Genomic DNA, 71655 nt, shown 5'->3' with positions numbered 1-71655 from the left:
GGGGTGCAGGAAGAGGAACAAGAGGTGGAGGTTGTGCTCGAGCTAGAGCTGTAGAGGACCTCAGAATGGGTGTTAGAGCGATAGATAATCCTGGAGTTGGTGCTGAAGCTACAGTGGACCCTAGAGTTGATGCTAGACCTGCTGAGGACCCTAGAATGGAAGCAGTTATGAGGACTCTAGAACAGATTGGAAATCTGATAGGACAGCAGACTCAGAAACGAGCTGCTACAATTGCCCAAGCTGCCGAGGCCGCTGTGGCCGCCACTGCTAATAATAATAATGAGAACCAAGGGCAGGGGCAAATGAATGTGAATATGCCAATGCACTAACTGGTAGAGCAGTTTATGAAGTTAAAACCGCCTAAGTTTTCTAGGAAAGGTGACCCTGAGGCCGCACCTCGATGGGTAAAAGAACTTAAGAAAGCCTTTGAGGTGCTAGAGTGTACCGATAATGAGAAAGTAACTCTGGCGGTATACCAGTTGTAGGATAACGCGAATGATTGGTGGAAGGCCACCAGGGATAGAATATTTCTGGAAGGTACTGCCCGAACTTGGGCTACTTTTACTGAAAATTTTTATTAGAAGTATTTCTCGGCCAGTGCTAGAGAAAGAAAACTAGCTGAGTTTATGAGACTCCGCCAAGGCCAGATGATGGTAGATCAATATGAGGCGGAATTTGCGAGACTGTCTAAGTTTGCGCCGAGAATGGTGGAACATCCCGAGGACAAGGCGCGAAGGTTTCGGGATGGATTGAAAGCTAACATTCGCAGCCAGTTATTACTGGTAAATCTGAGAACGTATGAGGAGATATTTGATAGGGCCCAAGTTCTAAAGCGAGATCAAGTGGGTAGGACCGCAGCTTCTGGGTCGAGGTTTACCCCAGGTAGGGATAATCGTAATCTCGGGAAGAGGCCGATGACGGATAATAGACGTTTTATTCCTCCTATTAGAAGGAACATTGAGAAGCCGACTCGAAATCAGAATGGTCCATGTAGGATATGTGGAGGACGGCATGGAAATGGACCTTGTCCAACCAGGGGTGGAGCATGTTATGGGTGTGGTGGATTTGATCACCACATAAGAACTTGCCCTAATCCCAGGCAGAATAGATCGCCTGCGTTGCCGCCACCTCGGAACGGGAATCAGACTGGAGCGGCCCAGACAACAAACCAGAATACGCCTCAAGCGTAAGGACGTGTATATACTATGGCCAGAAGAGAGGCTGAGAACGCGCCAGGGGTTGTCACAGGTACGATTTCTCTGTGCAACCATGCTGCGTATGCTTTATTTGACCCTGGGGCGTCACATTCTTTCATATCTAAACAGTTTGCTGAATTGATTGGAATAGAACCGCAGTTGCTTGATGTTGTATTATGTGTGATGACTCCCTTGAATGATAAGATGTTAGTATCAATGGGGTGTCCAGACTGTAAGATTGTGATTGGGGAAAGGGAGGAAAAGATTAATTTAGCGGTTCTAGACATATACGATTTCGATGTGATAGTAGGAATGGACTGGCTGTCTAAGCAGAGGACCGTGATGGATTGCAATAGTAGGGTGATCCAATTTAATCCTGTTGGACGTCCGGAATTCATATTTGTAGGAAGTCGAGGAGGACCTCGATTCCATGGATTTCGTCGTTAGAAATGACGAGGCTGTTGAGTGAAGGGTGTCAAGGAAGTCTAGCGGCTGTAGTTGATTCGACGGCTGAGGAGTCGAGGCTTGAGGACATAGCTGTAGTGTGCGAGTATCCCGATGTGTTTCCTCAGGAATTGCCGGGACTGCCACCAGAAAGAGAAGTAGAATTTGTGATAGAGTTGGCACCTGGAACTGAGCCAATCTCGAAGGCACCCTATAGGATGTCGCTGTCGGAATTAAAAGAATTAAAGGTGCAGATGCAAGAGTTGTTAGACAAGGGATTTATTCGTCTGAGTGCGTCCCCGTGGGGAGCGCCGGTTTTGTTTGTGAGGAAGAAAGATGGGTCGTTGAGATTGTGTATTGACTATCGACAATTGAATCAGGTGATGATTAAAAATAAATATCCCTTGCCAAGGATTGATGATTTATTTGATCAGTTACAAGGGGCTTCGGTGTTCTCTAAAATTGATTTGAGAACGGGATATCATCAGTTGAGGATTAGAAAGGAAGATATACCGAAGACGGCATTTAGGACGAGATATGGGCATTATGAATTTACGGTAATGCCGTTTAGATTGACGAACACCCCGGCTTCCTTTATGGATCTGATGAATCGGGCGTTTAAGGAATTTTTAGATCAGTTCGTGATTGTTTTTATTGATGACATATTGGTGTACTCAAAGAGCCTAGAGGAGCATGGATTTCATTTGAGTAAGGTGTTGCAGACGTTAAGAGAACACGCACTGTATGCTAAGTTTAGCAAGTGTGAATTCTGGCTCAATCGAGTAGCATTTCTCGGGCATGTGATCTCCGGAGAAGGAATATCAGTAGATCCGTCAAAGATTGAGGCAGTAATGAAGTGACCAAGACCAACGACGGTAATAGAGGTTCGAAGTTTTCTGGGTTTAGCGGGATATTATCGTCGTTTCGTGGAAGGATTTTCGGCAATAGCAACGCCGTTGACCCATTTGTTGAAAAAGGAAACGAAATTTGAATGGACTGATAAATGTGAAAGGAGTTTTCAGGAGTTAAAACATAGATTGACAACGGCACCGGTGTTGACCATCCTATCAGGACCCGGAGGGTACGAGATTTATAGCGATGCATCGTTGAAAGGATTGGGATGTGTACTCATGCAACATGAACAGGTAGTGGCCTATGCGTCAAGACAATTAAGGCCGCATGAGTTGAATTATCCGACGCATGACCTAGAATTAGCTGCAATAGTATTCGCCCTGAAAATTTGGCGACACTATTTATGCGGAGAGAAATTTAAGATCTATACCGACCATCAGAGCCTCAAATATTTATTTTCTCAAAAGGAATTAAATGTGAGGCAGCGTCGGTGGATAGAGTTGCTGAAAGATTACGACTGTGACATTCTATATCATCCTGGGAAGGCTAACCGGGTAGCAGATGCTTTGAGTCGAAAGTCGAGCATCGCTCATTTGATGGTCAAGGAATGGACATTGTTGGAAAAAGTGCGAGACTCGGAGTTTAGATTTGAAGTAAGTCAAGTCTCGAGCTTGCTGGCTACGCTTAGGATTGAACCGGAGATTCGGGCGAAAATTAAGATGTTGCAGTCTACGGATCAGGAAATCCAAAGAATTTTGGAGATGGATGAGACCAAGAGAAAACCGGACTTCCAGATATCCGAAGACGGGATATTGAAATTCCGTGGGCGATTATGCGTACCTGACGATGCAGGACTTAAGGAGGAAATTTTATCAGAAGCGCATCGTAGCAGTTATAGTATTCACCCAGGCAGTACAAAAATGTATCGAAATTTGAAGCAATATTACTGGTGGAACGGTATGAAGACAGATATCGCTAAGCACGTGGCCAAATGTCTGACGTGCTAGCAGGTGAAGGCACAACATTGTAAGCCTGGAGGATTATTGCGACCGTTGGAAATCCCAGAATGGAACTGGGAGCATACAACTATGGATTTCGTGTCGGGATTACCGAGAAGCCAAAGAGGTCATGATACTATTTGGATGATTGTCGACAGATTGACCAAGTCGGCACACTTTTTGGCTATGCGAAAGGATTTCGCATTAGATCAGTATGCAGAGTTGTATGTGCAGCAAATAGTTCATTTGCATGGGGTACCAGTGTCGATAACTTCAGATCGTGATCCTAGGTTTACTGCCAGTTTTTGGAAAAGTCTGCAGACGGCTTTGGGATCCAAGTTACAGTTTAATACAGCCTACCATCCTCAGACAGATGGCCAGTCTGAGAGGACGATTCAAACCCTAGAGGATATGCTTCGGGCTTGTATGTTGGACTTTCAGGGTAAGTGGGAAGAATAATTGCCCTTAGTAGAATTCGCGTATAATAATAGTTTCCAGCAGAGTATTGGAATGGCACCCTTTGAAGCGCTATATGGTCGTGTTTGTATAACGCCCGTATGTTGGGACGAAGTAAGAGAAAGGACTATAACCGGGCCAGAGCTAGTTGAGCAATCGATTGAGGCGGTTAAGATTATACGAGAAAGGCTGAAGACAGCGCAGGGCCGTCAAAAGAATTATGCAGACAGGAGGCGAAGACCTTTGGAGTTTCAAGTAGGGGATCACGTATTCCTTAAGGTATCGCCCTTGAGAGGACTATCTAGGTTCGGTAAGAAAGGCAAGTTGAGTCCGAGGTACGTGGGACCATTTGAAATTTTAGAAAGGATCGGGGATTTGGAGTATCGAATTGCACTTCCGCCGAATTTATCGCAAGTGCATAATGTGTTCCATGTATCGATGTTGAGGAAATATGAACCGGACCCGACTCATGTGCTAAATTATGAGGAGATAGAAATTGATGACAAGGTGTCTTATGTCGACAGACCAGTAAGGATCGAAGATCGGAAAGAACGGGTTCTCAGGAACAAGACGATCCCGATGGTCAAGGTTATTTGGGAGCACCACGGGACAAAAGGCGCGACATGGGAAAGTGAAGAGATAATGCAACGTCAGTACCCCCATTTGTTTGAGTAATAGTGGTGGGAATTGTAAATTTCGAGAACGAAATTTTTGTAAAGGGGGAAGAGTTATGACATCCTGAAAATTAGTCCATTTGAGATTTGTAAAATACTGAGTTTTATAAATGTACTCGCAGTTAATTCTCGCCCGGAACTGATCATTCCCGGGATACTAACCATTTGGGAAAGGCTAATCAGGGAATTAAATTCGTACGACTAAGAGAAAATTCGATCGTGAATTGACTTTCGATCATAAAATCGCCGAGGTGACATTTTGAGCCACTGTCGGCCGATCCAAGGATAGTCAGGAATCAGTTCGCCACTGTCATAGTAGTGGATCGCGGGTGATACCGACGGACCACGAAATGAATTGACGAATGATCCTGAACCTATACCGAACGATCGTACCTCTCGGATCTAGTGATCGATCCTCGCGATTTAAATGACAACCGAAGTCGTCACGATCCGAATAAATTTGCACGTGACTCGATTTATTATCAGTCATGGGTCGAATATGCGAATTTCCCCAAACAGCCACTCGTTAGTTTGAGAAACGTTCGAGTTGCGTTTAATAAAATTTAATTATTTAATTTAGCCCAAATCGGACACTGGAAAATTAGGAAGTCACAACGGGGCATTAGGATGATGTTGCAGCTTGAATGTGAATATTTGGAATGTCCAGAATCCTTTAGAAAAATTCAATTTCGGCAAGAAAATGGAAAAGTGACCACTTTGCCCTTGGGAATTTGTGAAGGGCATGTTTTATGAGGGAGGGGTATTTTGGTAATTTTGCCCTAGTTTTGGAAAATGACAATTTTACCCTTGAACTTTTTGAGAAATTCCCAAATTGTCCTTGGATATTTTGGGTAAGATTCGATCTCGGCCGTCGGTTTCAAGATAAGATCGAATCTGGACCGTCGGTTTGGTTTGTGAGTAAAGGGCAAGATCGTCATTTTGGCTATTGAATTATTGGTTTGATTATTAAAGGCCCCAAGACCCATTCTCTCTCCTCTCTCTCTCCTTCCATTCGGCACACCCCCCTCACCGAACCCACCCTCTCCGGCCATCTCTCTCCCTCCCGCCGTGCCGCGCCGCCGCGCCACGCCGCGCCGTCCGCCGCGCCACGCTGCCGTCCGTACGCCGGCCGCCATACCACCGCCACCACCCCCTCATCGCCGTCCCTCTCCTTCTCTCTCTCTCCCACCCGTGAGGCCATGGGTCTCGATTGAGCAAGCCGCGCCGCCGTCGCATGCCGTACTGTCGCCGCCAAGCCGTACCATCGTTCGCCGCCGTCCCCGCCAACCGCCGCCGCTTTTCGCTCTAGCCGAGATAGTCTATGGCTCGGTAAGTCATATCCTAAACCTTGGCTAGGACGTCGGGTATCGACGGATAATTTTTGGGTGAAATTGGGTTTGTTTAGGCGCGGAATTGTATGATTTAAGGGCGGAATTATTTAGCGGGCCTTAGGAATTAAATTGGAAGATTTTGGTGGAAATTTTGAGCTCAATAGTGGGCTGTAGTTGGCTGATTTAGGTGCTGTGATGTTCGGTTCGGGGCGCAAATTGGATATTTAGAACCGACGGTTAATGGTGTAAAAATGTCGTGAAGAGCCGGAACTGATTTGGCGCGGTTTGGGCATAGAAAAGTGCCAATTTGTGTGTTGGTTATGAGTTTATACTGTGATTGAACCGTGGTGGTAGAATTGGGTGCGTAGTTGTATAATTAATTGATTGAAATATGCCTATTGGGTGCACGCTTGGGCCAGACTAAATTAATTGTTTAATTGGCCATGTCAAATGCTTAACGAGCATGAATTGTGTGTGAATTGATGCGTGCACGGACCACGTGTGCTTGGCCGACTGAGTGAGAAGTAACTGTTGAGCATGTGCACGAGCAAGAGAGTGAATGTGGTGTGGCATGTGCGATCGTGAAAATTTTGCCGTCCTGAGGCGTGTACTTTAACGCGGGACGATGCCCAGTATTACCGGAAGACTGCCAACCTGAGGCGTGTACTTCAAAGCAGGTTGTGCAGTAGGTGGCAGATGTTGAGCCTGAGGCGTGTACTGTAACGCGGGCGAGAAACATGGCCTGAGGCGTGTACTGTAACGCTGGCCCTGGAATGTTGTGATAAGTTGGTCGCAGTGGACCTTACGCGTGTACCGTAACGCGGGTCACTGGCAAAAGTGGTGGAAAAGATATGTTTAGACCGGATCGAATGGGAAAAATGAGATATGAACGTGCATGTGATTTGCTATGATGTGATTATGACTAACGTGCAGGTAGCATGCATGATAGGCCCGGGTAAGATCAATTGATGTGCCTGTTATGTGATGATTGGATGTGTGTGATTGTGTTTTGCGTGGTTGTCTGGAGGTACGTGATAGCCTATGTGGGGTTTAGGGGTATACTTACTGAGATGTAGTCTCACAGTTGTTTCAACCCAACATTTCAGAACCCCGGCAGGAACAATGAATCCCTCGCCACCACCTGAGCGTTTTGGAGTACCGGTGCATACCTAACTCGAAGTCTTAGAGTTTCCCATGGCTGATAATATGACCTGGATTAAGCAAACTACTACAGTTTTTGTAGACGTAGGTGTACCCTTATGGGAAGAGCATAAGTATACCGCCTGGTTTTTCAGGGACGGGGTAGACGAGTTTGGACCCGTCCGCGGTTTTGACGTCCCTTTTGATTTAGTTGGGGACTGGAACCCGACTGCCGTAGCCTCTCCCGACGGTGAATTGACTAGTACGGAAACTAGTTTAGCGCAGTCTGGACTCTATCTTGCGCATGTGGCACAAGGATCGTCAGGGGCTGAGCACGAACCCGAGCCCGAAGGATCGCAAGCCGAGTTCGACCCAATGGATATAGATCTAGAGCCAATTCCCGAGGAAGAACCAGAGGAGGTGGAACCTGAGTCGGAAGCCGAGGATGAGCCTGCTGAGTCCACAGAGCCCGAGGAGGAACCGGAGTATATACTTCCGTATGAGCAGTGGATGGATCCCAATTTCGTGCCCGAGGACGATTTTCTGGAGGAGCCGGCTGAGGAGGATCAGGACGAAGTTCCAGCTGAGTCGGGTGATATCAACCACCCGATCGAGATTGAGGCAGAGCCGGAGTCCTCGGAGGAGCAGACGGTTCAAGAGAGTTCGGATTCAGAGGACAAGGAGTCAGACTCAGAGTGGACGCCAAGCAAGGGGCGTAGGGGCTAGGTTTAGGGGTTAATAGAAGGTTGTTGAGGGGTATCAATTTTGGCGATAAAATATCCAGGTCATCGATCCTTTTTGAATATCGGTGGTTTTATAGTACGGTGTGCACATGTATATGATGGTTTGTAAATTATGAATATTATATAATTTTGGTAAATGGAAATGAATATGTATATTCTCCCTGTTTTTCCCCAGTTTCAAATTGTCCGGGTGATTTGTGGTTTCCGCTGTTGAATTAAATATCTGATGATTATGAGTGAGGTCGGCGATACCCTGGGACATCGCATCATTCGACCGAAGAGGGATGTCGCGAACATTTAGCGGTTCGGGGCGTGACAGTAGAAGTCTCCAATTCGGTGACCTCCTTGTTTCCCAACGATAGTGGACTGAGTGTGTAGCCTACAGCCGGTAGGAGCTGTTGTAACCAACGGATCTCTGACCAAAGAAGAGGACTTCCTGTTGAGAAAACTCTGGAGGATTTTAATAATGACAGAACTCTCTCTTGCAATTTGATAGATGCTAGTATTGTTTCCCTCTAAGTAACTATTGATGACTCAACACCATTGAAACTATCCTTAATGCTAAGTAAAAGAACTTGAAAGACTGGAAGATCCTTAAGGGTAAACGAGTCAAAGAGAACGGGAAATTCGTGAGGACTTGGAGAAACCAATAGGTGAACAAATATGAGGAAGTCTAATTCACATGCGTGCCATAGGAATAACCTATGGTGTTTGATAAACACAACAACTTTCAACTAGACCACTGGGCAGAAGCAAGAAAAGTTGATGGAAGCTACGGCTTATATCAAACCAAGAAGATCACTTCCGGACAAGTGGCATTATGAAGACCCAGACTTCCTTCTATTGTTATTGCGCATTCAAAGGAATCTGATTGCCAATCATAAGCATAAAATTACGGAGTTATTTGCTTTGAAGAAAATCCAATCTATTATTCATAAATCCTTGAACAAGATCATTTCCTAACTCGGAGAATCTATTCATGAAAGAGGCAAGATTGCTAGAAGATTTGATTGCATTGGCAACCAAATCTCTGGTGATTTTATTGGAATATACAACAACTACATGGATCATTCAAACGGTCAACTTGAAGACCGACGTCTATATAAAGGATCAACAAAGGCCAAAGTAATAACACATAAAGACATACGAACTTCAAGAATTGCAAGAATACATTACACACTTTATGATCAATTGATTGTGCTCATTGAGAGTCATACACTGACTATTAATCTTTTGAGAAGTGTACAAGTACTGTTGTAGTGCATGTATTCGTGGTAGCATGATCTACCAGTTTTGGGTAGAAGTAGCGTAAGCTACATCCGTAACATCTCAAGAGTTACTAGTAAATTCCAGCCTTGTTGGTGGCTGTGTTAGTCTAGAAGAGTCAAAGTAGGCTTATTCCGAGGTGAACCACTATAAATCTACGTGCATTTATTCCTATCTCATTCTACTTGTTATTTCATTTATTTGATAGAAGCAACACACACGTAGTTTCCGCTCATATTTGGTTTGTTACTGCACATACAAACTCGCTTCTACTCAATTCCGCAAAAAAGTTGTCAAGTTTGTTAAATAACTTATTCACCCTCCTCTAAGTTATATAACTAGCCACAACATTTCCTACGGCTAATTTAAGGCTTGGACGTCTATAAAAGGGATTCAAAGATTGCTTTGGAAAGTGGCGGAATTGAGAAAGCTTCTACTTTATATTGTCTTGAAACCTCTTGTGCTCATAAAAGTGTTACTGCTTGTATTCTGATTAATTCTCTCTGAAAGGGTTCTTGAGTATTGTAATACATAATCAAAGAGTGTTAAGAGCGAAAGTGGTGCTTGCGTTTTAGTAGAGTTATTTACTAGCTTTACTTAGAAGCAGCATCTGCTACTATCCGTAACCTCCTGAGATTACCAGTGGATTCCAAGGTAATTCTTGGCTGTCAGTCTAGGAGAATGAATGTAGGCTTAGTTATAAGCCAAACCACTATACATCTACATACAAAGTGTTCTATCTCTTTAACTCATTCATTGAATTGTTTGGTAGAAGCATTGTTATTCGTTTATCTGTTTCTACATCTACTAAAGTGTTCTTGCAAGCATTCCGCAAAGAGCTTCAAATTAATTGAAAAAATAACCTCTTCATGCCCTTCTGATTTATTGTGTTCGCCCTAACACAACCTCCATGACAATCCAAATCGAGGTTGGCTCAACCTCAATCCGGATGTGGAGCTCCCCACTGTTAAGCTTTGTAATGAGCTTGAGCTCGCCATAGCCTCAAGTTTTGTACAGACCAGGCCCTGGCTGCAATTTTGCACGGCCGAGCTCTGGACAGCTCTCGTATTAGAACCTGTGCGAGCGAGGGGCAATAGCTTGCACTCAAGCTCGCACTAGAGAGAGGGGCAAGTGTCTGGCAAGGCGATGGTGGCGCATGGTGGCAGCAGACACAGTGGCAATGGTTAGTAATTTATTAGCTTCATTGGTAAAATTTGTTTTAAGTACTGAGAATGAGTTGATAATCTACTTTAAAGTTTAACTTTGGTAAATTCCTTTCCTCGATGCAAACAAACTACCTTAAAAGCGGGTCCACATTGGTTACTTTGCCAAACCTTAGTAATTTGAAGTGCATGTTGGTAAGTGAATACAAGTTGCTAAATCTCTTAGGATGTTAACAATGTAAGATTTTGGTATAATGCCAAATTTCTAAATAGGTTGAGAACTTATTATTGCATTTTGCATTGGTAATTTCCTTACATTGTTGGCAACTTATCACCGCAAATGAGAGCCAACCTCGATCAGTCAGTAATTTGACTAATAAAGTTTTGTTTTAAATGGTTAATTTATAACCTGGTTGATATTTTACTACCTTAAAGCTAAGCCAATTTTGGTATCATAGCCATATCTCGGGGAAATTGTCAAAAAAATCCTACACCGATTGCACTTTTGCCAATATAGACCTAAACCTTTTAATTTTGTCAATTTTGTCTTAAACCTTTTCACTTCTTGCCAATTCAATTCATTCGGCCAAATTTGGCCGGTTGGTGCTGACGTGGCTACCGGCCAACACCGACGTAGCAATTTTTAAATATTTTTTTTCCTTTTTTTCCTTTCTTTTTTTTTCTGCCCTTCTTCCCTTTGGCCAGTTCGGCGACCGGCCAGAGGCGTGGGCCACTGGTGAGGGCGAGCCTCACCCGCCGCTGCCTGGGTGAGATCAAGGCCGACCTCACCCAGCCAAGGCAAGGCCGACCTTGCCGTCATTGGGCAAGGTGGAACCCAACACCGTCAGAGGTTGGCTTCGCCCAACCAAGCTGAGGCCGACCGAAGACGGTGCTAGCTGGCCTTGCCATGGCTGGGCGAGGTGAAACCCAGCGACGATGGGGTGGAACCCAGCGATGGTGAGGTTGGCCTCGCCTCAGCCTTGATCTTGCCCAAGCAGCGGTAGGCGGGGCTTACCCTTGCCGGTGGCTAGTGGGGGTGAGGTCGACATCGTTGGCCGCTTCCTTCGGCCGGTCGCTAGACCGCTAGAGGGAAGAAGGGTAGAAAAAAAGAAAGGAAAAAAAAATTAAAAAAATTAAAAAATTGCTACGTCAGCGTTGGCCGGATGGACTGAATTGGCAAGAAGTGAAAATGTTTAGGACTGAATTGGCAAAATTAAAAAGTTTAGGACTGAATTGACAAAAGTGCAATAGGTTTAAGACTTTTTTAATAATTTTCCCGCCGAATCTCAGTAAACACAAAATGAATCTTGATAAGCTGGTTACGAATTGTTAAATCCCTTTGTAAGTTACTAATTTCACTAGTGAGATTTTGTTTATATTGGTAAATTTCGCATGATTCACTATTAGATTTGACGCGGGTAAACTCCTTACATTGTTGGTAAATTACCAATAGTGTATCATGCGAGCAATTTGTAGGTCATCTATATCAACCAACAGGATTTACAGTTTACGAACTGTTAGCAGTGAAATTCACGGCCCATGAACGAAGTCGCAACACAAGAGATAGGTTTGTTGCACTAAATAAGCTGACTCATTCGTTGGGCCGCGATATGACTCAGCTCACCGTCTGAAAGTTTGCTCAAGCAAATTGCACAAAGGCATTCAAACACTTGAGCAATTATCAGATTTGAGTATCAATTTGTACGAACCGACTAGTTAAAAATAAACACCAAAGATTAGAGGGTATGAATTTATGTATCCGTGTTGCGAATTAACAAAGGGAAGAGAAGCATGAAGTACAATTTTACAGTAACCAAAGTATGAGAGACAACCACCAAGAATGGTCGAGGTACCTAGGTATTCTTGTGCGATATGAGAAAATTATCCGATTAGTTCTAAACCGATCATAAAGATGTCAATGTAGCCTCAAACTTTTTAATTATGTCAATTTAGTCCTAAATCTTTACGTGAAATTCCAATGTAGTCATTCTGGTATATTTTCTCCAAAAATAGCTGACTTGGCAAATCTCATTGTTGGCCATCCTACGTGGCACATCGCTATATCAGCAATTTCTGAGACAATTAGCCCGAAAGGCTATATCGGAACTTTATATAAAAGTTTAGGACTAAATTGGCAAATTTTGAAAATTTATGACTGAATTTGTATCCATATAATAAGTTTAAAACTGATTTGACAATTTCCCCATTGCAAGATGAACATATTTGTTTTTCTTTGTGTCATGCTTGTGTAAATTGTTTTGGTTGGTTTAATTTGATTGCTCTATTTTTACACGTAATAAGACGCAAGCAAGAGGAACTCTCTTTTCATCGCTCAAACTTTGGGATGCCGCATCCATTAGTGGTAGACCATTGTGAAAAATCAAGTGAGAAAAAGGTAAGGCAAGTTGGGCAATTGGTTGCGACGTCAGGGAAATTTTAAATTAGCTCCTGTTACTTATTCAAATCGCACTAATTGCATGCAACTATTCCGCCACTCGATAGACCCATGGCTGAATTTATCTAGTTTATTGGATTTCATGGTATTTCACAAGTCTCCAAATAGCCGAGCTCTATGCTCGTACCTTTAATTATAAAAAACAGGTACGCCATCGACGTAAACTATCTTTTGATATGTCTGAATCTTGTCGGGGGAACTGGTGTTTATGGTTTTGATGGATCAGTGGTAAAGTTGCGGCGTCCAATCGCATGACGTTTAGCTAACTCTAGCAGTGACGGGCCAAAAGAACTGGATTTCCTTAATGATTACTTAGAAGTGCAGTCTGTTCGAGCTCTAGTCTTTTAGTCTGTAGGCAATCTATGTTTCAAGAAACGTTTTGGTATCGGATTGTTCTTTTTTGGTAATAGAAGGCAGTTGAAACCTCAAGATAGGAGTTCGACAGTGCGTATCATACTCCTACTCGGGTTAACTATATTTGCATATTGTCTGTAGAAAAAATATACTAATGAATTCTGTAGAACATGGATTCATGTTGAAAATCCGTGTTTTATGACTTGATCCCAATTAAAAGAGAGAATTACATGATAGTCCCTGAATTTTGGCCCGATGTGCAATGTGATCCATAAACTTTTATTTTGTTCAATTTGGTCCATGAACTTTATCTAAATGTATTAATTTGTTCAAATTCTAGTGCTTAGATTATATGAAAATATCTAATATTATCATTCAGTTAATTCAAGTCTTGGGTACCTTTTGCTATCGAGTCATGCCCTTTGGACTCAAGATTACTGGGGCAACCTACCAAAGGGCCATGATCTTGCTCTTCCATGATATGGTTTACTTTGAGATGGAAGTTTATGTAGATGATATGATTGTCAAATCTCGAAATAACAATGAAAGGAATTGTGATATGGATGGAATATAATGACATAGAGCCACTTTGAGGTTCCCTATGAAATGAGGCATGGAACGAAGCCACTGCAAAGAAGTTCCGGGAGTTACGAAGGAAACTTCGAGTTCATATTGGTTATGAGTTGAGAACCGGAATTGAACTCTATGAGATCTAACTATATTTTTATATGATCTAGGAACTAAAGTATGGGGATCACATTGCACATTGGGATAAAGTTTAAAAATCATATTGAACAAATTAAAAGTTTATGGACCACATTGCACATTTGGCCAAAGTTCGGGAACCATTTGTGTTATTTTTTCCAATTAAAATTATTCTTTTTGTGCACAGGATAATACATGAAATTTTTTTATTTGTTAACCAACATCTGGAATGGGACAAAAAATATACCCAGCCCATTATAGAGGAATCATAGTGGAAGGCCAATTTAGATGGATCAAAGCTGGCCCCAAATTCATTCACACTTTTAAAGACCGCCAAGCTCCGACGCTATTGCTGTGCTGCAGGGGCGGTCATTACGGTCACGAAAAAAGGCAGTACGCAGCAGCAGAATACGCTAAAAATTACTAGGGACAGGACGGCTGTTCCTAATGATAGGCTTTCATAACCGCATGGTTAGCCATCCCGGAAAAGCTAGTGACGAGCTTCACAAAGCGGTCGCCAACTTCCAATGGAAGCTTATAAGTGACAACGGGGCAACAGGCTTTGCGCGGTCGCTTATGCCCGTTCGGGCAGGTATATTACACTGAGTAGATTTTTTCTACTGCATATCTTGACATAGTAATTATCTGCTGGGGAATTGTGTTGGTGTGAAAAGGAGGGAAACAGAAAACCCAAGAGAAGCTAAGGCAATGAGAAAACAAATGTATTCGTCGAAGTTATACCAAGTTCAAGCCAGCCAAACGACCAAACAAGCAATCCTTTCCTTAAAGCCGTGATAAGAGAGATATACTTTTTTTTTAAGGGAAGCAAACCAGAAGCCATTCTCCAAAGAAACATTTAATCACATCATCTATGAGAATTTCCACAGTCAGCTTCCAAGATCATCGAACGGTGCAGACATTTTAATCCTTGTGAAATCAAATAAGTAGATTTTACACTATCTACACCATGAGTCACGAGCCAGTTTTAATGAGGTTGGAGTTGGATGAGGAGGAGTATGAATTTTCCTTCTTTTTCTCGCACTTTTTGGGAATAAAGCAAGCACTTAGTTGAGGGATATCTCCATGAGGGCCATTCGGAAGGAATAACGTCGATGTCGATGTTTCCACACCCTGTAAATACCTGCATTCATGTTACATGCCACGATGTGTCCTAACCTTTCAGTGATCTGTCCATATCCCCCAATTGAATCAAGTATCGAAATACAATTGGAAAGTTGGCCAAACAATTCCATTTTTTTAATTTTTTTAATCTCTCTGTCTATTTTCGTCGTGTTCTATTTATACATGTAACAAAATACACCAAAAAGTTTAAAAAAAAACCAATCCTTTCCTAACAAATTTCAAATTACTCAAATTACTTTCGTTTTTTATTTATTCGTGTAAATTCTAAGAAAAAAAAGGTGCAAATACCTTCAGAGAGAAAAGCGGAGAATTTGGAGTCATAAGTAGTGTTCATAGTAATATTCGAGCTTGTGAGTTATGTGCGGAATATGAGCAATCTTGTACCAGTCCTCGACTGCTTCTTTTTTGCACCTCTCCTCCAAATCTGCGCAACCTGCGATCTTTAGGTGAATAAGCATTGTAAGCCTTCGCATTGCTTTTGGTAATGATGTCAACGAGGAGCACCAGATGATTTCAAGCGGTTGGAGTGATTGAAGGGCCTCAATTTGCTCCGTTAAGCCTTCAAATTTAAACACTTTTTAATAGAAAGCCACTCGAGATTCCTGACCTGTAGAAGACACTGTGGGAGAGATGCTAGTTTGGGAACATCAAGGATGTCCATTGACAGGAGACTCTCGAGTCCTTGTAAATCCAAGATGTTGTTGCTTTCGTCTTTGGATAAACCGAGCTTCTCACGGTACTGAAAAGAGAGATGCACAAGGTTCGACAGATATTGCATACTGAGTGAGAGGCAAGTTGACCGAGGACAATGATAGTTGCCAAGAAATTCAAGTGAAGTAAGACTTTGCAAACACTCCTCTCGCAAACACTCTAGAAACTCCATCTCCAAGATATATAGACTCTTCAACTTATTAAGGCCAAATATCTGATTTATCAACTTTGGGTTGACCTTACTCAGAGTTAACTCCTCAAGATGCGTAGCTAGTGGCATGAGTTCCAAGTTTTCACAATAACCGATCCATAATCTCAATAGACTAGAAAATGGTGTTGTTAAAGTGGATGAATGATCTAAAATCGATGTATTCCAATTCAGTCAACCCCCAAATCTCTAAAGACTTAAGGTGAGGTAATAGGCCCAATTGAGGGAAATGTTTACATCTTCCACATCCCTTTAGGCGTAACTCAACTAAATTTGGCAAGGAAAAAACAAGGTTATCCATCATCCACCTGGAAAGCTCTCACTTTTATATCCATCGATCGTCAAGCTTTGCAGATTTGAGGGGGGCCTCAGTCCATCCAATAGAGCTTCATCTTTGTCCCCAATTACTGCATCATCAGTATCGAGACAACCCCATTGAAGTTCCAAAGATTCTAGAGGATGCTTCCCTATCAAGTTTGCAGCCTTGAATTCAGCTACTTCTATTACGTGGCCCAAATTTTCAATGCTAAGGCTTCCCCGAATATTATCAAGCCCATTTAGCTCCCCAAGTTTGCAATAATTCGGAGCAAGAGCTTTATTTTTGGGCATAATGAAGCTTGTTAGCCGATGCAGAGAACTCAATTGTCCTAGTCCACATGGCACACAACTAAGTTTCCTACAATCATCTATGCCTAGATTTTGAAGGCTGACCAACTTCCTTTTACCCCTTGGCAATTTTTCAAGGACAGAACACCAGTAGAGATTAAGTGTTTGCAAATTTTGCAATCTTGTAATAGAGTTTGGAAGCCTTTTGAGTGCATTATTGTGAGAGAGATCGAGATACGTGAGATGCTTCAAGTCACAAATGGACCTTGGCACCTTCTTGACATTTGTGGCATGCAGATCCAAGATGCGCAACCTCTTGAAACTTTGAATGAGTTGGCGTAGATTTGCTTCACTTGCTGGTTCTCTTTGATCCAATTCCCGATATGTAGGTTCTGATGTGACAGAAAGAAATGTTCTTTGTGCACTTGCTTTCAAGCATGAAATTGGAAGTTCACCCATCAAATTGAAAGTTAAATCATGAGATATATGACGAGTTCTTCATGTATGGATTTTGTGTCACCCCATGCCACCCAACATTCCATCCCTGCAACTAAGTAGGCTAGATCGTGCATCAAATCATGCATTTTGCAAATTTTTGTGTCTTTTTCGTAATCTTGGAAGAAGTTACTCGAAAGTGGATCCTTGAAATATCCATAAGCTATGTCTTCTAAATACTGACTTCTATTTGATGGTTGGATAAATCCTTCTACCACCCAAAGATTGACCAAAATCTGCTTCTTTATCCTATAACCTTTGGGAAGCAATGAACACAACACAAAACATTGTTTCAAATGTGAAGGAAGATGGTCATAACTTAGCCTAAGAACAGATACTATGCGGTCTTCCTTTGAGACACTTCTAGGAGCTCATAATCTTTGAAATATAACCATTCAGATTTAGTTTTCTTAAAGAATAGTAAACTTCCAACAGTTCGAACAACCAATGGAACCCCAGAGCACTTTCTTACTATCTCTTTGTTGATAACTAGCATGTCAGGATCTTGTATCCTCTTCTTTTCGACAAGCCATTCGCAGTAATAAATCAAGAGATGCACTTTCAGATAAGCCCCTAAGAAGATGAGGCGGTGTAGTGCCGGTGGTCTCCGCAGCCAAAGGAAGGCATGTCGTTATAAGGATCTTGCTTCCTCTAGCACCTCTGACAGTAAAGTTTTCAAGCTCAGCCATCAATTGATGCCCTTAGTTCACTCTGCAACCCTTCCATCGCAACTTCAGTTGGTTCTTTATTCTTTGCACAAGCTATGATCTTTTTCACTATTTTTTTCACTTCAAAGTCATTAGAGACACAAACCCACATTTTCAAGTTAAATTGTTTACTAACCATCTCATCATTATATACAAATTAAGCAAGAGCCGTTTTTCCAAGCCCACCTATACCAACTATCGGAAGGATGGAAACATGCTCGTTCAAGTTTGAATTCAATAAAAATTTCAAAACCGTCTTCTTATCGACGTCTCTTCCTGTAATATCTCCCTCATGTATAAACGAATGCGTCTCCTCTCTTCCTCCACTCTCTCTCTATTTGTGAACCCACAGGGCGCTCGTCGAAGTGGAATCTCATTCCAGAGTTAATGGCTTCTATTCTCTCCCTCACTGCTCTTACTTTGTAACTCATCTTCAGTTTAGAAGAAAGCTGATTAGAACTTGAGAAAAATGTCCTTACCTCCTTGTTCATTTCATTGTGGACCCTTTGTTCTCGTCACATGACTTCTATGTTGAATTCTTCAAGCACGTCCTGCTCATCATAGAAAGCGTCCTTCAATTTCTCAAGCCAAAGTTGGATTTGGCGACTCTGGTAGTATTGCTCCTCTGCATCGTCCAGCACAGGCTGAAGCGTGGAGATAGTGTCCCTGAGCACCTCCGGTTCATGCTTGACGCCCCACAAATTTCCAACCTCTTCTAGTGCTCTAGGAACCAGATTAGCAACGATCTCTCCAGCAATGCTCCCAAGGACAGCTTCCGCCATTTTTGTTCTCTGTGTGTATGTGTGTGTCAGTAGATATTACTCCAATTGTTCCAAGGCGAGAGACATCATAAAACTGTATAACAAGTTTATGAGACTGAATTTTCAGCTTCTTTGACCGAGTAGAGTTGTTGAATATAGGAATTCTAATCAATGCATGCGAGCCTAATTTTCAACGTGGAAGGTGGGGTGTGAGGTCCGCGATTGGTTTGTCCAAGACATTACTTGATTCTAGCGTTTTTACTCGTCTAACATGCTTGCAAAGGCAATGAAAGTGCTGGTGCTGAAGCGACACAGATATTTATTTAGCAGCTTATTTTCATCTGACAGATTCCGAGGCCCAGAAGCGAAGGAGAAAATAGGACCAAGTTGTGCAGGAAATTGCGTCTCCAATGGCAAACGATATTAACATCTGTCAGAATTCTCAAATTACATTCCTAGCATCACTACATCGCCTATTGTGATGCTATCTATCCATTTGTAAACACCTACCCAGCAGTCTGTCACCACCTTGGGTGGCTACTTTAAGGTCATTATATTTAATTTTTCAAGATATACCTATTTATTCCTATTTAAATATATTATAACAGTATTTTCTCTAATTGTTTCCTCCTTACTTGTAACCTAGAATTGTTGATTGTTAGAATTGGCTTCTTCTCGTTGCAAGAAAAGGAATATATGTGGTGTCTCCGCAAAAGTAGCGGCCACTTTGGAAAGTCCTAATCACATGATAAATGCAATATGAATCAATTCTCCAAATTTATATGCTGTTACTCAAATGTCAATCATTTTAGAAGAAGGTGGCCTTTTGTTAATCTTTTTCTTTATGTTTACCCCCAAAACGGTTTTGAAAACCATTCCACAACTCAACTTGATTCAATGGACTTGACCAAATTTTCAAAAATTGCATTAATCCTCAACTTCTACTCTAAATACACGTCGAGAGAGATTCGGAGGTGGTTAATGAATTTCCAAATTTTGGTTAAAACTTGATTCATTGGATTTCGTTATAAATATCATACAATAAAAGGTTTCGCTTAGTCAATATATTTTTTTTTTCAAAATCGCCGGTTTTGACTGAAGTCTTCCTTCTTTGTTCTTTTTTAAAGGCTGGCCGATCATTCTCTAAATTCTTAGGATAGATTTATGTATGACAAAGTTGGTATTAGAGTTTATGTTATGAACCTAGAGATATTAGTTAGCTTTAATCGGGGCACTGTGAGGTGTGAGCCGTGAGTAATTAGTAACTCCAAACATATCTCATTCAAAAAAAGTATTGTACTTTGGAGATCTATTTCGTATTTGGTACTACATGGTTTCACTCTACAAGAACTCCGACTCATTCCCTTGAAGCTCCCCATTTTCATCATAAATAATATGCTTGCCCCAAAATGACTTGACCCAATAGAGAAATCTCAATTCATTGGGCTATTGATACTAGGGATGAGTATGTTTCAGGAGAGAACTTGGAACTTGGTAGAAACTTATAGGTTACAGGTTTCAAGGTATGCACGGTAGGTTCCAAGTGCCAAAAATTAAAAAATCTGTTTCGACAGGTGGGTTCCAGGTTCTACGCCTGGAACGTAAAACTTGGAATCTTAAATAAGTTTTTTGTATTTTTTCTTGGTCTATGTTTTCGCGTGATCCTGTGGTGTTCCATGGCATTAGGTGGTGAGTGTATAATCTAAAACCATTAGTTTGAGCTTTTATTATATGACTTGTTAATATTTTATATTATTAGTATCTCTGAATATAAGTTGGGGTTAATGGATCGTAACAGCAAGTGATGATCATCAAAGGTGATGATTTACTACAATTGTTCAATTAATAATACCGGTGGAAGCTAGGTAAACCCTAGAACTTGTGACATGGTAGGTTCTAGGTTCCAAGGTATGTAGGGTAGGTTCTAGGTTCTAAAAAATGAAGAATGTGTTCCCATGAGCAGGTTCCAGGTGGAACTTGTACGGAACCTGAAACCTCTCACCCCTAATTGATACAATCAAATAGAAATTCCAAAGGGCGTCATATTTAAGGATCCAAACTATGTGATTGAATAAGTCCTTCTGTTGCAAGTTGAGGACTCCTACTCCACACACACACACATATTTACATTTATACGTATGCAATACACATTAGAATAGAGAGATTCTTTCAATGGAAATAGAAAGTTCTATATGCATTGGTTACATGATTGATTTGTTAACATTATGATGCGAACACCATACCTATGATGACTCTCTTGAGAAAAAAAATACACTTCAATGCTTAGATTGTCCTTATTTTCACGATAAAAGCTGTGATAACTAAAAAAATCCACTAAATATACTTTAGCAGCACTCACACATTTGGGTTTTGCTAACATTATTTGGGCGATGATATTCAGTTGGATTTTATCTTTTTCATAAAATTTATATGTATTGTCTATTTTCTTTTGCTCATTTTTCTTCCCTTCTTAAGTCTCTCATTACAATTTTATTCTCTCTCTCTCTCTCTCTCTCTCTCTCTCTCTCTCTCTCTCTCTCTCTCTCTCTCTCTGTTATTAATCTTCATCCTTACCATCTTATTTCTAACAAACTGTGGATAATTACATCAAGAATTAAACTCACAGTCGTACTTTTCGTTGGCTTTCCCAGCATATTCAAATTGGTCAGTCAGATTATATTGCAATTTTGCATAATATTGCTACAGAAGTAATTGATACTGTAAATTGATATCAAATATGAAAATGCTAGTTGATTCTATCTCTTTTCATGACTGGACGTAGTTTGATTTTGGATTGCGAATATGCTATTATGTCAGATTCATGTTGTTAGCATCATGTAAACAAAATTGGAAATATATGTAGTTGAATCTAACTCTTTTCGTGCTTGGACGTTTTATGGCTAAATTAGCAAATTTTTAAAAGGTTTAAGATTAAATTGACACAATTGAAAAGTTTAGGATTGAATTGGATGTACTACAATAGGTTTAGGACCTTTTGGGCAATTATCCTAATTGTGGAGTCAAGAAAGAAAATAATAAATGACATGGGAGACGTAAGAATTGCTAACCTCTGAGGGAGTTGTTCCATAGGAGGATGCAATCTTGCAAGTGAAGGACTCCGAATTGAAAGCGTCTAAGACATCGCTCAAGTAGGTGGGCGAGAATGTCATAGACCGGAGGTTTTCGATGCACAATAAGCCGAGGGGTGACCAAAATTACCGGGCATGCCTTGAAGCTTCTAAGAGTCTAGGGATTTCGTGAGTTCTTTAAAATATTTTAAAGGGTAATGTGAGAATTATACTCATTTTCGAGAGAATTCATGTAATTATTAGGGTAGGTGGCAGATGGAAATATTGGATCCCATCATTCAATTATAGGGAGATTACCATTGCAATTTGAGGGGCTCATGTATACATACGTCTCCCTTCCTCTCATTTGTAACATTCGACAAATCCAACACAAGCACTAGAGCATTCTCTCCCAAAAAAACTCATCTTTCTTGAGTTTCTCTCTACAATCCGGGATGGACCAAGTGAGCGAGCAAGCAACGGATCGAGAGGAAGGGTGAGCTTAGGCGACTCTAGTATTGCGCCGTTGTGATCTCAAGTGTCGGCTTGTGACACGCTGACCTCAGACCGGAGGTCAGTGACAGTCCCGACCTCCATGACAGCCTGACATCGATTTTCGTGTGGGACTCAACCTTGCAGTGATGGCGAGCTCCAAATAAAGCTGGCCATCGCCAAGACCTCAAGCCCTGTGTGGAGTACTGATCAGAGCTCGGCATGGCCACGAGGAGCTAGCGGCCTGTGCATAGCTGGAGCCCCGGCGAGCTCTGTTTAGAGCTCAAGCGTGAGAAAGAACGGGGGAGAGTGGTGGTGGTGTTGGGTGCTGCGGTAGTGGGCAGTGCGTCGGTCGATGGTGGTTGCTGCTGGGACGGCAGCCGGTTGGATTTGGCTGTGGAACATGGGCAGATGACTTGAATTTTGCTGAAGACATAAACGACAGATTTTAAAAAATTAAAGATGCATGTTGGCATGAAAGTTAAAAGTAAGGATGGTTTTTTAAATCTTCCTGATGTACAAGCAAGTATTCATTTATAAGCACAATAAACTTTACATGCATCAATCATGTTGCTTCACTTGAAAGTTGAGAATCCGGAAGATTTCGGCGTGTTTTGCGATCATATAAAGCTATCTTACCCAGTTTTTTAATTAATTCGACTTCTTTATACGGCGTAATTTTCTCACAGTACAGTTGATGTTTATGTCATGTGTTTCTTTTATTAGTTTCTTCGCACAGGCGTTGCATTAAAAAACAGCAGGATGAAAATAAAAAGAAAAATGATTTGATATCTGTCGTGAGAAAATGTGAATCGACGAATATCAAGTTTCTAACATTACTTAATTGTTCAAAATAAGTGTACTGTAAGTTCTAAAACTTGTCAAGAAAGTGTAATTGACTCATAAAACTTTTAAAAAGTGTAATTCAATCCTAAAACTTATCAAGTTAATACAATTAAGTCTTAAAACTTGTTAGTATTTTTCGTTTGTTAAATTAGACAGAGTTAATAGAAAGGCATGATTGCACCAACTTGTCAAGTTTAGGACTTGATTGCACTTAGTTAAAAGTTTTACGACTTAATGGCACTTTCCTGACAAATTATAGGACTTCCAATACATTTATCCTTATTTGTTATTTCATATTAGATATTTTTGTGCTCTTGAATATACAATCTGCTCAGACCAAAATATATATATACAATCTGTAACATGCTTAACAGGTATTGGTTATTGGACATTTTTAAACTGTCGGAAATGGGTGCGACTGATTCATGAAGATGAATCCCAGTAAGCGGTCTTCCACTCTTGTTACACTTTATCAACATGCTATCAGCGACTGATTAGTATGTACAGTATACGCATTGACTTCAAGAAAGAAGAGTAAAATGCTCGTCCCAGGTATGTGTATTTGTCTTCACCAGCAACAACGGAACTGAAAAGGTTCGGTTTCTGTAAAGCCAAAACCGGGATAAACCAAAACCGCTTTGCTGATTTACAAATTCTGCAGGAAAAAAGATCAATTCCGCCTAATCCAATGGCGAATCTGGCCAATCACTATAATGCTTCTCTACAACTAGACACTCGGTTATTCCTCAAATGTCCCGAAGTGTCTTCACAATTCAGCTGGCCAATCATTCAGTATGTGCAACATGTACAGAGAATATCCGGTTTGCTCTTGACTTGATATGCAACTTCTGTCTGTCGATCCCTTATATTGATCTCCTTCACCAGACACTGCGACTTCATCAGTTATATATTGCAGTGATCCTGTGGTTGACTGAAGTCAAGTTCTGTGCATAAATTGCCGCATCACTTCATCGATAATCGATCCTTATTAGCCTCATGTTTAAGAAATAGTGTGTAAAGTAGCACGTTCCACGAATCCGGGATTCCGGGCAGACACCAATGGCTACAGTCCTGTCTATGAACAGGTGCAGGACCAGTATCAGAGCCCAGATAATAAAGAGAAGCATGGCCGTCTTTCCTCCGAGAAGTCATGTGAGTTATGTTCAGCACATCGAAATTGGTTGCCATCGGTGCACTTGAGTGAGCTGATAATACGTCAGAGACAACCTTGAATTGAGACCATGTTTCCGGTGTGGCTGATGAGGGGCCCAACTCCGGCAGGGTCTCCAAGTGACAGCTTCCTCCGTTCCTCCAGTTCCCCCCTCTGTAAAATTTGTCACCAATTGGTCATTTCTTGCAGAAAGAATCTGTATTCTATTCCTCCAAATGTCAAGCCCTTTTATTGCAGTAGCCAATTCTAATATAAGAGAGCCGTTTACCATTTAGTTTCCCCGTGTATAAGAACTTAGAGAGAGTGATCCAATGCAACCTAGGAACAGTCACCTGACTATGGCTTCACAAGTTAAACTCTGGCGTGGAAAGAATGCTAAACATTGAACAGGTGCACAAGGATCGTAGGAATAGCATTTGCTCTTAGACATTAGATCACGGTCGATTTAATAAACAGACATGATATTATCCCAAGAAGGTTATAGGATCGGTGTGGTGAAGGACCAAAAAGTACAATGACATGTCAGAACTCGTGAACTACACCAAGTAGAAAGTCAACTAAATGCATTTAATTGGATGCAAATAAAAATGGGGTCCATTTATTAATATTTTAATATAATGATGCTTTCTGGGTGTCTGGATCACATAGTTTGAGCAACTGAATAAGCTAGGCATAGTAACTTATCAAGGAAGCGCATGTACCTGAAATGCACCGGTGCGAATGTGCGAAAAACGACCTGTGTCTTGTTTGTATTGACCTCATTGCGGATCCACTGCAGGACAGTCTCTATGGCTCGCTTATGCGCATCTTCTATTGCCATTTCCAGCTTCACCTCCGACCGTTCTTGGAAATAACAACCACTGACAGATGGTAATGCAATTCAATATGAGACAGTTGCTAGGGCATGAAAGATCAAAATCATGATCTACTGCAGGCTTTATCTAACAACTAGCTCTTCCATGACTCAAAGAACTTGCATGCCAAGAGCGCAAAATTAACCGACACCATACTAACCCGATATTACGTTCATGTCAGTCAAATCACTAGATGGCCAGACTGGTTCAGAGTTTGCAACAGCAAGTTGGAGAGTGCATTAACAAGCTAATCAAAGAGCTTTGCAGCACTGTCTAAAACATTACAGTCTCGCTGATCAAGAAAGAGATAGATAACATAAAGGGCAGCTATATTACACAAACCCAGCAAAATAGATTTCTAGAAGCCAACCTCCAAGGACCCTCCTCCATCATAGTCAGGTGGTGCTAAGTCTGTAGCAAACCATACACCTCATCGACCATTCCAAAGTTTGAAAGAGTTCCCGACTTGCGCATTAAACTTGTCATTTATAACCACCCCTATGCTCACATTTGTCTAAGTCTAGGAAAGAACCTCTGCGATTCTTATTCCAACCAGCTTATATCTGTAAATGATTGCTACCAAACAGGTATTACATAAGGTCTCATCAAGGCCAACCAAAAGCTCCCAATCAAAAATGAGCAACAGTAGTTTTATGGATATGTCAACAGGAACTATGCATGTATCCATGTGTACATATACTCATCGTAATGAAATTAGAGATAGATGATAATAAGGGAGAATTTGCATGAGCAGATCAAATTTACCCTCTTATGGTTTTCTCGAAGTTCCACCAGTGCCCAGTGTTAAAGACCAGCACATCTGCATCTCTCCACTTGGAACAGGTCCAGTCCATCCGATCTAATTTCAGGGTCGTTTTGATCTTATCAGGCGATCCTGGCGGAGGCCGGCTTTGCAGCACGAGAAACGGAGCTCTGTAGTACTCCAGAGTACAGTTGAACTCCTTAAATTTGTAAACCAAGTACCCTTTGTGCTTTGTGATCGGACTACCATTCACTTCATGGATCGAGTCCTGATCAGAAACTGCAGAGGAGAGCATGCACATGAGAGACTCCCATTGGTTTCTCCCGATAGAATCCCCCACAAAAACGAGCCGCTTGTTCCGCAGTTTCTCCAGCATCAATTTCGCATCAAATCTGGTGTTACTAGACATTATCAATGTTCGTAGGCCAAAGTTTTGCAATGTCAATATCAAAGCAAGAGCGTGAACTGCATCACCAACTAACATTACATCAAACATTTCATGCTTTTACATCACATGCGGAATCCAAGTGTATCTTCTCTGGTGCCGTGGACTGATCACATTATGGTCAAGTATGTTCAATTTAAAGTTCTGAGTAACTCAACTTCTGTAATTTTCATCACATCCATGTTTCATTAGCATAAAACAAGAACAAATAAAGAAAAGAAATGAAACTAAACTAGGAAATCCACCATTCAGCCCGATGGTTTCTAGATAAAATCCAATCTGTCAATCTGTAAACTAACAAACATGGTAAAAAAAGTGGACAAATTGATGGTTGGGGGAGAGAGAGAGAGTTTGTCTTCATCACCTGAAAGCTTCAAGTCAGTTTAAAAAAAAGTCACGGGAGGGGCTTAGTGATGTGGAACTACCCTCCAAACAAGATCAGCGTGAAGGAAACAAACAAAATGCAAGGTGTAAATACTGTGACAATACGTGAAAAGTAAATTCGTCATATCCACCGAAAATTCGTCGACTTTTCTGACCAACCAACGCTAGCACAAAAATTCTGACAAAAAGAAATAAATTCCATTGCATGTTTCGATTAATGTACTTAAAAAATCAAACAAAACTCGCCACTTTCGTGCAAGAGCCTTCAATTCAAATTCAATTTCAACCACATCTTATCAAGACCCCTTGGCAAAAGGCCCCACGGATTAATTACTACACAAAAGAAAAACAAGGCAGACAAGTAGCCCCTGATAACCATAACCCGTCATAATTGAAAAACACAACCCCGTTTGATTCCTCAGAAGTTCGTTCCGACAGAACAGACCAAAACCAAAATTTCTCAAGCAAGAACTGCAAACAGAGACAGCAAAAAACTAAATATTCAAGAACCTGGGCAAATTGCACTTTCTGGGTTGCCATCTCCACTTGGTGTAGAACGAATCGGGCCGTCCATTCTCAGAGCACCTGAAGCCCTGGTCCAGAAACCTGCAGTCTCTGGACTCGTACAACGGATAGCTATCATCCCAAACCCAATCCCCTTCGAACAAATCGCACCCACCATCGCCATTCCTCTCCAAAAAGTCGAACTTTTTGACTCCCCGATCGTCGTTATCGCCGTGCAACTGCAACCACACGAACCTCTCTGATCTCCCGGAGAACTTACCGTACCCTCTCCTGTAATCCAGGTAAAAGAAGCCGCAGACCACGCAGAAGGCGACGAGGACGAAGCCCAGCACTCCCACCGACGGCTCGAAGAGCCTCAGGCGCTTGAACTTGTGGCAGAGCTCGGAGCCCGGCACGTTCATGATGGCAGGCGAGGCGTGCGACTCCCCTCTCCCCCTCACTCTCTCCCTCCCTCCCTCACCCTGTCCCTGAGTGGTGGCAAAATCACGAATGGCGTTGGACCATGTCTTCTTTTTCTCTCTGGGTGGCTCAGTTACTCTTGCCTCGCTTCTTTGCTTGGTGGGTCAGTTATAAACACACACTGGGGTTCCCAGTCCTTGATGGGTGTGAAAGGAAAGGCAAGAAACCACAGAAAGAGAAAAGAAAAGAAAGGGACTTCAATGAAGCAAAGAAGCTTCCATGGCCGAACTGTACACAGACTTTCCTTCACTGTAAGTTATAGATAGAGAGAGAGAGAGAGAGAGATTGCAGGGAGGGATTTGATGAAGAAGGAGGAGTGGCAAGAAATGTGGCGCTCGTGGGAAAGTGGGGGTGCGTGAGCGTGCGCGTGAGCGCTTCTTGCTGTAAAGTTGGATTTCTTCTCTCTTTCCTTCCTCTTTTCTTTAAAAAAAGATAAATTCCTGAAAATTTGTAATAGGTTAACGGCTATGGAAAGCTCAACGGCCCCTCTCCAACGACGGGAGGTGCCACGTAATGCTGTCAATCCCGCACGCTGATTGGACCGTGCCTGGCACGAACCCCGACGGCGCGTGGGGTGGTTTCGTTCGTAGTCTCCCGACAGCGGCAAGCGTTCGTAGCCGAGCCGGCGCTAATTTCAATTTTCATGAACACGGGCGAGTGGAGCAAGAAAAAAGAGCAACATCATGGTTGGCCTAAGGATTCACGCCTAAAACAACTGTCCTCTTTAATTTAAGGCGCAGCTCACTTGATTGTATCAGCATGATGCTATTCATGGGTGAGCATGGTTGGGGTAGCGGTTTTGAAATATTGATATCGCCTACTGAGAATCGATTCCAAAAAATTAGAATTGAGAGCCGCTCGTTAGTTTTACGGGTCCACCCAAGAAGCGAACCTAAATCCAACGACTTCTAGTGCTCCACCGTGACAATTTCTACGGCGATAGACCTCCATCAGCATTATTAGACTTGTAGGTATCAATCATTGCCTAACACTTTGCAAGTTTCCCAACGTTATTGTGACTCTGGTGGCATTAGCCCAATTCTTCCCGACATTCCTAATCTCGACGACGCAAGTCCGATAACACCGGCGTTCGCTACCTTGGAGAGGAATTGGAACTGGGATTGAGGATGAGAAGATCACCCGAGTTGTACCATTGGATACGAACTTTTGATCTTGGTCCCCCTTCGTTCCCGATTTATTTTTAAAAAAAAGGTGCACATAGGCAGAAGAAACAAAGGGAAAAGTGAATGAGTGGTATGGACCTATTTTGATTGGTTATTATTCAATGCGTGGTGGAGAAAAAGGTATACCATGCCCAATTAAAAAATCAATTGGGTGTTCAAAAAGGTCCTAAGTATTCATCTTTCTACTAATGACATAAAAAATTTTGTCAATGGTTGCTGTTGATCAAATTTCACCATGGACTTCCACAAATATCCTTGAGTGATTTTTTTCCCATTAATCGGGTGCTTAAAGAGGTCCCGATAATTATCTTTATTCATAAGTAAAAATTATTAATACTTTTTGTTCATCAAAGTTGATTCTATGAAGTGACGCCAGTAAAATCTAACGACTTGCTCAATGTAGAGGCCACGTTGTGTATTTGGCTTAGTTTGGATAGTATATGGAAATTAAAAATGAGACGTGTAATTGTTAAAAGAATAAATAGTTTTATAAAGTGGATGAGTAGTTGAGATAATTGTGACCATTCGCGTTTTAGGTCCTCAGCAAAATCCAAATGCATGACCATTGCAATACGTAATATGAGTTGTGATCAGTCAAAACTAATGAACAGAAACTTTCAATGTGGGTCATCGTTTCTTGCGTGTAATTATGCTGAAGCAATAATCAAAATGTAACTCAAGGATGCCGTTGAAGTTAAACACCAATTTCAACTTCAATAAGAGCTTAACCATTATAATAAGGAATAATACTACCAAAAATCTCAAACTAGTACACCTGTGACAATTTTACCCTGAATTATTTTTTTAACAGCCATAAACCCCAAATTAGTACACTTATGACGAAATTACCCTCGGTTAGTTTCCGCTAGATTTTACCATCAAATTGTTAAGCTAGATGATACGTGGCGGTTGACAGGTGTGTTAGTTTGGGGTTTTATCCTCCTTTTTATCATAAGTGTACTAGTTTGTGATTTTTCATAGTATTAATCCAATTTAATAGAAACTAACGGATGGTAAACTTGTCACAAATGTACCAGTTTGGAGTTTCTAGTGGTTAAAATATTAATTTAAGATAAATTTGTCAAAAATGTACCAGTTTAGGGTTTTTGGTGATTAAAAAATTAGTTTGGGGTAGATTTGTCACAAGTATATTCGTTTAGGATTTTCGGTAATATTAACCCTTATAATAAACATATATGACGGTAAAATGGGAAATATAAAAATGAGAGGAAAAAGGGATTTTTGGCTTTGATATAGAGAAGATGTACAAGATTTTTTTTTTGTCTTCCTAAAGAAAAATGTGGAATGTGTTACACAGAGTGTTGCTAATATTGAAAACTTAAGCATTTGGAAAAATTACCCAGTTAGTCCTAAATTTATCGTAAGGATGTCAATTCAGTCGTCAACTTTTAAAATTTGTCAATTTAGTTTTAAATCTTTACGCGAAATTTTAAAGCAGTCCTAGTCAATTTCCGCCGAAAATCGTTGACGTGGCGTTTCAATCATCGCCGGTTGTCTTATATGGCATGCTACCACGTTAGTGTTTTCTTCCGTTAATTGACTGGAATGACTATATTAGAATTTCGCAGAAAGATTTTATGACTAAATTGACAAAATTTAAAAGTTTAGTATTGAATTGACATTCGTACAATAGATTTATGATTGATTGGACACTTCTCCTTAAAAGCTTCTAGAATTATTACGGTACACTTTTATTTAATTGTTACATTAATTATCCTCCTCACTCACATGCAAAATGATCAACTGATATCATGTGATGTCGTGACCTTCCTCAAGGTGAACCACCAAGGGAAAGTTAATGGATTACTAGGCAGGCACAAACGGATACTCATTAAAGAGATGGTAACGGCGTCGCGTAGACTCTCCTAAATTCTCACCAATCATAACTTGAGGTTTCAATATAAACATGTGATTAAAGAGATGACAATCCCTCACACGTTAGTGGTGATTATGCGGATGTGTAAATAGTTGTGAATCACTCAATAATCAAAACGATAAGTAAATAACTTGAAAAAGATTGAAGAACCTGGATGCACTAAGCAAGCAAAAGCAAAGCTCCGCTATGACCCAACGAAACGGGAATTTTGCAAAATTTTAACTAGAAAGAAAACAATGATTCGATATATGCATGTCCTACATATGATGTGTCGACACGTGAGAACAACCAAGAACTGATCAGGAAGTGCGCAACGGAAAGTCAAGGATGAGACTTAGGAACTGATTTCATGTTACTACGAATTCATATAGTAAAAGAACAGCTATTCAACATTCTTGGTGTGTCTATTAATACATGTAATGCACTTATTTATGTATATTTTCATAACATATGGTGCAGAATTTAGTCGGTGTCCTTAATTAAATAGCCTCGTTAACACGTGAGAGTGGTTTTCGAGGAGAGGAATAAAGGAATATCAAGGACGAGTCTAAGAATCACACGACATTTGTCTGGGGAGGTTGAGGGCAAGCCAAGACAAGACACTGAATAGCGTATCCGCCATGCCAGGATTAAAAAACATAAACAAAGTGTCTATTATAAAAGTTCATTTTGTCACAACTCTTGTATGAAGTGTATTATTTTCAAAGTTAAGTGTTTGTGAGTATTTGAGTGTTCCGATCTTTTTGTATAAGAGTTATAATGAAATGATCATCAGGAGACCATAAAGAAGACCGAATAAGGAAATGACAATTGAAAATACTAGAACTGATACAACATAATGCATGTGCCCAAAAAAATACAGTTACTGCAATTGGCGTATTTGGATTGACTTTTATTTTTTACTTTTTGCTTAATTTAGATCTTTCAACTTACGTAGTTTAACGTTTTAAATCCGGAATGTTTAAAATTTCATAATATATAAGAGTTGGTACATGAATTTACACGTGTTATTTTCATAATTTGTTGAGATTCGAATTGTAAATCATATTTTGGCAAGATTTTTTTAGTTTCGTCGAAGCGTGAACAAATTATAAGGAATAGGTACTGAAACTATTATAAAAAGGATTGGGAGGCCAAAAATTTAGAGAGAGAGAGGGAGAGAGAGAGAGATGGGCTTCTTTGTGTGGTTGAGAGAGAGGTATTGGGGATAGAGGGATAATGGGGTAGTGAGGAAGTCTCACGTACTATGATAATGGCCTTCACGTTACATTGGGCTGGTTTGTTTTGCAAAAAATGAACTTTGTTAGAAAATATTTTTATAAGAACATATTTTCAAGGAGAGTTTCATTTTCCTTATGTTTGGTTGTATTTTGTAAATAATAAGAAAGTCATTTTTTTATGCTTGTTACAGGAAAACTATAGAACACGTATTTGAGGTAAAGTCTCATGTACAATGTCAAGTCCTGAATTTAAGCACCAAGGACTTGAGCCAGGGCGCCGTGGACTGAGCCCAGTCTTGGAGGACCCGAGTACGCTCTCGAGGGACCGGGGCATGTCCGCCGGGGTACTAGGCACAGCCACTGGGGACCTAAGCACAGGTGCCATTTTGAAAAAGGACTTTTTTCCAAATATTAGTGGATGGAGATGACAATATTGCACTGCCTCATGAAGACCCAGTTCCCTTTGCCCCACCCCGATTGCCCTTGCCCGGCTTGTCGCAAGGAAGAGCATAGCGCGAGAATGGGACTTGTCGGGGCCCATCTGGCATAAGTTATTTTTATTCTATTTTGCTTATTACTTGTTATTGTCGGGGAAATTTGATTGTTTTGATGCATAATGACAATCACTGTCCTTGGTGTATTATTTGCCCCAACTATTGTTACCATCGGGTTTAGAACAAATATACCTCCAGGATATACACCAAAGCCGCAGATAAACGACTTTAGCAATTACTCAATTTCTCTCTTAGAATTTCTCCTTCAACTTATTATCGAAGTTGTGTGTGTGAAAAGAGAAGAATGGAGTGTTACGAAGAAAAAGTTATTTTGAACAATTGTGATGAATAATGTATGATTTGGTGGTATTTATAGATAACCAATCAACACATCTATTATGAAGAGGTACTTTATCTTTACCATCACCCCTTTTCACAATGAATCTTCACCGTTTTTCATGTCAACAATCACTTCTTTTCATAATCAAGAATCACTTTTTTTTCATAATCAAGAGTTATCTTTTTCACAACCAAAAGCCACCTTTTTTCATGATAACATATTATTTCAGCAGTTATTTTATTGTCTCCTAATTGTGCTGCGGTTTTAAATTTTTGCGTAACATTAAATTAATGCCGCCATTTTTTGTGTTTTCACTATTTAAAGCATAAATATTTCTGTAACCGCGTTACTAGGTGATTATTTTTCAAAGCATATAATGATTTGACAAGAAATAATATGAGTTGTTGATTAGTCAAAATTAATGAACAGAAATTTTCAACGTGGGTCATTATTTCTTGCGTAGTTGAACCAACAATCAACATGTAACTCAAGAATACCCTTGAATTTAAGACACAAAATTCAACGTAGCTGAGAGCTTAAAGCTAAAAAGCCTGATAATTAGATTAATAAGTACATAGGGTAAACTGCGGAGCTAGTTTCATTTCAAGTCGAGTGCATGGAATCTCAAACTACTACGAATTTATATAGTAAAAGAACAGTTATATCACATTCTTGGTGTGTATATCGATACATTAAATTTACTTCTTCGTATTGTATATATTCTCGAAAAAGGAAAAATTACCAAAAAAGCCCTAAGCCTATTGCAATTGTGCAAATTCAGTCATAAATCTCTTTTTTTACCAATTGAGTCCTAAACCTTTTGCATTTGTGTCAATTCAGTCCATCCAACCAATTTTGACCGGAAATCACTAGTATGGACGTCGGGCATCCTACATGGCGCGGCCAGTGTTGAAGCGGATAATTTTTTATAATATTTTAATATTTTTTGAATATTTTGATTTTTTTCTTCCCTTCTTTCTCTAACTGGTTGCCGAACCTCAACGATTGGCCTCGTCGTCATTGGGCAAGCCTTGAACTTGCCAGGGGCAGGCGAGGCACGCACTCGTTGGCGCTCACTTTTGGCCAGTCGCTGAGGTCCGGCGATCGGCTAGAGGAAGAAGGCAAAAAAAAAAAAAGAAAGAAAGGGAAAGAATAGAAAAAAAGAAAATGAAAAGAAACATTAAAAAACTAGAAAAATTATTAAAATGTTATTTAAAAATGTTCACGCCAACACCAGCCGCGCCACATACGATAGTCAGTGTCATTGTCAATAATTTATGGCAAAAAAATGGACTAAATTGACACAAATTCAAAAGATTTATGATTTAGAACTGAATTAACACAATTGCAATATAATTAAGACTATTTTGGTAATTTGTCCTCTCGTAAAAAAATTTGCATAAAATGTAGTCGGTGTCCTAAATTAATACACTCGTTAACACGTGAAATTGGTTTTCGATTAAAAAAAAAGGAATATAATTGGATAAAAAAAGGAAAAAGATAAAAAAGGAATATCAACGAAGTGTCTGAGAATCACATGCCACTTGTCTGGGGAGGTTTAGGGCAAAGCAAAGACAAAGACACTGAAACTGAATAGCGCATCCGCCACGGCAGGATTAAAAACGTAAACAAGACGAAAGAAAAAAATTATTCTCCCGATGTCTTAATGTACAGATGCTTTGTGAAATTCGTACCTCGTTGCAATAAAAGTTCATTTTGCCACAACTCCTCTGTAAACGTTCATTATTTTCAAAGCAAGGTGTTTATAAGTACTTGAGTGTTACGATATTTTATGTGAGAGTTGCATTGAAACTTGGAACTATAGCCAGGCCTAAGAATCTTGGCAATAAAGCATAATATTTAGTATGATCGAATGCATAATGTAATAGTTTAAACCCGTGATTAAGTAGGTCATTTTAGTTTACAAACGATAAGAAAAGAATAAAACTTGTTCATGACGGGTATGATGGGGATATTGATCCCATGAAAATGTTCGTTATTTTCAAAGCTAGGTGTTTGTAAGTATTATTTTATGCGAGAATTTACATCAAAACAAATCTTGATTGTTACTTGTATGATGGAGATCTTGATCCCATGGAAATGTTCGTTATTTTCAAAGCCAGGTGTTTATAAGTATTCGAGTCTTATGATATTTTGTGTAAGAGTTACATCAAAACAAATCTTGATTATGACGGGTATGATGGGGATATTAATCCTCAAGGGACCGTAAAAATAGCCCGAATACGGGAAATAATGTTTGAAGATACTAGCACCGATATGCCATGTGATGAGTGTCGCATAAAATATATAATCATTTCATATAGTGTTGGCGTATTTGGAGTGACTATTATTTTCAAGTTTTCGCTTAATTTAGATAACTCAATTTATGTACTTTGATTTTTTAAAACGCAAAACATATGAACTTTCACAATATATAAAAATGTCCGTTCGTAAGTTCCCGTTTGGTATTTTCATAATTTGTTGAGATTGGAATTATATTTCGAATTCTGGCAAGACTTTTTTCGCTTTCGTTGAAGCATGAATAAAAATAGAAACTAAGCATATTATTGGAAGCCACAAATTTAGAGAGAGAGAGAGAGAGAGAGAGAGAGAGAGATATATATGGGCTTCTTTGTGTGGTCGAGAGAGAGGTAGTGGGGATAAGGGATGATGGGGTAGTGAGAAAATCTCATATTATGATGATGACATCCACGTTTGAAAAATAATGAAGTTCTTTGAATAATATTTGTAAAAGAACATATTTAAAAAAAATATTTTTCGTTGTTCGGTTATATTATGCAAATAATATTAATACCAATTGTTTTGTTACGGGTAATTATCAAGTACACATTGGAGAAAAAGTACAACCCCGAGTCATATTTGGGCATCGAAGATTGGGTCAAGGTGTTGGGGACCCAGGCTCGGCCTCTTCGGACCCTAGTACTGCTCAAGGGACCGGGGCATATTTGTCAGGGATCCGGACACGGCCGCTGGGGACCTAGGCACGAGAGATGGGATCTTGGGCCTAGCCTTGAGAGATCTAGGCCCAGCCGCTGAATTTTAGTCGTACTTTGAATACGAATTCCAATATTTAAAAAAAGGAATTTATTTTCCTAAGTTTAAGTATGTGTTTTTCGCTGTTCCATTGACTCATATTCCAAAGTGATACAAATTCGGAAAACAAGTAAAATGTTTTTCAATAGTATATTATTGATGAAACAAACTATCCATTTTTAATGGTGTAAGAATTCATTGACAAATCCCGACTTCGAATTTTTTTCAATAATAGAGATAGATACTGATTTGTGATTTCCACAATGATATGTCAAGTAACTTATTAAGTAGACCATTTATAAATGTTCGATAGATAGTTTGGTATACTAATGTAAACACGAGTAACCAGTAATCGACAATCAACCCGCCACAACAAATGCCCCTATCCGAGCCTCTCTAGATATTAAATTTTATGTTTTATATCATATGCTTTACAAACAAATAAAAAAGTTGAGTTAATATCATGAAAAATCCTAATCTGGTACACATGTAGCAAATTTACCCAAAATTAATATTTTAACCAGCAAAAACTCCGAATTGGTACACTTGTGATAATTTTACCCTCAGTTAGTTTCCTATAAATTTTACAATCAAATTTCTAAATTGGATGACACGTGACAGTTGACGGTATACCAGTTTGGGGTTTTATCTTCCGTTTGTCACATGTGTACCAATTTGTGATTTTTCGTGGTATCAATTCAATTTAACGGACGGTAAATTTGTCACAAATGTATCGATTTTGGGTTTTCGTGGTCAAAAAATTAATTTTGGATAAATTTGTCACAGGTGCACCAGTTTAAGGTTTTTCATGGTATTAACCCTAAAAAGTTTTGGTCATTATAGTATTTCATTTGACAATTGCTTAACAATCATTTTCAAGGATTTGAGTAATTGTACGACATTGAATTCAAAATGAGTTTCATCAATTAAAGTTAAATTCAAGATAAATGTGAACGATATGTTGACAAAACCCGAACACCTTGCCGGGATGGGATGGGGCCTATAAACTTGTCTCGTGCGAGGCGCGGGGGCGGACATGATGCCACCTCAATTATCGCGAGACGGAGTTGGGGATAAAACTTGCCGCCGTCGCGTCGCAGTGCCACTCTTGAGAGAGCATGGGAGCGAAAGGAACTCAAATAAGAGAGCAATGAAAAAGTACACCTAGTAAAACGATATGAAAATTACTTAAATTAAATGAAAAAACAGTTACAATAACCTTTAAGCTATCACATTGATGTGGACATCGAACCCTATTGAGGAGGAGGTGCTAGGGACCCGTTGTTCTATCCGCTAGGCCCGATCACTCGAGCGAGAGCGAAGGAATTCAAACAAGCTGTCGGCATCATGGTTCAAGATATTTGGAATGGAGACAATTTGGATTCGAAACTTGAAGATTCTGAAGCTCCTTGGCGCAACATGATTACTCTTGGTTCAGCGAATTCCGAAGGAGCTTAGAATTGACAAACTCCGAATTGGCTCAAATTTGGATGGACGCTTGGAAACGGGCCGCTGATCAATACTCACTACTTTAGTAGTGATTGATGACGTTTTTTTAGCGATTTGGAGTCGTTTAGATGAACTTTTAGGCCTTTTTTCCATTTTTGGACGAATTTTTAGTAATTAAGGTTATTTTTGTAATTTTAATCCTAGTAGGATTAGGATTAGGGTTAGCACCCTATATAAGGTTGCTTATAGATTTCTAAGAGGAGGCAGAATTTTATATAGAGAAGTTTTCTTCTTGAGTTCTCTTGAGGACTGGATCTTATCAAGGCTCCCTTGTGGCGATCGAATTCAACTTATCGAGCAAGATCGCAAATTCTCTTGTTCGTGGCGTTATAGCGTGAATTGGTTGACACATATTCGTCAACAGGTCGCGTTCATTCCGAGATTACCAATCACAGGTTCGATTGGGGGTCGAGGTCAGCAATTCGTAACTCACAGATCTTTGTAGAACGATCATCTTCCGAACAGATTCATATCATCTGGTATCAGAGCTGGTTCTACAAGGTCTAGTTATCCTACTTTTACTGCTTTTCATTCATCAATCTAGGGTTTATAGAATTAGGGTTTCGTTATTAATCGAATTAGGGTTCTGAATTTGTTCTTGCTGTGATTTCAATTTTGATTTAGGGTTTTTGGTCCTAGTTGTTTTTTTTATATTGTAATTGAGTTCGTAAAAAAAAAGCCAAAAAAAAAATTCGGCAAAAAAAAAGCCCAAAAAAAAATGTTTCGGCCAAAAAAAAAAACTCAAGAGGACAACTCATTTTTTTTTTATCATTGATAGTTGGACCGAATAGAAAAAAAAATTTCGGTAGCAGAAATTGAATCTGAATCCGAATCTAGCAAAAATTTGCTGAATTGCTGAGTTGAGCGATATATTGCTGAATTTGATCTTGCTTTGTGGTTTATCGATTGTTGTGAGGAGCTTGTGAGACTGAATTCAAGTCTGAAAAAAAGAGCTTGCTAGAAGGAAACGAGAGGTAAAAGGCAATAGTGTGTCAGTTTTATTGAGGGAAGAAAAAGCCGAAATTGAGTTAAACACGAGAGGAGTGACAAACACTTTGAGCAGAAAACGTGAGGGAGTGATTAGTGAGATTTCTTTTTATCTCTAACATTTTCTTGCAGGTTTAAAAAAAAATGTCAGGCTCAGGCCAGGGAAGTGTGAATCAAAGGGAGGATCGCACTCATCCAAGGGATGATGCGATTCTAGCAGGCATCCAGCAATTGAGTTTACAAATTGAAGCACTTAGCAAACGAGTTGCAAGATGTGAGACGAGACTTGAAGATGACCGAGAGCCACCACGAGGGAGGCCACAAAATCAGCGAGAGGAGACTAGAGCACAACCTAGATGGCAACGGCAATTTGATGATGCATATGTGTCCGATACAGAAGATGATCGAGATGGCAGGTTTGAGAGGAGAAACGGACACCGAGGATTTAGACGTCGAGAAGATGATGAGCTTGGCAACATCAAGATGAAGATTCCATCTTTTCAAGGAAAGAATGATCCTGATGCGTATCTAGAATGGGAGAAACAGATGGAGATGGTATTTGATTGCCAGCGATATTCGGAGCTCAAAAAGGTAAAAATTGCAGCTGTTGAATTCACTGATTATGCTATAATTTGGTGGGATCAACTTGTGACTAGCAGGAGACGCAATGGTGAAAGATCAATAGAAACGTGGGATGAGATGAAAGCAATGATGAGGAGGCGCTTTATACCTAGTCATTACTACAGAGACTTGTTCCATAAGCTGCAAAATCTCACACAAGGTAAAAGGAGTGTGGAAGAATACCATAAAGAGATGGAGATTGCTATGATCCATGCTAATGTGGTGGAAGACCGTGAGGCCACAATGTCACGATTTTTGTATGGTTTGAGCCGAGATATAGCAAGGGTGGTAGAGCTGCAACACTACGTTGAATTGGAGGAATTAGTTGACAAAGCCATCAAAGTTGAGCGGCAATTGAAGTTGGATCAAAATTACAAGAGTGGTGGAGGTTCAAGCTCGAATTGGAAGTCTAATTGGAAGAGAGACGAGAAGCCGAATTGGAAGGGAAACAATATCAAGACTGAAACTTTGAAGGAGAAGGAGAAGGATGGCAAAGTTGGTTCGAATCCGGCTTCAGGTAAAACTGAAAAATTTAACACTAAAACTTGTGATATTAAATGTTTCAAGTGTTTGGGCAAGGGTCATATGGCAAATCAGTGCCCTAACAGGAGGTGATGATCATGACTGGACATGATGATGTTGAATCAGAAAGTGAGAGGGAGGAAGAGGATGATGACATGCCACCATTGAAGGATTGTAGTGATGTTGAGATGCCAGCAAATGGTGAATTGATGGTGGTTAGGCGTTCTCTTAGTGTTCAAGTCAAAGAGGAGGAGCATCACCAGCAACGCGATAACTTGTTCCATACAAGATGCTTGGTGAATGGTAAGATTTGTAGCTTGATTGTTGATGGAGGCAGTTGTACAAATGTAGCAAGTTGTACCATGGTGGAGAAGTTGGGATTGAAGACTACAAAGCATCCAAGACCATATAGATTGCAGTGGTTGAATGATAGTGGTGAAGTAAAAGTATCGAAGCAAGTCCGAGTTCCATTTGAGATAGGGCGATATAAGGATGAGGTGATGTGTGATGTTATACCTATGCAAGCAGGGCATCTTTTACTTGGTAGGCCATGGCAGTATGATTGAAAGGTACATTATGACGGGTACACTAACCGATATTCATTGGTGATGAATCAGAAGACATACACATTGGTGCCAAAGACACCTACTGAGGTGTATGAAGATCAATTGAAACTACAACGTGAGACTGAGAGAGAGAGAGAGAGAGAGAGAGAGAGAGAGAGAAAAAGTGATAAAACTGAGGGCTTGCGTGGAAACTCTGAGACGCAAGTAAAAGGAGAGGAAGATAAGAGTAGAGTGGTAAAAACCGAGAGAAAAGGAGAGAGAAAAGAAAAGAGAGAAAAGAATTTCTATGCAAAATTAAGTGAAGTGAGGAGAGCTTTGATTCTGGACCGACCGATACTTGTACTTTTGTACAAGGAGGCACTGTTTACTACTAACGAACTTGACCCGAATTTGTCAAGTTCTGTCGTGTCTTTGTTGCAGGAATTTGAAGATGTCTTTCCTGATGAGCTTCCTGGAGGTTTACCACCGATTCGAGGCATAGAGCATCAAATCGATTTGATTCCTGGTGCACCACTGCCTAACCGACCCGCATATCGAAGCAATCTTAAAGAGACAAAGGAACTTCTGCAGCAAGTTAGCGAATTACTAAAGCAAGGATATGTGAGAGAGTCTCTTAGCCCATGTGATGTTCCTGTTTTGTTGGTGCCAAAGAAGGATGGGTCTTGGCGAATGTGTATTGATTGCCGAGCAATCAATAACATAACGATAAAGTATCGACATCCTATTCCTAGGCTAGATGATATGTTGGATGAATTGCATGGAGCTTGCATATTTACTAAAATTGATCTGAAAAGTGGTTATCATCAAATTAGGATGAAAGAGGGGGATGAATGGAAAACTGCATTTAAGACCAAGTACGGGTTATATGAGTGGTTAGTCATGCCATTCGGTTTAACTAATGCACCTAGTACTTTCATGCGACTTATGAATCATGTTCTGCGTGCTTTTATTGGTCGATTTGTAGCTGTCTATTTTGATGATATTCTGATATATAGTCGAAGCATTAATGACCATATTGAGCATGTGCGAGCTGTTTTGCAGGTTTTAAGGGCTGAGCAATTATATGCTAACCTAAAGAAGTGCTGTTTTGTAACTGACAAATTAATATTTCTAAGCTTTGTTGTTGGTACTGATGGAATACAGGTTGATGAAGAAAAGGTGAAAGCAATCCGTGAATAGCCGACACCTAAGACAGTAGGAGAGGTGCGCAGCTTTCATGGTTTAGCCAGTTTCTATCGTAGATTTGTAAAAGATTTCAGCACCATCGCCGCACCTTTAACCGAGGTTATCAAGAAGCACGTGGGTTTCACATGGGGAGAAGAGCAAGAGAGAGCATTCAATCTGTTAAAGGATAAGTTGACTAATGCTCCTTTGTTATCTTTACCGAATTTCAGTACTACTTTTGAGATAGAATGCGATGCTTATGGTACAGGAATTGGAGCTGTGTTGATGCAAGGAAGACGTCCCATAGCATATTTCAGTGAGAAGTTAAGCGGAGCGACATTGAATTATCCAACTTACGATAAGGAGATGTATGCTTTGGTGCGAGCTTTGGAGACTTGGCAACATTACTTGTGGCCAAAGGAGTTTGTGATCTACACCGACCACGAGACCTTAAAGTACTTGAGGGGGCAGCAAAAGTTGAACAAAAGACATGCCAAATGGATGGAGTTCATTGAGACTTTTCCATATGTAATCAAGTACAAAAAAGGTAAGGAAAATGTGGTAGCCGATGCACTTTCTCGAAGGTACGCAATTCTAACTACTCTAGGAGCAAAGTGTCTAGGTTTCGAGCATATCAAAGGTTTATACGCTGACGATGATGATTTTGGAAGAGTATTTGAAGCTTGTGAGCATGCTGCGTTTGAAAAGTTTTATAGGCATGATGGATATCTCTTTCGTGAAAATAAGTTGTGTTTGCCTAGATGCTCTTTGCGCGAGTTGTTAGTGCGAGAGGCACATAGTGGTGGTTTAATGGGGCATTTTGGAATCAATAAGACTTATGAAGTGCTGCATGAACATTTTTTTTTGCCACACACGAAACGAGATGTCACACGAGTTTGCGAGAGATGTATCGCATGTAAGCAGGCTAAGTCTATGATTAAACCACATGGTTTGTATACACCTTTGCTTATCCCGACGCATCCTTGGGTTGATATCTCTATGGATTTTGTGTTAGGATTGCCTAGGTCTAAGCATGGCAAGGATTCTATTTTTGTGGTTGTTGATCGATTTTCAAAGATGGCTCATTTTATACCTTGTCATAAATCTGATTATGCATCGAATGTTGCTGAATTGTTCTTTCGTGAGGTTGTGCGTTTGCATGGCATGCCTAGGTCCATTGTTTCTGATCGAGATACTAAATTTCTAAGCTACTTTTGGAAGACATTGTGGAAGAAGCTAGGTACACAACTTTTATTCTCTACTACTTGTCATCCACAAACTGATGGTCAAACTGAAGTAGTTAATAGGACTTTAGGGACATTGTTGCGTGTTATCATTAAAAAGAATATTAAGTCTTGGGAAGATTGTTTACCGCATGTTGAGTTTGCTTATAATAGGAGCGTGCATTCTGCTACTAAATTCACACCATTTGAGGTTGTCTATGATTTTAATCCCTTAACTCCGTTAGATCTAACCTCTTTGCCTATTGCTAAGCGTGTGGATTTAGATGGTGCTAAGAAAGCTGAATTTGTGAAGACTTTGCATGAGAATACGCGGCTGAATATTGAGCTTAAGACAGAACAGTATGCAAAGCAAGCCAACAAAGGGCGCAAGAAAGTAGTGTTTGAGCCCGGCGATTGGGTTTGGGTTCATATGCGCACAGCGTTTCCCCAAACAGCGGCACTCTAAATTGCTACTCATTTGCGAGGGATGGACCATTTATGGTGTTGGAAACGATCCAACGATAATGCTTACAAGCTTGACCTTCCAGGTGAGTATGGTATTAGTGCTACTTTCAATATTTCTGATTTGACTCTTTTTGATGCAGACGCTGATTTGAGGGCAAATCCTTTGCACGGGGGAGGGAATGATGTGGACATCGAACCCTATCGAGGAGGAGGTGCTAGGGACCCGTTGTTCTATCCGCTAGGCCCGATCACTCGAGCGAGAGCAAAGGAATTCAAACAAGCTGTCGGCATCATGGTTCAAGATATTTGGAATGGAGACAATCTGGATTCGAAACTTGAAGATTCTGAAGCTCCTTGGCGCAACATGATTACTCTTGATCCAGCGAATTCCGAAGGAACTTAGAATTGACAAACTCCGAATTGGCTCAAATTTGGATGGACGCTTGGAAACGGGCCGCTGATCAATACTCACTACTTTAGTAGTGATTGATGATGTTTTTTTAGCGATTTGGAGTCGTTTAGATGAACTTTTAGGCCTTTTTCCATTTTTGGATGAATTTTTAGTAATTAAGGTTATTTTTGTAATTTTAATCCTAGTAGGATTAGGATTAGGGTTAGCACCCTATATAAGGTTGCTTATAGATTTCTAAGAGGAGGCAGAATTTTATATAGAGAAGTTTTCTTCTTGAGTTCTCTTGAGGACTGGATCTTATCAAGGCTCCCTTGTGGCGATCGAATTCAACTTATCGAGCAATATCGCGAATTCTCTTGTTCGTGGCGTTATAACGTGAATTGGTTGACACAGGTTCGTCAACAGGTCGCGTTCATACCGAGATTACCAATCACAGGTTCGATTGGGGGTCGAGGTCAGCAATTCGTAACTCACAGATCTTCGTAGAACAATCATCTTCCGCACATATTCATATCACAAATCCACATTAAAAATAATGGAGAAGATATAATAATTAATTTATACAATGATGCATATCAAATATTTCAATGAATTGATTGCATTCAAACATTCAACTGATAACGAGAGAGAGAGAGTAGTGGGAAAGTTCATAACGGCATCAATATTTTAGTACGAACCAAATTCTTAAACACAAACGGTCACTTTCTTTTAATCTTTATTACATAAAAAGCAAACGAAAAGAGGATTTCGTGTTTAATCAAAAGTCAAACGTCTTTTTTTTTTTCTAACTTAAAGGGTGAAGAGGGGAAATCGACGATAATTATCTCTTCAAGGCATTAACACAAGGGTCTCATATCTCTTGTAGAATGTTCGGCTAGAGCGATCGCCACTCAACAACACCCGTGACATGTGTTTGAAGTCGGCAAGTAATATTCGACCAAGCTACTCGGGGATGTGATTGATTGTTAGCGGTTGGTCCTTGTCTTTCGTTAAGACATGTAAACTATAACAAAATAGGTGAAACCATAATTTAATGAGTTTAGATGGTTTTCATTTAACTTCATGATATCTTATTTTACAAAATCATTTAATTATCTTTTCCAAACCATTTGAATGTTTAAAGCGTTTATCTCTCTTTCTAAAAACATTCGTATATTCTTTCTCCTCACGCATACGAGTGTGCTTTTGGCTTGTAAATTGTTTCTTTGGCCAGGTGCTTTTTCGTTTGGTACGAAGGAATGATTTTGGAAATCAATTTTTGTATATCGTATACCAATAGCTTATAATAGTTGAAGTCGGGAAAATGACAACTTAGTGTCATGGCAATTTGAAGGCGCCTATTTTAGTGTCAAAACTTTTCAAATAATCATTTAAGTGCCACAACTTTTATAAAATGATTACTTAAATAACTTCGGGGACTTAATTTGTGAAAAATCTGACGTGGTTTGCCGGAGTCACTTAAACATATATTTTTATAAATTTTTGCCACTAAATTGATTGTTCATAAAAGCTTTGGTACTAAATTGATCATCTGTAAGTTTTGGCTCTAAAGTTTTTAAAATTAGGAATTTGACAAGCAAAAATCACCAAGCAAATATTCTAGTTTTGCAACTATTTTTCTTGATTTTGTTAGACTCAAAAGCAAAATGACGGAGCAAACATTCTCTCTAAATAATTTTATTTAAAATCACAAAAATCTACTTGTTTTTCTCGAGAAAAAGAAGGAGGAAGTAAGCAAAATTTTGTTCATCTTTCGGAACTTCGCATTTGCTTCTTCTCTAACCTTGCTCTGTCTCGAGATGGCACAAAAGAGCTTGGAACCATGTGAAAATAGACTACACTTCAATCAACTGAGCAAATCAATTCTAGGGTACATTTGGGAACCGATTTAGCCCCAATTTCTCAATTTGCGAAGAATTGTTGCATTTAATGATGTTGTTCAGTGCATAAATTTGCACCACACAATTTCAAAATGCTTTGAACCAAAAATTAAAGAACGATCTTTAGTGCTTAAACCTTACGAATGAAAAATTTAGTGCCAAATAGGGATGGATGGAGAGCAAACATGTTGGGGGGCCAAATATCGTCCGCTAATAGATAATACTTTTTTTTTTTTGCAAATGTACCATAAAGAATGTTGTAAGAAATTTGAAGTTCCTTTTTCTCCATCAGTAAAATGTATCATGCTAGAATTTTTTTCTTTTTTCTCATTTTAAAAGATGGAGTGTTTCTCAAAATAATAGAAACGGAAATTTGACTCGTTTGATTGATTTATGACTAACTTGTTAATCTTTTAAATAGAGCAATAGTTCTTGACTCTTTTCCTTTCATCACTAGTTCTTGACTTCTTAGGATTATTAACAAATTAGAATTCTTTTATAAAAATCTCTCGTAAAATGTCAATAGCATGCAAGCTTTCAATGGATAGTCATCGTTACCAAAATAGAGATAGACCTAACAGAAAGTTCAATCTATGTCAAAGCATTGTTTCTCAAGTTAGGAAATAATTAGTCATCATTCCTCGTATTGTACAATTGATTATTGTAAAATATAGCTCATAAATTTAGAAGGTTTTCTTGGTTAAAAATTCTAACAACACTTCCTTAGACTTTGGAATGTAAAGAAATTGGAAATTTTGGTGGGGCCAAGATTTATTGATGAACATATAAATTTTCTAATTTTTTTTTAAAAACTCTGCTTAAGTGATTTTGACGAGTCACATAAGCTTTTCCATTATTAGAGTTACTTATCTAATTGCTTTTGACACAAAGGGTGCGTTTGCTTGGGGAAAATCTTTATGATAAAGGAAATCTTTCCGAGAAATCATTTGTAGAAAAAATGGATAGTTTTTCTTTGTTTGGTGATATGTGACCGAAAACGTTTTCTAGTATTTGGATCTCATTTGAAAAATGATTTCATTCTGATGACTTTATCTCATGCAATTTTTTTTTTGAATTTCTATATATATTTTCTTTTCTTTTCTTTTCTTTCTTTTTTTCTTTTCTTTTCTTTTTCCTTCTTCCTCCGCTGGTCGCCTCGCCAGGCCTCAACAATGGTCGGCGAGGCCACAAGCGAAGCTCAAGCTCGTTGGGATCTAGCAAGCTTGATGTTGCTAGTCCGGGCCTGTGGTCAGTCATTGGCCGTTGTTGAGTCTCAGAGACTGGTAGAGGGAGAAGGAAAAAAAAAAGAAAGAAAAAAAGAAAAAATAAATAAAAATATTAAAAAATTCAAAAGGAGTAATTCCAAAAAGTGTTTACACTTCTTTAGATTTAGGAGTTCATGATCCTAATTTTATGTATGAATATTTTTGTTGGCCGGAAAATACTTATTTTCGGCTGACTAGTCATTTTCGACTAACCACACGAGTGAAAATCCGAAAAACTAATTACTTTCACTCACCCCCCTTGTTTGCAAAGAGATTAATAAGTCAGGATGATATCAATGATGTGTAGTCTGCTGAGATTGGAGATCGGGTATAGAGATCTTGAAAAGATCAGAGCACCATTACCGAACAAATGCGAAAATCTAGGGTTCTTTCATCTTCCTTGAGATGCACCATAGCCCCCTTTTTCGGACTCCATGTTGTCATTTTGGAGGAAATAAGTAGAATTCAGAATATTTCACAATTCACGTACAAAGATTGTCTTGAGATTTGAATGGTCACAAGATGCATTGAATACATTTAAATGTTTTTTTTCCACAACTATCCCGTGGGGCTAATTTCACTTTATAAAGATTAGATTTGAGACTCGAGTAAAAGTTAATGCTTTTTATTAAGTTCGGATCAGAATTGTCACTCAAGGTAAAGATGGTGTTTTTTTTTTGGAATTAGGCCTAACCCCGTGCATTGATTAGTTCTTCAATAACAAAAAGGGACACGGGTGTCGAATACGGATCCAATATACATCCGACTGATTATCGATATATTCATTTCCAGACATCTTTTCTCGTAGTGGAAACTAATTTTATTTTTTTGGATTCACTCCTCTCTACTATACACATGATGCGCGTACTGTGTTCACAAGGATCGAACCTCGGACCTCGTATTCTCCGGCCCCACCCCCCAATCCCTTTATTAGCAGGGCCGCATTCTTGTCGGCGTAGCTAGGTTAATGAAAGCTTAAAACTAACTTAACTAAAGTATGAAATCATTAAAACAGTCAAATTGAGAAGTTATGAAGTCCCAGAACACACAATACTCATGGGGGTTGAAAGCACTCGCCGCACGTCTAGTGTGAAGAGAAATGGGACTATTTTCGATACGGGAGTTACCCAATGTTGCAAGTAACAATGTGGAGATAACCGAAGCTCAAGACACTCAAGATTGCGGAATTGGCGTGCCGGGCTCTATAAATTCTCAAACGACTCTCTTCTCTCTAAAAAAAAAAAAGGAAACTCTCCTCTAAATAACCAATTACAAAACAAAACAAAAGCTCAAAACTCATATGTTTCGTTCAATTATATGCTGGCCCATTTGGTGAGCCCAAACCAGCCATTTGATGAAATTCCTCTTCTGGGCCAACGGTATCATCCGTGACAGAGTCTGCTGGCGGTGGGTCTCCTTTTCCGCCGCCTGATTTCTCTTCCCCGGTGATCGGCGTTGTTGGCCGGAGAATCATCCGAAGGCAAGCTAAATTTTCTTTCTTGCAAAAATTATAGTGATGAATTCTTATTGTTTCGAATTTTCTTGGTAGCTGCTCTGCTCTGTTTCTCTGTTTGTTCGCCGTCTTCTTCTTTCGTCTAATTTCTGCTTTTTTCTTTAGTTGCTGTATCCCTCAAGAAGCAACCGACCCGATGGAGTCCGTTTGAAGTATAGCCCATTTTCACCGTGGTCGCGTTTGAGCCAAGTGCGACGTGGTCGTTGCTAATGTTGATCGCCTGTGGTTGTGCAGAAGGTTGCATGTTGGCTTCTTCCTCGTCCGTCCTGCGAAGACAGCATTTCTTGGTGAGGTCTGTGTGTCTGGGAGGTACCGGCAATCGCAGGAGGTCGCAGGGCATAAGGCCAATGGCTTTTGATGCTGAGGCTGAGAACATTCTGAGGGCAATTGCTCCACCGCTTGACCCAAGTAAATATAAAGGCCAGGCAGGTTCGTCTGTGGTTTTGGGACTGTGTAATTTTGTTCTCTACAATGATTCTTGATGTTTATATTTCTGTCTGTACAATGGGTTCTTTATGGCCTTGCTTAACCATGATTTAAGCTATGTTCTTGGTGGACAGATTTATAAAAGGAAAACAAATTCGTTCACATGTTAAACTATTTTCGTTCAATTGTATCTGATTTCTTCAATTGGCTGCTTTAGCTATGAGCTTTTAGTCATGGCCATTTAGCTGAAGTGAGGAATTTGAGTAAACTAGTCCTATTATTCTCTTGTTACGTGTTTACCAGGAAAGGTAGCAGTTATTGGTGGATGTCGTGAGTACACTGGCGCTCCATATTTTGCGGCTATTTCCGCCCTGAAAATTGTTAGTGCTCTTGACCAATTTGGTTTAACTTTATAAGTTGTTTAGTCCTGTTTTCATCAGTTATGATGTCCCAACGAGTAATGTGCTAAAGAATACCAAATTTTGCTTCTTTCTTGGCTCATATTTGCTGGGGGTGGTGTAACTTTCTTGATTTTGCAGGGTGCAGATTTATCACATATTTTCTGCACAAAAGATGCTGCCACGGTTATAAAAAGCTACAGCCCTGAATTGATTGTGCACCCTATTTTAGAAGAATCTTATAACATAAGGTGAAAAAATTGCTGACTTCTGTTTTGACGATCTAAATTCTATGTTTGAGCAGATTTTTACCTGTTAAGGAATTCTTTCAGGGATGAGGAGAAAGAACAAATCTCGGGCAAGGTTCTTGCAGAGATTGATAAATGGCTGGAAAGGTTTGATTGTCTTGTAGTTGGTCCAGGTCTTGGGAGAGACCCATTCCTGCTGGTATGCTTCTTTGGCCCTATCAATCTCAGTTTGTTTACTTAATTAATCTGTCTTTAGTTACCATGTCTATGCTTCTTTTTATTTTTAATAGCTTTTATTGTACCTCAGCAGCACATCTGGTTGGTCATTTGTTTCTCAAGAATTCATAAGAGTCTGACCTTTTCTCTTCTGTTTACTGAGATACTTAATTTGTCTTTCATTGTTTTATATCCTGTCACTCTTTGGTTACCAAACTTTCATTGAAAATTAAGAGAAACTGTGCATTATGCAGTTTTATAGTTTCCTATGAGAGCATTTTCTATAGGTATATGCATTACCAAAGTGTAGCACTGAGACAACTGACATGTGTTTCTGAGTGACTGGAGTGCAAGCTACAGATAACTGCAGTACAGCCAGAGATCTTATCTAAGATCTTTTAGAACTGTTAGGCATCAACACAGTACAAATTAACTGTACATAGATGATTACTCTTCAGTGAATTATGGCATTTAAAAGCGATAGACTGGATTAAAATAAACACACCTTGGAGAAAAATGTTGTTTTCACTGCTTTGAGGAAGTTCAGCCAAATAGAGAAGTGATCTGTGAATTCTCTATAACAATGTCTATTAGGGCATAAAAGGATATATGCAACTGTTGCCACACTTGTTGAAAGCACAGATGTCAATGCTGTTTCTGTTTTGTTACGACTGGAGGTGGAAACACTGGAAGCAGACCTTCCTTTTTTCATCAGTGCTGTCCTTGTTTTCTTGCTTAGACTGGACGTCCTGTTAAAGCTCTTCCTGAAGCATTCCATGTTTTTATGCATGTCCAGGGATGTGTGGGTCAGATCATGAGTCATGCAAGACAGCGCAATGTTCCGATTGTCGTAGATGGGGTAATGAGCTATTGCTATGTATCATCAACTTTTGGAATCGCTCTTCATGGATCTATTTCTGCTATCTAATTTCTTAAGATGGCCTTTGACCTTCTGAGCTGATTCTATGCTGTTATGACAGGATGGGCTCTTTCTTATTACAGACAACCCTGATCTTGTTATTGGTTACCACCTAGCTGTCTTAACTCCGAATATCAATGAATATAAGCGCCTGGTCAAAAAAGTACTCAATTGTGAAGTAAAGGATCAAGATGCTCATCAGGAATTGCAATTGCTTGCTAAACGGTAAGCTTTTCTGCAGAGTTTGTCTGCTTTTATTGGAGGTTTCTGGGAGCTTAGCTAATGTCTTAGTATGTAATGTTCATTATATTCCAATTTTGTGGTGTTACATGCTTAGACATATTCATATTCATTGTTTGTTGGCAATGCATTCACCTAAGTATCAGAGTGGCTAAAAAATTGATGTAGATATATATCTGTTGGTCTCGTCCAAAATTGCGTAAAATTCCCCTTACACAACAACCTTTGTTCATTCTACCCATTTCGACCTTTTCAAGGAAAGTCTTTTGAAATTTTGAAAACAAAATTTTATGTAGGCACATTTTAGTTGTGAGGAAATTAACTAATATATGTAGTAATCTCTTTATATATGACGCAGTGATACTGACATGTTGTGGTTGTTCTGCTGGGTTTGTGCCATTCACTGTAGATCGTGGAAATTTCAAATATTTTGATGATTGTATTTCAAAATTTGCTTATGTTCTGAAAAATGAACTAATATTAGTGTTTATTCTTTCAGGATAGGCGGTGTTACTATCATGCGAAAGGGGAATTCTGATCTGATAAGTGATGGTGACATAGGTATAGGATGAACCATATGCCATAATCCTTCTTGGTGTAATATTTTGCAGTCTTTTGGATGCATTATAGATCCTCCGTTAATAGTGCTTTCAATGCAGTAAGAAATGCTAGATTGTTTATTCATTGGGTATGCTCTCTCTGGACCCTAGGTGCAACATATCTATGCCTTGAATTGATTAAAGCCATCCAAAATTTCCGAAATTTTTTTGATATGATCTAGCCCTTTTCTGGAACTCAACAAATAAAGGGTGCTTTTGGTAGCCTGGTATCTAGAACTTGTTCATGCATTCCTGGAATAACAAGGAATCCTGTTTTCTCACTTGAAATTGGGTATCTGTATCCCTCCCTTTCCTGCTAGGATCGGAAATCCTGTACTTTACATGCCATAAGTTCTTAACGACTGGTGTATCCTTGCTAATATGCTGCATATCGTGAAAGCAGATAAGCTAGCTACAAGTCGTACCTTTTTCTTCCCCTCTTTTTGTAGGAAGTGCAAGTTGTTGATGTGCTCGACTAAATGATATATGATTGTTTTAGAGGATTTAAAATTTGAATGTACCTTGCCTAGTTTGATCTGCCGTTACACCTGAAACCTTTAACTTAAAGAATTGAAAACATATCATTATTGTTGTGAAAGCTTCGAAATTGAGTGTGATCTTATCACCTAGAGCTTCTAATCTCAATTACAAAATGAAGTGTACATCTCAAGTTATGGAAATTTTAAAATTCTAAGCAGTAAGCAGTAACTTTTGTTTCTTCTCTAGCATGTATTTTAATTTTGTTTGGCCAAGGTTTATGATATCCCTTGTTGGTCTTTGCAGTTAAATCAGTGAGCCAGTATGGTTCACCTCGACGCTGTGGTGGCCAGGGTGATATACTCTCTGGAAGGTGCACAATCTCTCACTTCAGTAACTTCTTATTTGAAGAATACACTGTGGTCCCAAGTTATTTCTGTTACCTCGTCCACATCATGTTCCCTTATCTATAGATACAATATCAACTATTCATTGGGATTCAACTTTTTCCGCCAAGAGTGAGGACTAAATACTTATTGTGGATCGATGATTTCCAAATACTTGTAATGTTGTCAGTGTTGCAGTATTCGTATCTTGGGCTCGTCAACATAGTTCAGCCGCCGGAGTAGATTCAACCAGGTATTTAGCAGTCTTACTTGCAGATTTCATTTCCGATAATCGAAATCTCATTCTAAATATTCTCTTTGAATACTGGTCTCTTGTAGCCAAATGAATCCAACTGTGATGGGGTGCATGGCGGGATCTGTTTTGTTGAGGAAGGCCGCATCACTCGCTTTCGCAAGCAAGAGAAGGTCCACTCTTACCAGCGATATCATTGAGCTATTGGGAAGAAGGTAGGGATTGACTCCTCGATTTGAGCTTTTAACTGCAGCAAAATAAACAGAGTTTTTAAACGGAAACTTCCATTCTCGCAGTTTGGAGGAAATTTCACCAGCATGTTGATTGCGACAATAACGGAGTTGCAGTGGTGATGGCCTTCTCAAATATGTCTCGCTGCGCCTCTTGGTGCCTCTGCTCTTACAAGTACAGTTTTTTGTGTGTGCCCTTTCTTTTCCTGTTCATTTTCCTAGAGTACTCCAATCTTCTTGCGGTGTATCTACATTTTCAAATGATCCCTTTTTGGGTAGAATAATGTCTATATGAGTTCCGTGTTTGTGCACTATTTGGCTGGAGAACCATCTTGCTTCTTAAAACCACTGAATGCCTCAGTTTAAGCGGATAATTTGATTGCCTTTCCACTGCTACTTGTTATTGTTGACACTAGTATTGCCTTTTATTGCGCGCGTTGGATAATCCTTCACTCCCATCATCCAAGGGTCACCATTTTGTTAGCACATTTTTGTTTTTGGCTGTTTACAGTATTATTTTGCGAAAATGGCACAAATGGTCATTGAACTTCGTCCCAATGTGTAATGTGGTTCCTGAATTTTTAATTTGTTCAATGTAGTTCCAGAAGTTTAGCCCAATGTGCAATATAGTCCCTCAACTTTTAATTTGTTCAATGTAGTCCTTGAACTTTTGGTATATGTTCAATTTAGTCCCTAGATTATATGAAAATGTTCAATATTTTCCAAAGCGCACATTGAACAAATTAAAAGTTTGGGAATCACATTGCATATCAGGCCAAAGTTCAGAGATCATTTGTGTCATCATCCCTATCATTTTTTATGTTCAGGTAAAAAATTATCTGATCCAAATTGATCCATTTAACCCGTTTTGACTCATTTCTATACAATACAAATTTAGCGATTCGTACCCGATCCGACTCGTGTTATTGATACAAATCAAATTTAGGAAAACTCATACACAAATTAAGGTGGGAGCATGAGATTGAGTGGGTTTAACACCCATATTATTTTGGACTTTACCATTCTAAACTTATTTATGATCTATTTACTGTATATAACTAACCCATATAATAACTCAGCCTATCAAATATGGGTTAAGAAATGAGTTTATGATCAATTTTGACATTTCTATAGATCACCGAGCATAATACACTCCATACAAATTTAGCTTCACTCGTTAAATGGTTGAGAATCTTGAAATGTAGAAAAAGACATGCTGGGGAAACAAATGTAAATTCTTGTAATGTTGAGGATGTTAAGAAAAAGAAAAGGGACAGTAAGTTTTCATAATACACTCCATACAAATTTGACACCCAATTTGCCACTCAAGTGACAGTCAATTTTCGATCATTTGAGATTTATCGTTTCATTGCCATTGAAGAACTCGATTTCACCTCTGAATTCGTCACTATTTATCCTGCTCCCCCACGTAGACCTCGGCAACTACACTTAGTCTTAGGGTGCGTTTGTTTCATGAAAAATTTAAGATTTGAAAAATATTTTTCAAAAAATGATTGGTTATATCGCTTACAAAAATGAATAAATAAAAATTAATTTTCATCATCCACGGAAATAGTTAGGTATAACTTGATGTTGATAATGAAAATGATTTCGATTCATTAATTTTTTTAAGCGATATAATTAATCATTTTTCAGAAAATATTTTTCAAATCTCGAGTATTCTGTGAAATAAAAGCATGCATCTTCTCGCATCCATCTTGATCTCATTGTGGTGGTCTATCATAGTGTCTCTCTCTGTTTCTGGTTGGCAATGAGTACACTTACTAGGACAAGACGGGGAATGGATAAGATGGAACTAGGATTTCAATACCATTCAGAGAAGCTTATGAAAAGTGAATGCACCACGAGTTTGGTAGAGCAGAAGAAGCCTCTTATTGTTGCAGCAATCCATGCAGCACATAGTGAAGAAAAAGAGGGCATGGACTCCCCAGAACATCAGCTATATTTTAGACATCTTTTGTAAACCTTCTCACTGAGCCTCTACTCTAATGCCGAAGAAGTAATGGCTAAGAAAGAACATGCTCGTACCCCGAATTGTTATGGATAAGATAGTGAACCTGCAAAAGTGAAAAGTAGAAATAGAGGAACAAGCAAGCAATCAAGCAATACGGCAGACCAACCAGAAAACGACAGTAGAATCTCACTTCAATACAATACAGGTGAGAGAGGACCCGGGCATGGATCGACTGCAATTGAGCAAATTGTGCATCAAGCAAAGAGAGACAGGGACTGAGCTCAGCCTCGCTCGATCGAAGCAATCAAAGCATGAGCTAGAGAGAGATTGAAGGCGTGAATGAATTGAATCGTGCGATTGGCTTCAGTTGATGGAGGAAATAGGATAAACGGTCGGTACAAACCAAACAAAAGGTACAAAATCTCATCAACTTTGTCTACCCAAATGAAACATTGACATAAAATTCTTTGCTACATTGATTGACCACACAGTTTCAAAAATTGCATGACTCGTTCTTTGATCTCTCCATTGAATTGTCATATAGGAAAAACAAGTCTGTCCACGAAAATCCAATCAATTGCAAGTCTCGACTCTTCACCAAAAAACCAAAAACCAAGACATCCTTTTGTATCCCTCTGAGTAAAAGGACTACAGTAACACTAAAACACACTATTAGTGGCTCAGAGGCATTATCTGTAATCCTCGGGCAGGTGATATCCTGTCATGACTATCTTGTCTGCAAACATCTTGCCGGTCTTGGGCATGACATGCCAATGCAAAGTCAAGTTGAATTCTTTGCCCCGTAAATTGCTTCCCTGAAAGTGGAGGAAAGGAAACCATTATCACGGGGAAGACATTGCATGACTTAGAAATAAAACATCTTTTCATTTCTTTCTTTTCATCCACAAACAAGCAAGCTCCTAAAACATTAAAATTTTTTCAATAATTAAGGTCTTAAAAGTATATAGATGATCAAGATGCAGATCAGTATCTTGCAGTTACTTCCTCCACACGTGTCTGCGACACATAATAATAACAAGCTTCAAACATAAGTTTCAAATAGCACTCTTTAGGAAATTATGCGCAATGATGAGAACCCAGAAGCCCTATTTCTGTATTGGCCATGGCCATTAACAGGGAAGAAAAGGCAAAGCAGAGAAGAGTAACGATTCACCTGATCAGTAAGTCGGTACTTGTTGGTTGTGTGAATAGAGAACTTCGCATGTTCTTTAGATGGTATGATTGCGTCCCAAAGTGAGATCTGTTAAGCAGTAAAAGCAGCAACTTTTACTCTGATTTCTCAAAGACGCAAGTTCAGTGAAGCCAAACGTCAATAAATCATCTAGATTACACAGTATTTTCAACCTAACAAGCATCATATGTGATGAAGATTATCTTTCTTAAGCTACAAAAGTCTTGCATTGCAGGTTAAGATGAGTAATGGAGAGCGATCCATGGGAAAGTTGGATTTCTTGACAGAAAGAGGCATCATGATCTCCTAACATGTTTCAGTGGCAGATTGCAGAACCGTTGACGCTATGACACCCAAACAGCCGGTACACTCGGCTTATTTAATAGCTGTCGCAAGCACAAAACCACAAAAAAAAGCATCCATTTGATACAGACTGACAACAATTTCCTAAGATTTAACCCATCGAGTCCTGCAATCAAGATCGCTATCATGTTTGACTGTCGAAATAACTTCCTCTAGATCTCCTTTTCAAACTAGTTTAGAATGATGAACAACATATGAGGTCGGGAAGGAGACTGACGTAAGCATGACCAGTACTTCGAAATATCAAGACTAGTCTAGTCAAGCCGAACTTCAACTTTTAATATATTGTTTCATCCTACATCTGCAGAGTACCACCAAATTGCCCACAAAAATAAAAAAAACTCAAATTACAATACCCATTATGAAGTGGTAATGTACTCTATCTCCTATTGGCCACTATGATATCAGATGATGCAAAAGTCTATGACAACCAGTTGCCTTTAAGCGGATGAAAAGAGAACTGCAAAATCACCACCAGACACTGATAACGTGGCAGGAAAAACATGTCTAGTAGAAGCATTTTAAAATCCAAGTCTTGCGAATTCATCCCATGAAAGAGGCATGAGAGCCAAGATCTGTATTTTTCCACCATAAAGAATACAATGTGCAGTACGAGTGCCAACATAAAGAATACAACATGTGGACATCTAGAAAAAGACTGAACATATAATATCACACCAACCTGATTTAGAGAATTTTGAGTTGTTTCATACTCAGCTGCTAGGAAGACAAATACCTGCAATTTTTTCCATGAACAATTAAACAATAGTAAATAATGACTTAATGACCTAGAATAAGAGAGTCTCAGTTTTCCATTTCTTGGCCCAACTAGATGGAACGAGCAATCATCAAGTATCTAACTGACAAATAATTTGAGAACCAACAGAGCAAGGTTGTCAGGATTGGGATCCTAGGGAGGATCATTGGGAGGTCGTTAAGGATTGGATCGTAAATTCGGATCAAGGATTGTAACATCCCACATATTATCAAATTATTCCCTACATATTGAAATTTCAACTTTGATTTGCTCAAATATATGCATATTAACAATTTAGGAAGAGGTAAGAGGCTATATACTTGCATTCCCAGTATTAAACTCCAACTCATTTTTCTCCTTGATAAGTAAAATGAAAATTTCCTTGATGTACCAAAGCAAATCAACCCATTTACAAAGTGAAGTTTATAGCACAAAAAGGAGCCAATTTCCAAAGAGGGGTGAACCCAACTCAGTAAGAAAGGATGACCCAAAAAAAAATACAAGATATTGAATTAGTCGAATTCCTAACCCATTCCATATAATGCTCCTCATATAAAGCATCAAAATGTAAAAGAAAGTACACGAGCAGTTTAATGTTGTAATGATGCCTATTCCACAGCAAAGACGTAACAACCAGAAGCTAACTCACACATTAACATTGTTGCACCACAAAAAGATAAAAATGAACACTCAACTGCATTGCAGTTTCAAAACACGAAAGGTCAAATCCTGAAAGTTGTCAAAGGATCCCGCAGTAGTCTACTCTAAAAGGAGGTCAAAATATTTCCTCTTTTCGCAAAAACACACTGTCATCTGCACAAACATAAAGCGAGTGAAGGCTTCAGCTGCTTAACCTGTTTTGTGTTCCACGTAAATGCCGACTGCAAGTCAGCCGAGATGTTCAATGTCAAGCTAACCTGCAGGATCCAAAAGAAAGGTACCCACTCAAAAAGAGAGATCTAAGAAAACTACAGACATAACAATTGAGCAGATTCAAACAAAATACGTTTTCTGATTGTGCATTATAAAAAACTGCATTGCATTATACAGGACGAAGTCAGGACCAACTATAGCTTTAAGAAGCAGAACATACACTCGCACGTCGAAATTCCAATAAGCAACACAAACAGGCGTTGAAAATCGTCTTTCATTTCATTCTATGTGATTGGAGAGGAACCAACAATTACAAAATCCAAGACAAAATTCACACTCTTAGGGTTTGGTAAATCGGCCAAAACCATCCACAACAACACCGAAAATTGATACCCCGAATTCCAACAAGACAAACCCAAGAACACAGATCAACCAAGAGGTCGAAAAACGGGCGAAAGGTAGAAAATTTACCTCATCGTTCCCATTACGTTGTTTCTGAAACCAATTGACATTGAGCACCTAATCAGAGCAAGAAACCCATCATACTCAACTGCCCAATTTCGAAACTCAAGCAAAGGAACACGAAAACCAGGGCGAGTGCGCGTTAGGCGACGGTACCTCAACACGGGCCGAGGGAGAGGGAAGGTTGAAATTGTCGGAGAAAGAAGCCATGGCGCACATCAGTGCCAAGATGGTGACTCCCAGAGTCAACAGAGCGTTCGCTCTGTACCCAAATGTGTGCATCCTCTCTCTCTCTCTCTCTCTCTCTCTCTCTCTCGCGATCTGTCGCAGTCTCGATCGAAAGATTTCGAGCAAAGCTCGGGTTTTTACTCCGAGGAGCAACGTGCGAGGGCAATGGAAAGGCGTTTACATAGGGCGAATCGAGAGGATCAGAATGTAAAAATGCTGAAAAGATGTCCAAACGGCAAGTTGACCAAAGAGACCTCCGTTTCCCGTCCTGTGGGCGGCTCCAACCGAGCAGTCTTGTTTGTTTGATTTTTTCTTTGTTTTGGATTGCAAAAGGGTGAACATTTTTTCACCCCTGTATAACTAAATGGGATAATTATACAAATGATTATTGAACTTTGACATAGTATGCAATGTCATTCCTGAACTTTTAATTTGTTCAATAGGGTCATTGAATTTTAATCCAATGTGTAATGTCGTCACTAATCTTTTAATTTGTTTAATATAGTCCATGAACTTTTGGTAAATATTTAATTTAATTATTGGATTATTAAATAATCCAGAGACTAAATTGAACATGTGCCAAAATTTCAGTGACCATATCGAACAACTTGAAAGTTTAGGGACGGTATTGCACATTGGCTAAAGTTTATGAATTACATTGAATAAACTAAAAGTTTATGGACGATATTGTGCATTAGATTAAAGTTCAAGGACCATTTTGTGTCATTTTCCCTAACAAATCTACCCAATTTTCATCAAAAAGACAAAATTGCCATCAATAATTCAATTGCAATTTAAGTGGTAGCCCCAAAGTTATTAACTTTCCTTTTCTCAATTTTTCTATTACAATGTAGGATCTAGTTACCATAATTAAGAATTTCACGTGTTTAGTTTTTCTTTATTGGGCCTAATACCTTAAAAAACCTCTAACTTTAACTTTTGTCCCAATTTTACCTTTTGTCTTATAAAAAACCTTCAACTTTAGGTCAAGTCCCAATTCTACCATAAACTTTTTTTTGTCCTATGAAAAACCCCTAACTTTACGTCTTGTCCCAATTTTACCCTAAAATTTTTAGAGTCTCATAAAAAATCACAAACTTTTACTTGAGCCACAAATCTGCCCCTATTAACCCTCCATCCAAAATTTCTCGTTGATAACCGAGAGATGGAAAACTCCCAAGTACGAGCTATATAAACATCCTGAGCGTGAGCTCTCCGACTATGAGAGATGGAAAATTCCCAAGCATGAGAGATCGACGAACGCAAAATCACTAAGGACGATTTTGATAGAGGGTTAATGGAGAGTAGATTTGGGACTCAAGTAAAAGCTGGTGATTTTTTATGAGACAAAAAAAATTAGAGTGAAATTGAATCTGGACCTAAAGTTAGGGTTTTTTTATGAGACAAAAAAAAAGTTTAGGGTATAATTATTGTTGGACCAAAAGTTGAGGGTTTTTTATGAGATAAAAAACGTTTAGGGTAGAATTGGGATATGACATAAAATTGAAGGTTTTTTATGAGATAAAAAGTAAAATTGTGACAAGAGCTAAAGTTAGAGGTTTTTTAGGGCATTAGGCCTTCTTTATTGTAGGTATCCAGGCATTGTGTTATTTTTATTGTTAGATTTTACTTCCATAAAAATTAGTTTTGTGGAAAAAATAAATTTTCAAGAAACCTAGTTCTTTTCTAAGTTGTTGAGCGAATTTAAGGATAAATTGTTAAGTAAAATCAAGAATTTTTTTTTATATAGACAAATTTTTCACATAATTAATTGTTTTTAAATTTTTACTTTTGTTGTGCATATCACCATCAATCCAGACACCCGAGGATATGAGGATTTATATAAAGAAAAGATCTTAATGTAAAAGAGATCTAATCAAAACGTTTACATTTATGATTTATCGTAGGTATATCTTGAAAACATCTATGTTTGTGATTTAAAGAAAAGAGATAAGAAAATCAAAGTCTATTAAGGGAAGATAAAAATTAAGTTCTAAAATGAAAGCAACGTATTCTAGAATGACGATGCATTTATAAATAACACAAAGAAATATAAACAGTCACATTGTAATTCATCAACGTAGAAAGGATTTATGAACTTGAACGATAAAGAAAGCGGAAACAATATAAAAAATAATTATAAACAAAATAAAACAGAAAGTAAAAATCATTTACAAGGGTTGTAGTCTGCACTCAAGTGTGGTATGAACTCATATTTAAATGGAGTAGTATTTTTTATAAAAAAAGTAAAGCCATCCGCAAGGGCGGTAATCCGCACTCATCAAGGGAGGTATAACTTGATAGGATAAATTGATAAGAAAGATTACAACATATGGAAAGTTACATTGATATATGAAAACTAACACAGTAATTGGGATACAAATTCATAACGGAAAGGTTGCAAGATGTAGAGAGGAAAGATGAGAGAGAGAGAGCTTCTAAAATTGGGTGAAGAAAGGTCGTGCCTTCTTTGTGAAAGACAACCTCCTTTTATAGACCATGAGTGGTAGTACATAGTCACATGTGAGTTGTAGTACATAGTAATTGGATGGTGAATAGTGATTGGTCTGCCATGATAAGACATTGAGTGAATAGTAATTTATCTGTCATGATTGGATATTAGAGGTTTGTCCACCATCTACAGTATTATTCCGTGCTACTGCGGTCCAGGCGAGTGATCTTCTATTGCTGATTTTATTCTTCATTGTTTGACCAAGTTGACACCATAGCAATCATCTTCGTTGGTATCTCCACTGTGATGTGATTGGGTCGAGTTGCCATTTGATTCTTCAAATTCTGATATAATTTGCTTCATTATAGCAACAGATTCATTTGGTGATTGAACGGCTGCAAGTTGAGCTGCTGCCAATGATTTTTGCTGAAGAAAAGATGTATGAGTAATAAATTGCAGGGGTGGCGTAGTTTGAGCATTTTTGTGATTGAGCCAGTCTAAGACTGAGTTTTTCTGATGTTGATGGAGGAAATTAAAATTATCCCATCATTTGGTTTTGAATTTTCTTACTAAATTTGGGATATTGGGTCTATTAAAGGGGCATCGTATCCTAGTTCCCAGGCTAATATTCATGAGAATCGGAAGTCAATGAAAAAATGGGCTAGGACTGAAAATCGAGATACATATAAATTGGGGATGAACTTAAATTCGAAGAGCCTGTAACTCTTTTTGACCTGTGTGGGTAAGATTTCAATAACAGGGCTAATATGATCCCACCATTGGTTACACTAGTTGGGGAGCTGGTCAACCTTAAAATCTATTTTGAAGTAAAAGAACCATGAATGGTGGTGATTGTTGTTTTGGCGATAGAATGTATTACGCTAGGCTTGTTGGCAATCCCAATATGTGAAAGTAGGGAGGTAAGGTAATGTAGAGGTTAAGCTGGCTTGGAATTTTAAGGAGCTACTAGGTGAAGAACTCCATCTGGCTGGGTGAATGATCTGTGATATGGTTGCTGTAGAAAGCGTGATATGGGTCGGATCATGGGTCAAAAAAATGTTTGAATGACACTGATTTTGTTTAAGCTAGAATCTGTTCATAATAAGCCAAAGGTTTTAACAGATCATGTGGTTTGTACCTCCAATCCTCAAGAAAATATATTTTTGCAAATTTTATTGGTTCTTTGTGGTAAGATCCATCTAGAACTGTAACTCTATTTTGGAAGACACTTTTAGTGATAAATTTTGATTTTTGAGTTGAAGAGATTGCCCATGGCATAATAACCACTTAACTCGAAATCCTTTTTAAGTACTTACCTGAAGAGATAAATGGTGATGGATTTAGACTTATGTCAATTGATTGTGATGTAGCTTCTTATTTTGGGGTTTTGTAGAGTATGGGCAATGAGTTTTAAGATTTCTTCTGAAAGTACTGATGCTAATTGTGATAGGGTGGTATAGAAGATGGTGTTGTCTTGGTGATAGAGGGCGATGGTTTTTCTTCGGCTATATCAGCCCATATTTTGACTGGTGTTTGAGTTTGTGATCTGATTTTGCTGGGTTTTGGTAACCGTGATGAAGTCTTGGCAGTGGTCTCACCTTTATCTTCTCGAGTTGGTTTTGGTGGCATGATGGAAGTGGAGATTATATACTCTATAAAAATTCTTTTGTGAGGAAATCTGGTAAATAATTTGGAGATCCATTTATGAATTCAATATCAAAATAAAAAACTGATAAAATTGCTTGCCATCTGGCGAAAATCTGTTTTGATGCAATGTTTAATACATCTTTTTGTAATACTTCTTAGGCTAATTTACAATCAATTCTCATGAGAAATTTTTTATTTAACAAATCCCCTTGGAATTTAGAAATTGATAAAACAATTGCTAATATCTCTATTTTTATTGTGGAGTAATTTTGTTGGGTTTGATTCCAATGTTTGTAAACAAATTGAATAATGTGGTCATTGTCATTTTTTGCTTGTTTTAGTATTCCACCATACTCTATTTCTGAAGCATCGGTTTTTACTATTTTGAAAGTAGATAGGTTTGCTAAGTGAAGACAAGGTATTTCTTTGACATGTGTTTTATTTACTTAACAATATTCGTACTTATTGGAGTCCTAGGTGGAGGGCTCTTTTGTAATCTTTGATGTAAAGGTTTACAAAGAATATTCATATTTGGGAAAAAATCTAGGATGTAATTAAGACTACAAAAGAATCTTTGTAATTAAGCTTTATCTCTAATTTCATCAGGGAATTTATCAGGAAATAAGATCGATTTTGTCCATGGGGATAATGGTACCTAGATGAATATAATGGCCTAAAAATTTGAGTCTTGTTTGGAAAAGTGAAATTTTGGTTGGAGGCACTACCAAACCATTTCCTTGATAATTTTTATAATGACAGAAATATGTTTAAAGTGTTGATCAATACTAGAGGAGAATATTAGGACATCATCTACATAGACTTTGATATATTCAGAATATTGGTTGAAGATATCATTCTCTAGAATCTAGAGGGAGCATTTTTGAGTCTAAAAGGAATAACATTCCATTCGTATCAACAAAGTGGGACTGTAAATGCTATTTTATATCTGTCTTTTTACTGATTTATACTAGCCGGAACCTTGACTTCATGTCAAATTTTGAGAATTTTTTTGAATTGTGAAGTCTATTTAATAGATCTTTTTTTTATTAGGAATTGGGTATCTTATCCATTTTAAGGCTATGTTTAAAGGTTTCTAATTGATAACTAATCTAGGAACTCGTCTTTTCAATTGAGCATTTTTATTGACTTAAAAAGGAGAACAACTCTAGGTCATTAACTTTTTGTAATGAATTTTTTGTCTAGGAGATCTTGGATCTCTTTTTTGCAAAATTGCAAAACTTTGTGATTCATTTGAGTAGGTCGAGCTTTCGTATGGATTTGTTTTTCAGAAAATTCAATTTCATAAGGTAATTCAATAATATGTTTTTTTTTCTTTCCCAAAATGCATTAGGTAAGGTGGGACAAATATTTTGTTCTATGTGTGATTGGAGGAATGCTATTTTATTTTGAATTTTTGTTTCAAGAAGATTATGTTCTATTTTATTATATTCTAAATCTTCCCTTAAAAATTGAAGCTTGTTTTCTTGTCTTTTGCTAAGACAATTAATTTTAGAGATAGATTGTTCTTGTAGAATATTTAGATTTCTAGTTTGCAGTTAGGATTAACTGCATAAAAGGTGTTCCTAAAATCACACTTTGTCTCATATCTTTAACTAAACGAAAAGATACTTTATAGGCCACGTGATCTTTTACTACTGAAGCTTCTAATAATTTATATTTGATAAGTAGTTATCTCCCGAAGCTAATTTTAATGATTCTGTTGATTTTCAAAATACTTAGTAGGTACTAAACCTTCTTTGCAATTGAGGTCAGCGCCAGTGTTAAACAGTGCTATTGTATTAATGATAAATTCATTGTTGATTTTTATTGTTACATCTATTATCCATTTCCTAGAAGTAGCTTCTGATAATATCATTAAGAAGTTTGGATCAGAAGGGTTTGGCTCTTCATCTCCTCTCTTTTCTTTTTCCTTATGTAAGTTTAGATTTAAGAATAAGTGTATTACAAGTTCTAAAACTTATTATGAAAATATAATTGAGTCCTAAAATTTTCAAAATACCCAATCAAGTCTTAAAACTTGTTAATTATTGCAATCAAGTCCTAAAACTTATCAAGTTTGTGCAATCGAGTTTTAAAATTTGTTAGCATTTTTCATTTGTCAAGCTGGATGGAGTTAATGAAAGTATTTGATTACACCAACTTCACAAGTTTCAGAACTTGATTATACTTTTTGAAAATTTTATGAAATTGCACTTTCGTAATAAGTTTTATGACTTCTAGTACACTTATCCATTTGATTTAGCTAGTATCTGAGATTTCTTATAGCATTTCGATCTGGGTTGTTCTAAGAGTTTGAATTTCTAATTTTTGTTGGTTGATTTCATGAGTAAGATCACTAATGTTAACAGGTCTAGATTGTTTCTTTTTATTTCTGCTAAGGATCAAATTGTTTCATGGAAAATATTTTCCTCATTTTTCAGTGTTTGGTTTGTATAAGAAAATAAGTCAACAGAAAATGTTTTCCTTTTGCATAGGAAAATGAGTAAACGGAAAATATTTTCTTTAGTCAATGGAAAAGGTTTTCCTACCAAATCTTAAATTCAGGAAAATGATTTCCTTTTTGAAAGAATCGAAAAATGCTTTTCGAAATATGACTAGTTATCGGCACTTGGACCCAAAACTCTATGCTTGGTCATGGAAATTCCAACTTTGGTCCTAGGTCCGGGCATTTGGGACCATGTCTTCGGTGGCCTGTCCCAGGCCCGAGCCCCTGGTACCAACGCCGAATCCATCGAGGTCGAGCCCAAACCCCTAGTGCCCATACCCGATGCTTCGGCACCCGAACTCGGGTCCATAAAGGCCGCACTTTAGTCCCCAATGCTGAAGCTCTAGTCTCAACCCTTAGGCCCAGGTCCACATAGGTCGTGCGTAAGTTCTCGGTGCTCAGGCTCTTGTCCTTGGTTAATGAAATGTTCGTTCTTATAAAAATAATTTTTAAAAATCGAATTTTTTATTTTTTATTATTTGAAAAATCGATTTTTTTATTATTTTAAAATTTTCTTTTCTTTTCTTATTTCCTTTCCTTTCGTTTCTTTTCGTTTTTTGTTTTCCTCCTTTTTCTTTTTGCTTCTTCCTTGGCCGATCGTCAGCCTCCGACGGCGATGCTCGAGCTAGTGCAAGGCCGACGAGCTCGCCGGGAACTAGCGCACTTGAGCCTTGCAGGCCTTGGGCAAGGCTGGCGCTTGCCCGTGGCCAGTCGCCGGGCCTGTTGCCATGGCCGGCAACCGGCCAAGGAAGAAGAAAAAAATAAAAAATAAAGTAAAAATAATTAAAAAATGCGATTTTTTTGATAATTTTCCCAGCAGATTTTCCTTACCAAGGGCTGAAAATACTTTCCAAGTGTTTTTTAGGTTTTAGCCAAACACTAGAAAATAAAGTCATTTTCTAGGAAAATGACTTCTTAAAAAGCATTTTCCAAAAATGGTGCATTTTCCACTAAATAAATGCACCCTAGGTATATCTTTAAGGTTACAAGAAGTGCGAGGTTTAGAAGTGATTTCTATAGAAGACTGGAGCTTATAAAAAAAATTCTTGTTTAGCTTTAGAGTCGGATATATGGTCATCTCTTTAGTATAATGAGACGATTCTAATCCTATAGGGTGGAAATAGTTCAATCCTAATGGATTTATAAGTTGTAAAAGGGCAACTAGGATTCGGTCCACTTGCCTTGTTTGACTATCAAAGAATTTGTTGACTCGTCTAAACTAAAAAAGGGCATTCAGTACTCTACGTACTTTGTGGTACAAATGCGCATGATCCTGTTGGATCCATCGAATGAGACTGAAACTCAAGGTCCATGCACAGGGTATTTGACATATACAACCATTTATACATTGATAATCTCGTAATTCGTTTCTTTTATTCGTTTCCCCCTTCAAAAAGGCATTGTGATTTGTGAATGTTAAGCCCTTGATGCAGCTGCAGAGTCATCAGTCAACGCTTTTTTCTCTATATAATCTCCCTCTCAAACTTTAATATTGTATCATAGATGGGTTATATCCTAAACAGAATCAGAACAATCACACAGATAATAGAAAAATTGACATACGAGTTTACCCAGATTCACCTCAGAATAGGGCTACGTCCTGCAAAGGGATTCTACTATGATATTAGGTTTACAACCACGACAACTCGTCTCAATGATCTCTCATACGAGTACAATATATAGGATTTAAAATGGGTCAAAAACCAAAGCCTATCCGAATCCTTTTGATCCCACAATAAACAGGTTAGCTTAAAACAAAAGCCTAAAAGAAAAAACCTGATGTTGTTTCGGGGGCGCTGCCCCCAAGCCCCCGTTTGCTCACCGGGGAGCGGAAACCCCGCCCGCTATCTGGACAGTGGGACCCCCGACATTCCGTGCGTAAGGGTCATATGTCGTCGGTTCATATTTCGGTTTCCCTAAACTCATGTGGGTGTGCCCGGTATGAGAAACAATGGTCCCCGAAGTATTTGCCAACTCTAACACCTACAATTCCCATTCCCAGAGAAACAAAATGCACAATCCTCTTCTGCTTTCGTTCGTTCTTGTTTTGACATTATGTTTAGAGGTCTTAGCTCCACCTCCTCACACCCTTGTAGCACCCATCCTCAAACACACAAACGCAAACACTTCTCTCTAGAGCATCACCCTAAACGATCACGAACATTACGTCATCGGTGTTGACGCTCCTTTCACCCGGTACTGGTGCGGATTGCGTCACCCTCCTATTGGCTGTAACGAACCTGCATGCGCCGTTGCTCGGAGTTACCTCTCTTCCTCGTGTCCCGTCACCAATAACACATACAGAAACGGGCAGTGTTACTACAACGACACACCGGTGAATCCGGTCACCGGGTCATGTGCCCTGTCTCAGTTAACCTACAAAGATCTCGTCATATATTGGACGGATGGAAGATTTCCCACGGTAGGTATTATAGACTTCAACCACCTGTATGTATCATTTGCTCCGCCATCTCTTCTACAATCTCTCCCTAAAGAAGCAATCGGCGTGGGTGCCTTGTCATGGTCTTCTCTTGCTCTTTCATATCTATTCACCTATCCTGTCCTTGGGGTTGCAAGGAAATTCGCACTTTGCCTCCCTCGCTCGAGCCGTGCTCGTGGCGCGATATTCTTCAGTGATGGTCCCCACTATATACTTTATCTGACGGACTTCGATGCTGCAAGCGTATTGTCCTACACTCCTTTGTATGGAGATCCCACATCGCTAGGATATTTTATCAACCTCACTGGTATATCAATCAATGGAAAGGCCATAAACGTCCCTCGTAATGCCTTCGATTTTAACGTCAATGGAAGCGCAAGGCTGAGTTCCATAGCACCGTACACTACTCTTAGGAGCAACATTTACAATGCATTTCTTAAGGAGTTTAAGAAGGCCGCCAGAGGCATTGCTCAAGTGACGAATGCCAATCCGTTTAGTTTGTGCTTCAATACTAGCACTATCGGATCGAGCCGGCACGGGCTACGCGCTCCACGGATCAATTTGATGCGAGGAAGTGGAGAGAAATGAACGATCTATGGATCAAATTCAATAAAGCAAGTCGATAACTATGTGGGATGCCTGGTGTTTCTCGACGGAGGGAAGACAGCAAAGCAAGCAGTCGTGATCGGGACGTATATATCAGATGGAGAATAATTTCTTGCTGTTTGATTTGGATCAATCAAGATTAGGGTTCAGCTCTTCCTTGTTGCCTTACAAGACTACATGCGGTGGCTTCAATTTCAAGGTTGGAGGCATTGTTTGAGATCTTAATCTACTTCGTGGTGAATGTTTACTATAAATTGCAATTGAATGATCGAGGGCAATTTAGTCTTTCTAGTGTAAATGGAGTAAGGTGAAAATAGCACGGCCCTTGCAAAATTATCAATAACTGCTTTTTTCACTTGAAAAAAATTATTTGATAATGTTTTTCATCATTGACATGTAGAAAAGAAAATTAGTCATGAAATAATTTCTGAACGTGTCAAATGATAGCAATGATCGCTAATAGTGACACTTTGCCATACCATTTCAAAATCTACAATTAACCCCACTCATCAAGATCTATAATTAGTGACATGCGACCACTATAGGCAGCCGATAGCCAACAAGGCCCGTGTATCGGCAAATGCAGTAGAAATGCTTAGTCACCGACGATAGTCGCGACTAGCTACTAGTTTGACGCAGTGACTAGTCATCGATTGCAGTTATAGTGCGGTGGTTGGTAACTAGGAAGGCAATGTAGACAATTGATATACTGATTGGTGATTGGGCGATTAGCAAGGCTATTGAAACCGCTCGTAGCAAGTGGTGACGACTTTAAGATTGACGATTGGTGGCCATCGATCGATGATAGTTGTCTTGTCAGCGACAAATGTCGAGGTGGATGATCAAGTGTGTTTCAAAAAATGATGAACCATACATTTTTCAAACAACATTTTGCTTATAAATTTTGATAAACGATGGCAATCACTTAAGAAAGAACATTGTTTTCGTCTATTTTGGATTTGCTTGAGTGGGCTTACACCCATAAGTCCAATTACATTTCCGTACTTTTTTCCTCTTCACTTTAATTATCAAATATATAATTTAAAGCCTATTGCTACTAAGGAAGCTTTTCTAGAATTGTGCACAAAGTGTTACAGGTAGAGATGAAAGAATTCCCACATCGAGCACAAATGAAAGAGTGAACTTACCCAAAATGTTGGTTCTGCGGTTCCCAAAGTTGGCGCTTTTGGAACTAGCATGATAGACTTTATAAGCTCTCGGCAATTGTATGTTACTTGCATCGGCTTCTCTTGATAAGCCCGTTTATATGTCTGTTCTCTCTGGTCTTCACTTTGACTTCTTTGACTTAGAAGATAAGAAAAACACCCAGGTCTCTCGTCTTCACTTTGACTTAGAAGATAACAAAAACACCCAGGTAATAAGCTTGCCAGCATGATTTGATTGACAGAAAATAAAAAACCATTATTTGATTGGAAGAGGTTTTGGGAATTAGAAACGTCTTTAAGAAGCCCGCTTGTATGTCTGTTCTCTCTCTCGTCTTCACTTTGACTTGAAAGATAAGAAAAACACCCAGGTAATAAGCTTGTCAGCATGATTTGATTGACAGAAAAAAAAACCCTTGATTTGATTGGAAGAGGTTTTGGGAACTAGAAACCTCCGTTTCTAAAGCCGGTGACCTACTGGCCCAACCTTTCATCTTGGATTCTTTGGCCCTCAAAATCCACTATATTTCTTGTAAATAGTTTAATCTCTCTCTCACGTTTATTTACTATCGTGAAATCTCCCTCTCTCTCTCGAAAAATAAAAAAGAAAAAGTGATGGCCTCTAGTCATTTGTTAACTAACCATATAAAGAAGTTTACAATTTCAATGTACTATGTTTCTCATGTCATGTAAAATTAGTAATTTAAAATTAAAACACTTCTTTAAAAAGTATGCTTAATAACTATTTGGGTAATACTCGCTCGCTAACAAGATCGAATTATTATTTACTAACTGCCTGGTTATCTCAGAAAAAATTTATTTTCAAAATATAATAAGTATGACATTTTCCACATCAAGTCTCACAATTTTGTCATTGTGTTCACACATGCACTTTCTCAGGAGGTCATTTATAAAAATAACGTTCTCATCTAAGCACGCTAGATATTGGACTTCTATCGCTAAATGATGCTGTTAACTCTTGGAAAAATGCTTACCTGTACACTCAAGATAACGTTCAAACTAGTGAACAATAGTTCGAGTGACTTTATATAGCATATTACGCTACACATGTTAAGTAATATGCTATATATATTGTCGGATCGTTTCCTAACAGCTGAAACTTTTAGGAAGTGATTTGTCTAAGTCTATCGGTTTTCCAATTACACAATCATCTCGTTAATGCGGTTACATTCACATCGTATTTTTTGCATGTAAGGGACCCACCTATATGCGAAGAGGAGTGCTAAGTAATATGCTATAAACACATTATTGATACGTTTCCTAACATGTTTAAGTTTTTAGGAAAAATAGTTTGTCTACCATCACAAATTGGAGACATCTATTGATATATACACATTCATCGAGTAAAACAAAACACATTGCATACAAGCTTTATTGCATGCATAGCAAATGAAGAACCCATCTGGTATGACTATGGTCACATTGTAGCTATGTCGTGACGTAGCCATGACTTTTGTGTTTGGTGATATATGTTTTGAAGATACAACATATGAAAATTGGGTGTTTCTCAAAAGTTGCTCGAAGCTGCTATAACTGTACATGTTTTGCAACTCTGAGGTGCTCACCTTACCAAAGCTCCAACACCCATTTTACAGCTAAAACAACAATGGAAAAAGCTCTACAAAGAACATCGGAGAGTTGAGAATTCTCCACTCTCGTAATTTTCATCCTATCTTTAAAAAAAAGGAATAAGTGTACTAAAAGTCTTAAAACTTATTACGAAAGTGCAATTGAGTCCTAAAACTTTCAAAAAGTACAATCAAGTTCTAAAACTTGTCAAGTTGATGCAATTAAGTTCTTCCATTAACTCCATCCAATTTAATAAATGGAAAATGCTAATAAGTTTTAAGACTTGATTACACCAATTTGACAAGTCTTATGACTTAATTATACTTTTTGAAAATTTTAGGACTCAATTGCACTTTCATTATAAGTTTTAGGACTTGATTGTACTTTTTGAAAGTTTTAAGTCTCAATGGCACTTTCGTGACAAGTTTTAAAACTTCCGCTGCACTTTTCCCTAAAAAGAAAAAGGCAAGAGCAAGCGAAGAATGTTGACATAGCAGAAATGACAAACGATGTCCACAAATCGATTCACAGACATGCACACAACCGCTCATAGCAAAATTCTCTCTCTCAATTCATTCTGAGAATTGATGTTAAAAGCTGTTTGACACTTTGAAAATAACAAATAAATACAAACTAAACTTTAGGTAATTGGAAAATTACTCTAACCTGCAAAGAAAATCGGAAAAAGAAATAATGTGGGCTAAAATAGGCTGAAAAATTTGAAAAGTGACTCAAAGCCATGTTACGGTGAATATGAGATTGGAATGATCACAAACAGGAGCCCCATTTGAGTGTAGTGTAGCGTTCAAAACAAGCTTTTCTGGATTGGTATTATGAGTCCCGTAATTTCTTTTGGATCAAACTTATAGCTTATCTATTGGACTCTACCCAAATTTTTTTTATCGCGGTCCACCTTTTCATTTTTTGCTTATTTGCATACTTCAAAACGTCCTCAATAATCATGCTTGCGTCAATTGTAAAGAGGAATCAAGTAAGATATGAGTACTCAAAATGTCTGGGACATAGTTACGGATATTAAGAAGAAAAAAGCTGAGTATGTATAATTAGTAGTCCTTGGTAGTGGGGCTTTTCCCTTCTCTATATGACTAAATCCACTCAAGTTTCATAGAAGAAGGAAACTATAAGTGCTAAAAGTTGTGTACGGCGCTCACTTTAGTGCCAAAATTTTTCGCCAAATCACTTAAGTGTCAAATCGGAGAAGAAATGATCACTTTAGTTCCAACGACGAGAAATTTCGGCCAAAATTAATACGTGACT

The 71655-nt window shown here is 38.8% G+C and overlaps 3 protein-coding genes and 2 pseudogenes across 5 annotated transcripts; 2 read left to right on the top strand and 3 right to left on the bottom strand.

The window, feature by feature from the left end:
- Nucleotides 1-15237: 15237 nt before the first annotated feature.
- Nucleotides 15238-16904, bottom strand: LOC115664768 (putative disease resistance protein RGA1; annotated as a pseudogene).
- A 6336-nt stretch (nt 16905-23240) lies between these two features.
- On the bottom strand, nt 23241-27811 carry LOC115664769 (protein trichome birefringence-like 10). Of its 2 annotated transcripts, none has more exons than XM_056305688.1 (4): nt 26942-27792; nt 25605-25994; nt 24687-24845; nt 23241-24138 (listed from the first exon to the last, which is right to left on the bottom strand). In XM_056305688.1, the coding sequence occupies exons 1-4, from the start codon at nt 27355-27357 to the stop codon at nt 23778-23780; spliced, it is 1326 nt and encodes a 441-aa protein (XP_056161663.1). In that variant the 5' UTR covers nt 27358-27792; the 3' UTR covers nt 23241-23777. The 2 variants fall into 2 exon arrangements, with proteins under 2 accessions (XP_056161663.1, XP_056161664.1); XM_056305689.1 differs by lacking the exon at nt 23241-24138 and adding an exon at nt 24154-24321 and having other exon boundaries at nt 26942-27811.
- A 4138-nt stretch (nt 27812-31949) lies between these two features.
- LOC130135846 (uncharacterized) lies at nt 31950-43951 on the top strand (annotated as a pseudogene).
- Nucleotides 43952-47557: 3606 nt separating this feature from the next.
- Nucleotides 47558-52437, top strand: LOC115667158 (ATP-dependent (S)-NAD(P)H-hydrate dehydratase-like). Of its 2 annotated transcripts, XM_056305601.1 has the most exons (13): nt 47589-47698; nt 47837-47883; nt 47966-48160; nt 48461-48537; nt 48697-48806; nt 48888-49002; nt 49816-49878; nt 50000-50163; nt 50678-50739; nt 51561-51627; nt 51831-51893; nt 51980-52108; nt 52190-52437. In XM_056305601.1, exons 3-13 carry the CDS (start codon nt 47974-47976, stop codon nt 52215-52217), a joined length of 1065 nt encoding a protein of 354 aa, XP_056161576.1. In that variant the 5' UTR covers nt 47589-47698; nt 47837-47883; nt 47966-47973; the 3' UTR covers nt 52218-52437. The 2 variants fall into 2 exon arrangements, with proteins under 2 accessions (XP_056161577.1, XP_056161576.1); XM_056305602.1 differs by lacking the exon at nt 47837-47883 and having other exon boundaries at nt 47558-47698.
- Nucleotides 52438-54550: 2113 nt separating this feature from the next.
- Nucleotides 54551-58140, bottom strand: LOC115692945 (signal peptidase complex subunit 3B-like). Its single transcript, XM_030619927.2, has 6 exons — nt 57902-58140; nt 57755-57802; nt 57265-57327; nt 56336-56389; nt 55273-55359; nt 54551-54913 (listed from the first exon to the last, which is right to left on the bottom strand). The coding sequence occupies exons 1-6, from the start codon at nt 58025-58027 to the stop codon at nt 54788-54790; spliced, it is 504 nt and encodes a 167-aa protein (XP_030475787.1). The 5' UTR covers nt 58028-58140; the 3' UTR covers nt 54551-54787.
- Between the last annotated feature and the right edge of the window lie 13515 nt (nt 58141-71655).

Source organism: Syzygium oleosum, unplaced genomic scaffold (genome assembly GCF_021117445.2).
Source record: "Syzygium oleosum isolate NSW1041296 unplaced genomic scaffold, Sole_v2.1 Sole_v2.38, whole genome shotgun sequence".
NCBI lineage: Eukaryota > Viridiplantae > Streptophyta > Magnoliopsida > Myrtales > Myrtaceae > Syzygium > Syzygium oleosum.
This window is presented reverse-complemented; position numbering and strand designations above follow the sequence as displayed.

What these genes read in the sequence shown, in the direction of transcription:
- LOC115664769 (XM_056305688.1), bottom strand. Translation starts at nt 27,357, where the DNA reads ATGAACGTGCCGGGCTCCGAGCTCTGCCACAAGTTCAAGCGCCTGAGG. An exon ending in TTCGAGAAAACCATAAGAGG is followed by an intron (nt 24,846 to 25,604) that starts GTAAATTTGATC and finishes ACCATCTGTCAG; the next exon opens with TGGTTGTTATTTCCAAGAAC. An exon ending in TTCGCACCGGTGCATTTCAG is followed by an intron (nt 24,139 to 24,686) that starts GTACATGCGCTT and finishes CAAATTTTACAG; the next exon opens with AGGGGGGAACTGGAGGAACG.
- LOC115667158 (XM_056305602.1), top strand. Translation starts at nt 47,974, where the DNA reads ATGTTGGCTTCTTCCTCGTCCGTCCTGCGAAGACAGCATTTCTTGGTG. An exon ending in GAAGAATCTTATAACATAAG is followed by an intron (nt 48,807 to 48,887) that starts GTGAAAAAATTG and finishes GAATTCTTTCAG; the next exon opens with GGATGAGGAGAAAGAACAAA. An exon ending in GGTGATATACTCTCTGGAAG is followed by an intron (nt 51,628 to 51,830) that starts GTGCACAATCTC and finishes TAATGTTGTCAG; the next exon opens with TGTTGCAGTATTCGTATCTT.
- LOC115692945 (XM_030619927.2), bottom strand. Translation starts at nt 58,027, where the DNA reads ATGCACACATTTGGGTACAGAGCGAACGCTCTGTTGACTCTGGGAGTC. An exon ending in AACGTAATGGGAACGATGAG is followed by an intron (nt 57,328 to 57,754) that starts GTAAATTTTCTA and finishes TGGATCCTGCAG; the next exon opens with GTTAGCTTGACATTGAACAT. An exon ending in CTCAAAATTCTCTAAATCAG is followed by an intron (nt 55,360 to 56,335) that starts GTTGGTGTGATA and finishes ACTGCTTAACAG; the next exon opens with ATCTCACTTTGGGACGCAAT.